Source organism: Lycium barbarum, chromosome 9 (genome assembly GCF_019175385.1).
Source record: "Lycium barbarum isolate Lr01 chromosome 9, ASM1917538v2, whole genome shotgun sequence".
NCBI classification, from domain to species: domain Eukaryota; kingdom Viridiplantae; phylum Streptophyta; class Magnoliopsida; order Solanales; family Solanaceae; genus Lycium; species Lycium barbarum.
The window spans coordinates 111486982-111559070 of record NC_083345.1 but is presented as its reverse complement, the minus strand read 5'-3'; the positions used below and the strand labels follow the sequence as shown (position 1 = coordinate 111559070).

The following is a 72089-nucleotide window of genomic DNA, read 5'->3' as shown; positions in this document are numbered from 1 at the left end:
TGACATAAACATGACTGACTAGTCTATGAAACCTCTGACATGAGTTTGACTGCTAAAATGTTTACCAGGACAAGGCCCCGGCATACCTTAACTGCATGACTGAAATAAACATAAATAAAAATAGCACCCCGAATAGAATGGGGCTCACCAATAGCTGATACGTGCAAGTCCTAACGAGTTGATAGTCGTCCTGTAAATATGTATCGTGAAATGCAGGCCCCCAGGCAAATAAAAGGGAACGTCAGTACATTCGAATTGTACTGGTATGTATAGCAACTGAATGAAATAAGCATGGGACATGAAAATAATATAACTGAATCTGTATCAGTAAGCTGAACATAAACATGGGTATCATCTCACATGAGTGCGTGTGTATGTATATGTATATATATATATATATATATATATATATATATATATATATATATATATATATATATAATGAGTAAAAACATTTTTAGTTGGGAGAGCATTAATATAACCGACAATATGAATCACCACTTGGGTACGTGGAGTCTGATACTTGGCTTGACCAGCAGAGCAATCTCATACCTTGCCAGGGGTATGAGACATAAACATGACATGAAAGGATCCAATCAATAAAACATGAAGAAATCGTCCTAACTGGGCGGAGCGATCCTTATCCTACGGTGGAAAACACAGTTTCAGGCTATCTGAGCCTTCTCGGTAATCTGTGCAACTCCTAAAAATATGAACATGAATATAGGTGGCATATGAGCCCATGATTTTCTTACACACGATTTGTAGACATGAATTGTAAGTATAATATAACATGAATATATAATTACATTATATACTTGTATGAAAACATGGAGACATGTTGGAATTTCATGGTATTTAGCATAATAATTCATAACTGGTATTTAAGAACCCATAGAATGCAAAGTATGGGTTTTCATGGATTACGGACAGATTCTCAATAACCAAAATGGGATATTAAGAACACAACAATGAATTATTAATACAACATGGTATGTGTCATACCCCTTTTTAACCCCGGCTAAAATAAAAGTACGACATATTGGATATTCCTGTTTTTTTGTTTGTTTTAAGGAGTCGCCACCTAATTATTTATGGTGAATTAGGACACCTAAAGTTTATTAAAGTTATGTTTAAAGTTAGCTCTGTTTAAGGTCTGCGAAACTTAAGATTCTAGGTAAGGGTTCAATTAGTCTAAAGGGAAGGTATTAGGCACCCTTTAAGACCCATTAACAATGGTTAACCGACCGGACTAAAATTTAATTAGGCTAAGTGTAAATATAGTATTATAGAAAAAGAAAGTAGTTTTGTAAATATAGCTAAAATTACAGATAAGAATGTTGTTTAAAATAGGATTTGTAGAAGATAATAATGTGTATAAAAAGAATACTTCTAATGTTATTTTAAAATACGACTCATAAATGTTGTTAAGTTTTAAACGAAAGTATAATACTTGTGGAAAGGTAATAGTTGCGTAAAAGAGTTTTAGTCAAAAATAAACTAAAAGAAAGCGGGACATGTAATGTTTATATATATTTGAAGAAAGTTGAATTATGCCGACTCACAAATTAAAAGGGTTATTGTAAGATTAATGTTAAATAAATCTTAAAGGTTTCATATGAAGACTAATAGTTTAATATGTATATATTATGCTAAAGTTGTTTCAAACAAATATATATTTCAAGTGTTGGAAAGGAATTAAAATGAAAGAGTTATTCGTTGAATTAGTTTGTCTTTTTATTCCTGAAAATAAGCTAACGTTAGTGTAAGATTTGTGATGTTTTAAATTTCTAAAATGGTAAGCACAAATTATTAATCCCTTAGCCAAAAGACGTAATCATGCTATGTTGAAAATCAATTACCCAAATAAATGTTATAGATACTATAAATAGTTTAAAATATAAATAAAAGGGAATGTAATTTGTGGAACTAAACTACCCATTACTAAACTAACCCACTAATTTTACAAGAATTCATCTAAGTTAGGAAAACAAATAAAGTGACGGGTTAGTCAAATAATACAAGTTAACAAAATAGAGACTGAAATGAAATTAAATGGGCCCTGCCCATTTTCCTGGACTGCTGCAGATCTTGGCCACTATTGGGCTTCGGCCCACAATTTATGTTTTTATCCGTGCTGCGGGCTGGACTGCTACTATATGAGGTCGGCCTAGCGAAATTGTTAAGCAGATCGCTGCGGATGGACTGACTTGAGAGAAATTATGTTGGGCTTTCGGCCCAACGCCAAGTGCGGAAGGAGATGAGTCCGAGGGACTCGTATGCGATAGTCTTTTGTGGGTGCAGTGAAGTGGGGCGTCGAGGTGTCGAATCTATACTCGAACTCAAAGAACCCGATTAAGGTAAAAAGGTTTCCAACCAAAATAGAGTGATTGTTGGCTGTTCTTTTCGAGCAAGGCTATCTTTGATGATTAAACATGTGTTTTGTAGGGAATTTTGCAGTTCCAAATTCTTGGATTTTCAACAGAGGGTTTTTTCTGATTTTAAAAGAAAATTCAGACTGGAGTAGAAATCAAGCTTAAGACTCGAGGGTAGGAAACTTGTGTATCCTCCCAAACCCTGAAAATCCCCCTTCCAACGATTCAACCTCGGTTTCATTTATAAGGTTTAATTTGTACTAAAGTAAAGGGAGGAGCGTGGGAGAGAGACTATCAGCGTGGGGAACAAAGGCGACAGACGCATGGGGGACATGGGATGGAGGAGACAGAGAGTATGACAGAGGCGTGGTGGGGAGAAACGTGAGGAGAGAGAGAAGTGAGTGGAAGGGAGAAGGGAAAGGGGGAGGCGGCTGAGAGTGGAAGAGGAAAAGGAGAGGAGAAAATGAAAGAGGAAGAGAGGTAGGGTTTAGGAAAAGGATAAGTGGACCGGACCGGGTCGGGTATTTCGGTTGGGCTGGTCCGTTAGGGTAGAAAATGGGCTGGTCCGTTTGGTATTTTAGTTGGGTTGAAAATGTGGGTTGAGTATTAAAATGTAGGTTGTTTGTTTAGGTAGGGAAATAATATTGTATTGGTATTTTGGGCCATTAATTTGGCTGAAAATTGTTGTTCCTTCCTCCGCTATTTTATTTTTTTTTATTTTTTTTGGGCTTCTAATTTAATAACTTGTATAATATATATTATGTAAAGATAATAAATATGTAAAAAATAAATATTTTGCAAAGTGTTGTCTTGTAATTAATTTAACGAGTCCAAACCCGAAAAAAAATGAAATGATGACGAATCATTTAAAATTTGTGGTAAAGTAGTACTTGTAATGTTGAAAATAAAAGTAGCGCAAATAATATTAGTGAAAATAAAGTATTTAGCTCGTTAGTAAATCTAGACGCCCAAGTGAATAAAATTAAATAAAGGAGGGACAAAATTGGGTGTCAACAGATGCCCCTCTTCGACCGGAGATGATGTAAGAATCTTCGGGCGAAGAAGTTGACGTAGTAGCCAATTTTGTTTGGACCGACGAATCTCAGTTTGTAAGAAAGTACGGTTTAGGAAAATTGATGGAAAATATTATGAGGACTGAAGGAATTATGGGAAATTATGGCCGAATCTCAGTTTCGAGTTGCCTACATATCTCGGGCTGCACGAGAATCAGGCCATGTGTAGTTCGAAAGTTTTTGTGGATTCATAATCTTGCGGGGTTGTAGACAGGTGATGAGAACGTTCAAGAATGGAACATATGCTTATAGCCTCCTAATTATAAATGTGGCGCGCAACACACCTTTAAGTAGGACTCTACTAGGCACGATGTAAATTCTCCAAAAATGCCCCAGTTATGGAGACGCTGGGGATGTAGAAAGGAATATGAGATCGTGAAAAGAGTTGATTGAAATAGAGTTTTAGTGGGGGGATGTGAAAGAGAAATTAACCTACGTAGCACATGTTTGTGGACATAGGCGGAATTGAGTTCGAGAGTAGATCCATGACCTTTGCTTGTGAGTTTGACATTCCTCTTCAACAACTTTGCCCCAGTTCACTGCGTAAGATAAAGTTCCACGTTGTGTTGCGTCCCTGCAGGATGTATTTTCTGCCAAAACTGAAATTCATATCAAAATTAGTAATAAAGTTGAAATTATATAGAGTGTAAAATGATAGTAAATATGAGTGTGGGAATGAAGATGAAGCCGTGTGGCCAATGTTGTCTCTGGTTGTCTTCAGGGACTTGAATGAATGTGTGATGCATAGGCCGAGGATGCAATAATATCTCTAGTTGCAGTTGAAGATGATAGTGATAAGGCCTCCGGCTGTCTTCCGGGACTCGATGATAAATGATATCTGCGAAATTTAAGGTAAATTCGTTAAAGTAGGTAAAGTAGATGATGAAATAAAGAAATGAAGTAAGGAGTAAAGTAAGTGTATGGCCGTTTGGCTTATGCGAGTGAGGTCGTATAGCCATGCGATGTCTCCGGTTGTCTTCGGGGATTTGATGATGCGTCTCCGGTTGTCTTCGGGGACTTGATGCTGTGTCTCCGGTTGTCTTCGGGGACTTGATGTTGTGTCTCCGGTTGTCTTCGGGGACTTGATGCTGTGTCTCCGGTTGTCTTCGGGGACTTGATGTTGTGTCTCCGGTTGTCTTCGGGGACTTGATGCTGTGTCTCCGGTTGTCTTCGGGGACTTGATGCTGTGTCTCCGGTTGTCTTCGGGGACTTGATGTTGTGTCTCCGGTTGTCTTCGGGGACTTGATGCTGTGTCTCCGGTTGTCTTCGGGGACTTGATGATATTCCTGTAAAGTTCAAGGTAAAATAGTTAGAGTTGATGATGTGTAGCCGTCTGGCTTATGCATATGAGGCAGTATAGCCAAGTGATGCCCGGTTGTCTTCGGGACTTGATGATCTGTCTCCGGTTGTCTTCAGAGACTTGAATGAACATCTCCGGTTGACTTCAGAGATTTGATGATGTGTCTCTGGTTGTCTTCGGATATTTGATGATGTGTCTCCGGTTGTCTTCGGGGACTTGACAATAATTCCTGCAAAGTTCAGAGTAAAATGATTAAAGCTGGTAAAGTATATGATAAAATAATTGATAAAGTACGGATTAAAATGATGGAATAGCCGTCTGGCTCATGGTGTTGATGGTATCGTGACAGGCCAAATTCAGGACACGTAATCCTGATTTAATTCGCCTTCAACCTCGTCAACCTACAAAACAGGTGTATAAAGTTATAAAATTATTTTGATAAAAATAAATTAAAAGATAAGGTTGGAAGTAAATCCGGATGGCTCTTGAAGTGAGGCACAATGGCCCTGATTGATAGACTTGACTGTTGATCTTGTGATTTTAAGTTCCTGCATTCAAAGAAAAATTCTTAGTTTGGGAGGGGGAAGTTGATTCGTGTTGACTCGAAGCTTGACTTTGTTGGCGCTCCATTCATCCTGTTTGTTTGGATCTTGTGGCCTCTGTTTAAGCCTCGGTAGATGAACAGTAGTGAAAATGATTGAAAGAAAGTATTTCATTTGAAAGGTAGGTATATAAGAATATGTATAAGGAAATGTAACTATATGTAGATAAGTTGTGAAATATGTATATGTAAATGTATGTACGTAAGGAAAGATATATATGTAAATTTATGTATGTAAGTTGTAAAATATTCTGCCAACTTCGGATTGTGACACTTCTAAAGTAATTGGTTCATAATACTTCCTGTCTGGTAGCCTTAATCTTGTCGATGCACAATTGTTCTTTTGTCTATATCTTTTCAAAACATGCCCCAGTTTTGATTCAGAAGGGTATACTAAACCTATGCTATGTCGTGACCGAACCTTGTATAGGTTGCCTACGTATCCGCCAAGGAATCAGGTCAGCGTAGTTCTGTTATATAAACGGTAAAAGGTTTGTTAGATTTTTATCTAAGTGCGACGGATCTGTATGTTGATAGTCTACGAATCCTGCCAAGGGAATCAGGCCCTGTGTGGTTTTCTCTGTGTAATAATTTTTTAGATTTTCTGTTATAGAGCAACCGCACCCTATGTGGGCTGCCTACGTATCCCACCTCGGGAATCAGGTCGGAACGTAGTTCGTACGCATGCAAATGGCAAAAATTCTAACCTACTATGACCGAGTCCCTATGTGGGCTGCCTACGTATCCACCAGGAATCAGGTCAGAACGTAGTTCGTACGGATAAGATATTTTTTTTTGTTATAAAGCAACCGAACCCTATGTGGGCTGCCTACGTATCCCCTATGGGAATCAGGTCAGCGTAGTTCGGACGGATAAGATATTTTTTTTTTTGGATTTTTTTTTTTTGTTGTAAAGCAATCGAACCCTACGTGGGCTGCCTACGTATCCCCCATGGGAATCAGGTCAGCGTAGTTCGCAACATTGTTAAAGGAAAGGTTGCAAACTAGGCTGTCTTTCCTAATGTCTTCGTTTGATCTCTTCTTAGATTGCTAGCTTTCAGGCTTATGTTATCACCTATCGGCTATTTCAATTCTTTTGAGCGGAATCTCATCTTGTCCCTAGTTGCGGGATGTATGTTGTTTATTTGTTCATGTCACAATCGTAGAGTTGGCAGATTTGATAATTATAGTAGAAAATAACAATAATAGATGATTAAGGAAAATTAGAAATGCATTCATAGTTTTCGCGATTAAGCTTCCGAAAGATGAAGCAAAGCAAACAAAAGTTTTGAGCATGATTCAAGCTTTTAAAAATAAAAGTTCACTACATGTTCAGTCCACCAAGACTCCTGGCGAATCAAGGTCGGAGTACAAGTCCAGTTCTTCAGAGTCTCTCCTGGTTCTGCACCCTGGATAGTTGGTGTCTCAGTAGTTGTTGCAGCAATCTTCACTGGCACTTGTTTTCGGATCATCCCCACAGGCGCAACGAACATTGATGACATGCCTCTCTCCATCTTTTCCAATTGGCGCAACGGCCTCCTTCCGATTCTTAACTTTTCGATAATTATCATGTTCACGTTGGCGTTTTTGTGAGTGGGCAAAGGGATGGGGATCCATATCGGGTCGAGCTCCAGTGAGCTGGATCGCTCATTCCTTAATCAAAGTTTCGATTTTGTTTTTGAGGCCATAGCAATTCTCAGTGGCATGCCCAGGAACTCCAGAATGATATGCACAATGCTTGGAACTATCAAACCATTTTGGAATAGGATTGAGAATTTTTCCTTCAATAGGTTGTACCACGCCTGCCGCTTTCAGTCTTTCAAATAGTTGAGCCAAAGGTTCAGCAAACCGAGTATAATTACGGGTGTTTTTTATGACAGGATTTGGACGGACTTTATGTGTGGTATGTGGTCGATTTTGGTAAGTGGGAGCTTGGACAAGTGGGTTTTGATAGTGAGGTGCTCGAGGTTGGCAATAGTTTGCTTGGGTGTTATAGACAGGGTAATGGAATAGTGGAACTTGGTAGGGTTTGGCGTAGTGGTAAGGATAGAAAGGCTGTTGTGGATGGTCAGAGTATGTAATGGCTTGTTTTAGAGGAGTAATTGTAGGTGGTGGGTTAGTGTTGATGGGTAAAGGAATGTAAGGAGTATGACCTAGTGATTGGTTTGGTGGGTTGACGGGAGGTGGATCAGGAGTAGCATGGGTAGTGCAAGTTGGAGGTAAGTTGTTGTGGGTAGGTATAGTGTTCTGCGGAGGAAAATGTTCAGGGGCTGGAGATTCAAGTGATGAAAAACGAGGCGGGTTTGGTGTGATGTTCCTAGGTTCAGGAGGCGGACTTTGGAGTGTAACAGATGAGTTGATCATGTTTCTAACCCGATTCAGTTCTCTGCGTAAATCCTCAATCTCTTGAGTTAGGCGGGCGATATGTTCATCCCGTTGGATAGTATTGCTATGTTCAGAAGTCTCAGGGGATCATTAGAAACCATGATGTTTTCCGGACCAGTCGAAATAGGTGCGGTAATATTTGCCTTTCCTTGAACAACCCAGCTGCGTTGAGGTAACGATGATGTCTTTGACCTTGTGATGTAAGGATGGTCGGCCATTGAGTGTCAACACGAATCAACTCTCTCTTTTGGGAATAAGATAAAATAAACATACAGTATAAATGATGTTAGTTTCATGAACATATTTAGGTAAAGTCATGATCACGTAAAGTCAAGTAAGGCATGTAGCAAATAATTTATCAAGTAGAGTCAACAAGTTGTCAAACAAATGTAAACGATTATATCAAAACAAATAACGCGTCCTAATATGCATGTGACCTCTTTGTGCCAGAGGTGGGCCTAACGTTATTTGAAGGGTAAAATGTGCCATAATATGTTATCCCGTCGCTTTGATTAATTAAACAGATTCTATTTCTCAAAAAATAAAGTACAAAATAATGTAATATTTATTACATGTCCAATGAATACAACATAAAGTGTTTCCTAAAATAAAGTAAATAAAATTTCCTATGTTTAACTTCTGGTTCCATTTGTGATGTCCTTGATCTTCGTCATTTGTTGTACTCCAATGCAAATCCATACTTGTCATAGAACGTTAGTCATTCCCTCCCTCCTAAAGTTTAATTAATTTAGAGCAAATAGTCAATATTTAGGCACAATTATCCTTCAAACATGCACATAAAGTATGATTAGTGTCACTTGGGGTCGTGAAACCGCTTGGACGTTTGGGTAAAAGTTGTCTAATGGGTTTAATACACCAAGGGTATTAAACCTCCTAGGTTATAAAATGTATGCTCTTAATAAACGGTGTTGGTTCAGCTCTATCTTAGGCTGACTAAGAGTGGGTTTACTAGACGCAAGGTTCCCGAGCGGACTACTCGAGTGAGAAGGCTACGCGGTCCCCGTTACTCGGGCACCCCGCGCATACGCCAACTCTCCTAAAATTTGGATTCTACGAAAGAAATTTGCGGGTGCGCAAAACACACCTCGCGTGTACGTGTGATAGTGTGAGTTTTCCAAAATTGGAGGAAATATGACCGGAATGACAGTTTATCAACGCAGTAACACATAAACAGTTTATATCAAACAAACAATTAATCACGTAAACAAATAGTAGCATGTAAAACAGTTTAGGCAAATAAAGTAACTAAGTTAGCACACAAAGCCTAATTGTATCTAAGTCCGTTATGGTTAGAACTTAGGTTTACATTCCCCAGCGGAGTCGCCAAGCTATCATACCCCTTTTTAACCCGGGCTAAAATAGAAGTACGACATATTGGAGATTCCTGTTTTTTTGTTTGTTTTAAGGAGTCGCCACCTAATTATTTATGGTGAATTAGGACACCTAAAGTTTATTAAAGTTATGTTTAAAGTTAGCTCTGTTTAAGGTCTGCGAAACTTAAGATTCTAGGTAAGGGTTCAATTAGTCTAAAGGGAAGGTATTAGGCACCCTTTAAGACCCATTAACAATGGTTAACCGACCGGACTAAAATTTAATTAGGCTAAGTGTAAATATAGTATTATAGAAAAAGAAAGTAGTTTTGTAAATATAACTAAAATTACAGATAAGAATGTTGTTTAAAATAGGATTTGTAGAAGATAATAATGTGTATAAAAAGAATACTTCTAATGTTATTTTAAAATACGACTCATAAATGTTGTTAAGTTTTAAACGAAAGTATAATACTTGTGGAAAGGTAATAGTTGCGTAAAAGAGTTTTAGTCAAAAATAAACTAAAAGAAAGCGGGACATGTAATGTTTATATATATTTGAAGAAAGTTGAATTATGCCGACTCACAAATTAAAAGGGTTATTGTAAGATTAATGTTAAATAAGTCTTAAAGGTTTCATATGAAGACTAATAGTTTAATATGTATATATTATGCTAAAGTTGTTTCAAACAAATATATATTTCAAGTGTTGGAAAGGAATTAAAATGAAAGAGTTATTCGTTGAATTAGTTTGTCTTTTTATTCCTTAAAATAAGCTAACGTTAGTGTAAGATTTGTGATGTTTTAAATTTCTAAAATGGTAAGCACAAATTATTAATCCCTTAGCCAAAAGACGTAATCATGCTATGTTGAAAATCAATTACCCAAATAAATGTTATAGATACTATAAATAGTTTAAAATATAAATAGAAGGGAATGTAATTTGTGGAACTAAACTACCCATTACTAAACTAACCCGCTAATTTTACTAGAATTCATCTAAGTTAGGAAAACAAATAAAGTGACGGGTTAGTCAAATAATACAAGTTAACAAAATAGAGACTGAAATGAAATTAAATGGGCCCTGCCCATTTTCCTGGACTGCTGCAGATCTTGGCCACTATTGGGCTTCGGCCCACAATTTATGTTTTTATCCGTGCTGCGGGCTGGACTACTACTATATGAGGCCGGCCTAGCGAGATTGTTAAGCAGATCGCTGCGGATGGACTGACTTGAGAGAAATTATGTTGGGCTTTCGGCCCAACGCCAAGTGCGGAAGGAGATGAGTCTGAGGGACTCGTATGCGATAGTCTTTTGTGGGTGCAGTGAAGTGGGGCGTCGAGGTGTCGAATCTATACTCGAACTCGAATAACCCGATTAAGGTAAAAAGGTTTCCAACCAAAATAGAGTGATTGTTGGCTGTTCTTTTCGAGCAAGGCTATCTTTGATGATTAAACATGTGTTTTGTAGGGAATTTTGCAGCTCCAGATTCTTGGGTTTTCAACAGAGGGTTTTTTCTGATTTTAAAAGAAAATTCAGACTGGAGTAGAAATCAAGCTTAAGACTCGAGGGTAGGAAACTTGTGTATCCTCCCAAACCCTGAAAATCCCCCCTTCCAACGATTCAACCTCGGTTTCATTTATAAGGTTTAATTTGTACTAAAGTAAAGGGAGGAGCGTGGGAGAGAGACTATCAGCTTGGGGAACAAAGGCGACAGACGCATGGGGGACATGGGATGGAGGAGACAGAGAGGATGGCAGAGGCGTGGTGGGGAGAAACGTGAGGAGAGAGAGAGGTGAGTGGAAGGGAGAAGGGAAAGGGGGAGGCGGCTGAGAGTGGAAGAGGAAAAGGAGAGGAGAAAATGAAAGAGGAAGAGAGGTAGGGTTTAGGAAAAGGATAAGTGGACCGGACCGGGTCGGGTATTTCGGTTGGGCTGGTCCGTTAGGGTAGAAAATGGGCTGGTCCGTTTGGTATTTTAGTTGGGTTGAAAATGTGGGTTGGGTATTAAAATGTAGGTTGTTTGTTTAGGTAGGGAAATAATATTGTATTAGTATTTTGGGCCATTAATTTGGCTGAAAATTGTTGTTCCTTCCTCCGCTATTTAATTTTTTTTTTTGGGCTTCTAATTTAATAACTTGTATAATATATATTATGTAAAGATAATAAATATGTAAAAAATAAATATTTTGCAAAGTGTTGTCTTGTAATTAATTTAACGAGTCCAAACCCGAAAAAAATGAAATGATGACGAATCATTTAAAATTTGTGGTAAAGTAGTACTTGTAATGTTGAAAATAAAAGTAGCGCAAATAATATTAGTGAAAATAAAGTATTTAGCTCGTTAGTAAATCTAGACGCCCGAGTGAATAAAATTAAATAAAGGAGGGATAAAATTGGGTGTCAACAGTATGTCATGGTACATTTACTTAGGGTTATCATGAATATGTCTAGAACCCTAGTTTTTGGTGAACTTTCGTATAATCATGGAAGAACGTGGTGTGGGAAAGAACAATTATTTTCCCACACGTGGATAGAAACCCTACATACCTGTAAACGCTCCAAAACTTGTAATAGAATTCCAAAAGCTTAAATCTTGAGTCTTGTGATGGGTTTTCAAGGGGTTTTCTTGAAAACCCTAGGTTAGGAATGATGAACTCTCATTAGATTACGTGAATACATGTTAGAATTGACTTTGGAGGGCTTGGAATGACTTACCTTAATGTCTTGGATTGATGGGAGAAGAGGAACTTCGTTCTAGGGCTTGAAGAATGTGAAAAGTGGGAAATAAACTTGAACCCACGTATTTATACTTAATTGAGTCAGGAAGTTATACGGTCTGTTGACACCTAATTTTGGCTCACCGTGCTTAAAATTAACGTTTTGGGGGCCCCTAATTCGTTAAAGAGCACGGAACAACATTTTTGCATTTTTCGACAATTTTTCGATAATTATCCTTATTTTAGGAATTTTATCAATTTATTGTCATTTTCGAGAAACATTATTTTTGCACATGTACAGCGTAATACTACCATTTTTTGTGGAGATCATAATCATTTCTTAATTTTATAGCCTGTATATTTTGATATATTATACATTAATATTTATATTTTATACATACATTATTATTTATACATATACTAGTTAACTATATTTTAGTACAGTCCGTCAGTGCAGAGAAAACCGGAGCAATTAACTTTTTAACACAGAGCAAAAATTCGATCAAGTCAAGGTATCGTCACCTTTTAAAAAGTTGATATTTGAGGTGATGGGTTGAGTTCTTGATCCATTGATTAATACATTTTTACACATGGGTTAAAGGGGTAAAGGGGACAAGGGGTGACATTCTTTTATTTTTTGGATAATAAATGGGGTCATTTTATATTATAAGTAAAAGGGAGGGGGGCATTTCTATTTTTTAGGTACATATTTTCAAATTTTTGTTTAGGTTTAGTTTTGTCTAACGAGCTCAACATCTCTATCTTCCCTTTCACAAAGACCACATCACACTACCTCACATATGTTGACACACAATTTTATCCCTCCTTTATTTCAATTTATTTCCTGGAGCTTCTAATTTATTGACAAGCTAAACACTTTATTTTCACTATTATTTTATTGCTACTACTATTAATATCGTTACTTTCATTTTTCACTATTTTCACTATCCACATTACTAGCATTACTTTATCACAAAATTCCAAAATGGTTCGTCATCATTTTATTTTCAGATTTTGTACTCATTAAATTAATTATACTTTATCAAGTCCTCTATTTTCTACATATTAATCATTAATTATATATTGTACTAGTTGTGAAATTAGAAGCCCAAAAAAAATAATAAAGGAGGAAAAGGGCCAAATTCGGATTCCCCACCAGCCCACATTTCAATCCATTACCTTTAAGCCCATGGTCCATTTAAAACAAATTAGTTCACCCAACCAGCCCAAAACAATCAAGCCCACAAAAAACCTTTTCGGACCAACGATCCAGCCCATACCCGCTTTATACCCGACCCGACCCATCTATTCTAATCAGTTGAAACCTAAGGAAACCTAATCCAAAAAACACAGCGCCGTTCTCTTCTTTCTCTTTCCCTATGCTCTCTCTCTCGTCGTCTTCCTCCATTTTTAGCAAAGGTCAGTTCCTCTTTCACGATGAACAGACCTTATCACTCCATTTTCGTGCAACACTGCTCTCTTTTTCTATTTTAAACGAAAAACCAAGCTTTTCTCTCCAACTCAGACCGTGCCTTTCCATTTCTATGAAATCTTTTGCTTTTCAGAAGGTCACAGAAAAGGATCACAAACAAACAATTTTGTACAAACTCTAACATTCGGATTTGAAAGGATTTCAACTTCAAATCCCGCCCAAATAGAAAACCCTAGCCTTTATCACCTATAAATATGGTCTAAGTTCTCAGCCGAAAGGGGGAGTCTTTTTCGGATAGCAAGAACCACCCAGAAATTCAAGCATTTCACGACTTTCATTTGTGTGATTACCATTCTAATTTTAAGATTGCTTAAACATTCTGTCTTGGTGGACTTTGGCCACGATAGAAATCTTTGAATCCATTTGTGCGAAGTTCGTTTTACTCTACTGTTACTCTAAGATCGAGTGTAGATCGGAGACCTTGACGTCCCCAATTCACTGCTCCAACAGAAGGTAAACGATCCTCCTTTAACTGTTTAATTTCAGTTTTTAGTAATTTAGTAAGTGTTTTTGTTGTTTACACATGTCTGTCGTTTCAATCAGTTCTGTTCATTTATGTGTGTTCTGCTATTAGATAATCTAGTCTTAGTTAGTAGCTTGATAGGATTCGTGTATATTGTGTGTTTAGCTAATTGTAGTTTAATGGTCGATAACATAGTTGTCGCCTACTTGCTATTCTGGTTCACACTTTAGTTAAATGGTGGTATTAGGATTTTTCTTTGGGTGTCATTGTTAGTAGATCAGCATATCTGTTGTGATTTATTTATCAATTAGCAAAGAATGTGATAAGATGTTAGTTTTCATAATACGTTGATTAATGACCAGGTTTGGCTCAAACGTTATTGTTCAAAGTCATGTAGGTTTATTAGGAATCTGTGTTCGATTACTGTTTATTCACGTTTATGCACAACGCTGTCGTGATGCTTTAAATGTTTCATATAAGTTTAAGGATTACACAATGCCATAACTGCCTGAGATTAAGGCCTATAAGAGATAAATCTAGTTTGATATGGGATATATATGCACATTTATAGTGACATTATATGGTCTTAGTAACCTTTTATCGAGTTATTGTTGTTAGTAAATCTGCTTAAACTGTGATGTAGTATGTCTAATTAAAGTGTGTTTAAACCTGAGTCTTAAGTCCAAATTTTGCACTGTGAGTGTATTGCTCAAACCTGCTTGGTGCTTGTTTAGTCTAGCATTCTAGTATTATTTGCTCTAGGTGGTGTATGTTACTTGAACCCCCTATACTATGATCTAAACGCTATGTTTTCTGTAGTAATTTTCAAGGGTCTATTCACACTTGTATTGCCCTGTTCTGAAACCAATTAAGACCATAAGGCATGTTAGTTTAGATGAGTGGCAAAGGATGATCTTATTCAGTTGAGTTCAAAAATGTGAATCTGTCATTTAAACTGTTTTCTTTGAGTTAAGAGGTGGCTGTCTACTGCCCATTTTATCTTTTGTTTTACCTGTCATCAGTTCGGTTAGCTTCTGTTTTGGACCGTATGTACATGTCTTTACGCCTTAACAGTTTGTTTGTCATCATGAATCATTTCTTAAGTAGTGTTTCAAATTGATCATCCTTGTGTTAAGCTCTCTTCTTGATTTAATTTGTTAAGCACAGATACCATCTAACCATTATTCTCCCTTTCTTTTACATGTACACTTCGGAGCGAAATGGAGTCTTCATAAAGACTCCCACCACCCGAGCAGTCTCGTTTGGAGACTATGCCGCCGCTAAAGTCGATAGCATCCCCTCCTCCGCATTCGGTGTTGGGCTAAAAGCCCAACAAGATATTCTTCTCGTGTCCTGTCCATTCGAAGCAGTTCCTAGAAAAAAAGATTGCTGGGCCGAAGCCCAATAGCAGCAGCAGATTACAACAGCCCTAGAATGGGCCAAACCCGTTTAAACTTATTATTTCCGTGGCTCAATTTTGTTTGTGCATTAGACTGTTTTGACTAACACTCTACTTCATTTTTTTTAGCTTAGATGAATCTAATGAATTAGTGGGTTTAGTTTAGTGTAATGGATAGTTAATTTAAAAGAGAAACTAACAGTTAATTCCATAGGTTTCATTCTTGTTTTTTTTTTACTTTACGTTAAAATTTATTATAATACTTATAATATTTATCTTTCTTAGAATAATTGATTTTCAAAATGACATGACTACATATTTTGAGTTAAAAGAATCAAGATTCACTCTTCTATCTTAGAAATTTAAAACGTTACAAATTTTTACACAAATGTTAACTTATTTTGAGAAAAGGTAAACTAGTTCTGTGGATAATTTCTTCGCTTTAGCTCTTTTTCAACATTTGAAACATGTATTTGTTAAAACAACCTTTATATAATCTACATTGAACCAAACTTTCTCAAGTCTTCAAACTAAAGTTCTACTTTCAAAAGCATATCGCCTTTTTTGCTAAAACATCATGTTAACCAATTTACACTCTATACTATATTTATAAACAGATTTTCAACATACTTTCTTTCATAAGATGATCACATTTTACACTTAGCCTAATTAATTCTAACTCCGGTCGGTTAACCATTATTAATGGAATTTAGAGGATGCCTAATACCTTCCCTCTAGGTTAGTTGAACCCGTACCTAGAATCTTAAGTTTCGTACACCTTAAAACGGAGTTAAACTTTAGAAAATAACATTAATAAACTTTAGGTGTCCTAATTCACCATAAATAATTAGGTGGCGACTCCCTAACTTTAAATAACCCCGGAATTACCGGAATGTTGTAAACTATTTTGACTCCGGTTAAAATAGGGTATAACAACATATATTTTTTCTTCTCTCTACACTCTTCATAGGAAGACTAGCAAGGCTAGCATCTTCCTCCTCTCTTTATATTCTTTTTCTCTCTTCTTTTTTCGTACATTGTCTTTCATTGTCTTCAAATTTATTATATCCATTGTCTTTATAATTTTTTATATACATAACATACATTGACTTTATATTTATTCATGCATTTGTGTTTATATTTGTTCATGCATTTGCCTTTACATTTATTCATACATTTATTTTTACATCTATTCTTGCATTGTCTTTACATTTACTCATGCATTGGTCTTTATATTTAGTCATGCATTTGTCTCTACACTTATTCATGTATTGTCTTTACATTTATTCATGCATTTTGTTTATATTTATTCATACCTTGTCTCTACATTTTCTTCATATATTTCTCTACATTTTTCATACATCTTTTTTCCATTTCAACCCTCGCTTTTTCCTTTACATCTCTATATTCTTTTATATATTTTTATACCATACATTATATACATATACATGTACATACTTATTTTACCTAATCACTAAGTGAAGAAGGATAAAATTTTCATAAAAAGAGGGTGCACTTTATTGACCAAAAAGTAAAGGGAGAAACTTTTCATTAAAGAGAATGCACTTTATTGTCTCTACATTATCTATATATTTGTTTTTACATTATCTTTATATTTTTGTTATATTGTCTCTACAATTTTATACATGTATACATTTTCAAGCATTTTCTTTTATATTTTTTGTACCATCACAGTACATGCCTATTTTATTTTTTCTCTACACATTTTGCTCTTTACATTTTCTCTACATCATATTTACATTTACATATATTTTCATTTTTATATTCATATATTTCTTTTATATACATCATTTCCATATACACTTTTACATTACATACACTACACTAATCCTAGGGTCAAATCAAGTTTCATCCTTTTTTTTGTCAAATCACTCTTTTAAAGATTTTATGTCATGTCACCTACTTTTTAACTTTTTCAAATTACTTTAACTAACACATTTTTCTTTCATCTTGCAATTTATTACAAATACTATATTTATGGCCGATGAAGAAATTTCCGTCGATTTCCAAGGCCTCCCATGTACAAAAGACGGGTTTTTATTTTAAGTTTATTAATTATTTCTTTGATTCATTTATTCTCTTACTAACATTTTTTCTAAGTGTTTATACAGGTACCCGGAGACACATCCCGTAGACGACATTCGAAAGGAACCCGAAGACTTCATCGAATCCTTGTTTGTATTTACTTTCGCGCATTATTTAAAATTGTACAAAACATAAACTTGGAGTAGTGAAAACTTCACTTTAATGTTGAGCGAGGATATTTAATTACTTGTCGCTTATATGTTTAATTAAAGTTCGTTATTCGCTTTAGGCAAGACTTAGGCCGTCTGCACTTTCACAAATTGATTAGATTGACTCGATATAAATACTTTGTTAATTAAATTCACACTTTTGGCGTTTAGGCAAAAATACTAGTCCATCTTTTATTTTATATTATTTATACACTTTTAATACAACACACATTTTGTATTGTTTCGTATACACTAATATATATTTTAGTTAAGTTAAATCCACATTTTTGACGCTAGGTAAATTCTAGGCCGTCCATTTACAAATCTTTCATTTTTTAAAGGCATTATATCTTTTTCACTCATTGTTTATACATAATTCCTTATACTTATTTTTTACCAAATTCTTTTATTATCTTTTTGTTCCTCATTCTTTTGATAGGATATTCATTAAATGAATACTCTTTTTAACTAAACGGTAGAAACAAGTCAGATCAACTTCACTTTTCTAACAATTTTGTTATATAAACTCTTTACACCAATGAATATTCATAGATTATCTTTATGCACTAATATATCTAGTTATACAATTCTTTAGACATTTTATATTTGATATACACTCTTTTTGTCACGACCCAATTCGCGAGTCGTGGTGGCACCTACACTATCCCTCCGAGTAGGCGAATCACATTACTATTAACAGGTTAAATAAGCGGAAACCTGAATAAGAATAAGTTATCAAGTCTTAAATACTTATCATAACTAGTAATGTCACGACAACCCCAAAATCTGATCAAAGGGTACAAGAGCGCTAAACATAGTCCGGAATACAAGTTTGAAAATACCCAAAGGCTACATATTGTCTGTCGAATACAAAAATAGAAATAAATAAAGGATGTCCTTCAGGGGCCACGAATGACCAAGTAGCTCACTCTGAAGGACTGAAAGATGTCACCCTCGCGTATCAGCCACGGGGTGTAGAACTGGAGCCTGGATCGTACTCTGCACTCAACAAAAGTGCAGCAAGAGTAGTATCAGTACAACACTAGTACCGGTAAGCATCATAGGCCGACAATGATTAGATAACGCATGAAGAAGTGGAAACTAACAAGTAGCACATAGAGCAAACAGGTATGGTCACGTATCATATACAAGTAAAGTGTAAAGGAATCATGAAATCAACCAAGACAGATATAGTTCACCAGATGATCAGTCAAATATATGAGTGAATGAATGCAATGCAACAGTCACCTCTCTCACTCCACTCTCGTACACACATGCTAAAGGCAATTCCTAGAAGCCATGACCCATGGGGGACCCGCGAAGTCCATGCACCACTCGTACTCTCCGGCAGAAACCTCGGAGGCTATCAATCACTCTCAATCTCCGGCAAAGACCTCAGAGTCTCTCTATCACTCTCAATCTCCGGCAAAGACCTCGGAGTCTCTCAATCACTCACCTCACCAATCACCACAACAATAATATGGAAAACATGTCATGCATGATATCAATCTCAACAATATCACCAATATGAAATCAACAAGTACAAGTCATATTACTGTCCACTGTTCAATTATCAATATTACCATTCTTTTTTATGTGATGAGTGAGCTAGTATGTGACAGAGATACAAACAGGTGATAATCACACAAAATAGCACATACGGAGACAAACCCACATAACAGCTGACAGAACCAACTTAATTGGAATTCACCTGCACTTCATGCCCGAAGGCCTATCATGCTATCCCCGTCACTTTCTACAACTACATACGATTCTCTAATCAGAGTCTAACTAAAGTAGACCGTAACCTACCTCAATGCCGAACAAGTGCCACGAACAATCAAACCAAAGCCTTCCCTTTGCGTAGAGCCTCTGAACGATCGAAATCTATCAAATATGCGATCTACGTTAGAATATAAATCTAAGGACACCCGTATTGCTATACTTATATCCGAAACCCAAAAACGACCTTAAAAGTGACCACGGACCCACAAGGGCAGAACTAAAATTTTATTGAAAAATCATATCACCCATAACCTAAGGGTCATATATCCAGAAAATTAGTCAATTTCATCCATAAATAGTCTCTCAAATCCTAAATTCTCATCTCTTAAGACTAGGGCTTAAAACCTTCAATTATCTCAAAATCTTAATTGTCATGCATTTGAAGGTGTGCATATAATTCAATACAATTTATGAATATCCAATAGATTAATTATCACATCCCAAAAATACTAAACATGGAAGAAAATTACTAATCTCTGTATAAAAGTGAAAATGCGGAAGCTTTTAACATCAACACTATCTGAACGTTCCATGCTAGCAGTTCACTTAAAAATCATAAAAATATGGATCCCACCAAGTAACCTCTCACTGCCCCGTTAGTTAGTCCCCCATCATTACCTAATCATTTGCTAAGTTTTGTTGGTTAATGCTTTCCTAATTCAATTCATTTATTTTCTTTTTAGCAATCCGAAAAGATACGTCCAAAGTGTGCATAGAAATAGGTAATAATCCAATGATGACACAAGTAACAGCAATAGGTACGAGATATTGATTGTAAACTAGTTGTTCTCTGCATTTTGTATGTTGCAATTTAGTTACTAGTGACATCAATAATTACTCTTAAAAAAAATATGCACGTAGAACAATCTGATATTTTCCCTTAGTAATAGTAATCAAATGATCTTCCAAATCATTGGTTCATTAAATAAATTATGCACTTTCCAAAGGCCTCTATATAATAATCAATAAATAAGTGCATGATATGAATTAACACAAAGATAGTACCTAAAGCTTAAAACCAGTGAATTAATCACTGTGTCGTACGCCAAAACCTCTTGAGCAACCCTTTTGTTTATTTTTCTTTAAGAGTCAAAGCTCATTTACCCTAGTATTTTTATCCCCACAACCACTACAACGTGGTTTCAGCCATAATAGGTAATGGGCTTGGCCCACTTCTTTACCACAATAGCCTCCACATTTCACTTATTCAATTAACCACTTTGTTTTATTTAAAAATTATTCACTCCGTCAAATACTATATTTATCAACTTATACCTTATATGTGTGAAACTCATATTCTTATAAATAAACTATTCACACATATTAAATAAATATATTTCAAAAAGTACCGGCCAATTAAATCACCGTGCCACCAGTTTTCGCAAGTCAAGAATACCATTTAAAGCTATGGAAAGGGTATTTTAACGAAAAAGAGTCCAAAAGTGCTAAACAACCAAACGGGTAGTTACACTTTTATACTTGAAATATATTCTTTATATGTTTAATATACATACATTACACATAGACACACATTCTTTATATAGCTATTTTACATACTCTTATATTTTTTATACATCTTCTATATTGTTGTATATATTCTTTACACCAACTGATAAACCTTTGTACCAATAGATATACACTTGTTTTTACTAACAAATACACTACCATACGAACGAGGTATGTTTTCTTTACACTCCTTTGCACATTCATATCGATATACATTCTTCATAAATTCTTGATACTTGATATACATATATTTTTTATACACTGTATACACTTAGCATATTATCACCTAGTGTAGCTTTTCATGAAATCACAACATTTTAAAAACAAGTAATAATAATGATAAACAGATGAATAATTCCCCTCTAGTGTTCAGTTAAACTAAGTTAAGGACTGTCTTCAGACGGGCTCTGAGGGATGCTTAATACTTTCCCCTCGAGGTAAATAAAACCCTTATCTAGAATCTCATATGTTTCGTGGACTAAAATGGAGTAGACACACAAATACATATAGGTTTCCTGATTTTTCTAAAAAAATAAAGTGGCCACTCTAACCATTTTAAAACTAGTTAGAAGAACCGTGAAGTTGCAAACTATTTTGGACCCGTTCAAAATAGGCCGTAACACGGTCATTTATACGGTCCGCATAAACTGACCGTATTTAACATGGTTGAAAATTCCAAAAACTGAAATTTCCCAAACACTAATTATGAACCGAGATACGGTCCGTATTTCATTATACGTTCACCAAGTACGGTCCGTACTTCAATATACGGTCCGTACTTAAGCATTTAAAAACTTGGCAGAAACTGGAATTTTCCTCCTTCGTGATACAACCCAAAGTGCGGTTCGTATCTCAAAATACGGCCAGTACTGTTGGTCGTATAATTCCTGTTTTGCTGAACTGAAGCAGTTTTCAACTCGAACATTTTCCCGTCTGATTTTCTAAGTCCCGAATCATGAACGAAGCCTAATTTAAAGGTACGAGGTATTACAAGTGAAAATAAAAGAGAAGATGAATTTGAAATCTATATAAAAAAATTCTGAATTTATACCCAGGAGAGGTGTCTGTTTTGAAAATTAGATGTGTCTTTTCTGAAAAGGCATGTACGTTTTCAGAAAACAATTGCCTTTACGAAAAAAAGGCGCAAAGAATAAATTTTATTTCCCATTCATGACAAAAAACCTCAACAATCTCCCAAATGAATAAGAAATGTCCATATGTTTGAAAAATAAGCAGAAAACATAATTATCTCTTGATAAGTAAGTTTCTCCGAAATTTTAACTCAAGGTGACATCCAAGTCCTGTAATCACTAGAGGTGACAACTTTGACTAGCCCAAGTCAAAGCCCACTTAATTTGTGATTAAGTTAATTGGGGTCCAAAATGTAATTTTAAAACTTGTTAAACTTTTGCAAAATATAAAAAAACCCCAATTTAATCCTAAAAAACCCACCAGCCCCTCACCCCCTCATCCTCCTCCAACCCCTCCCCCCGCGCTCCCTAAAAAATAATTAATATTTTTTTTTGTTTTTTCACCAGGCCACCCCCCCCCCCCCCCGGGCCCTTCCCCCCGCAGCCAAAAAAAAAAATTAAAAAGTTTGGATTTTTTTTTCTGGTTTTTTCACCACTCCTCCCCCCGCCGCCCAAAAATAATTTTTTTTGGTTTTTTTCGCCAGCCTCACCCCCCCCCCCCCACTCCTCCTCCCATCCCTCCCCCATGACCCAACACCCCACCACCTCCACGCTTCCAAAAAAATTTAATTTTGGTTTTAAAAAAAAAGTTTTGAAAAGTTTTTGTTTTTGGTTTTTTGCAACCCCCCCCCCCCCCCCCCCCCCCCCCCCCCGCCCAATTGTTTTTCTTGAAAAGAAGTTTTGAATTTCTTTTTTTTTGGGGGTTTCTTACTCCACCCACGCACCCCAAAAAAAATAATTTTGTTTTAAAAAAAAAGTTTTTGTTTTTTGATTTTTTGCACCACCCACCCACCCCCAACTCCAAAAAAAAAAACATCTTGAAAAGAAGTTTTGCCGCCACCCCCTCCCCCTCCCCCCTCCCCCTCCTTCTCTTTTGCTGCTGCTGCTTTCTTCTTTTATTTAGAAAAAAGTTGCTCAAGAAAAAAAAAAAACTCACCCGATTTACGTAATTTTCAGACTGGATTTCATTCGTGTAGCACTGGGCATTACTTCATGGGTTATTTCTGCTCATTTGGTAAGTGAAACAATGTTGTTTTAATTCAGTTATTCATCTGGGTATAGCTGCTGATTTTCCAACAATTTACAATAACAGTTACAGTTGTTGCAACAAGTGCCAAAGATGTTGTGTAAGAGCTTCTGAATTTGTTGCAACGGCTGTTGTAGTTTTTGCAACACTTGCAACAATTTATGCAGTTGTTGCAACTTCTGTACTAATTTGTTGCAACAAATGCTAAAATGTATATAACTAATTTAGCCTACTTGTTGCAACAATTGTGAAAGTTGTTGGACAACTTATACTCTTTCCAACAACTCACTGACTTGTCACAACAAGTAGACTTCTTGTTGCAACAACTACATTAGTTTTTGGACATACAACTGTTGGATGAAACAGAGAAAACCGAAGCTGTCACCAACAACTAAGTGATCAGTTGCAACAACTCACCTAAGTGATATGTTGATCTTGTTCAAATCACAAATGTATGTTCTGTTGTTAATAAATTGCTGAAAAATTTCCAACAAGTAATAAATATGTTGCAACAGCTCTGTAACATGTTGAGGTTTTTTCCAACAAGTAACAGGATTTGTTACAACAGCTAGTTAGTTGTTGAACATATCACAACTGTTCATTTGTACTTTTGGAGCCCTAAGGGGGCTGACGAACAATTATTTATAAGTTTGTATATATATATATATATATATATATATATATATATATATATATATATTGTGTGTGTGTTCAATATCCATATATTATATGTTCAGTATGTATTTCAATTGTTCAAATTATGTTCAGTAGTTTCAAACAAGTCATAAAGTCATTGCAATAATCAAGGAAGTTGTTGCAACAGATTCCTCACATGTTGGAAAAAATCAAAAAGTTGTTGAGGTTGTTGCAACAGATTCCTCACCTGTTGCAACAGCTTCCTTATGTTCAGTAGTTTCAAACAAGTTACAAACTGTTGCAACAGATTCTAAATCTGTTGGTAATAATCAAACAGTTGTTGCAGATGTTGCAACAGATTTCCCATTTGTTGCAATAGATTAAAGAACTGTTGGAAATAATCAAAGAGTTTCTTTGAGTAAATGGTTACAACAGCTGAGTAATCTGTTGCAGCAGATTCCTGACCTTGTCAGAAAAAATCAAACAACTGAGTAAATTGTTGCAATATCTGAGTAATCTATTGCAACAAATGGCTCAGCTGTTGCAACAAATCAAATAGTTGCTGAAGCTTTTGCAACAAGTTACTAATATATTGCAACAAATGACTCAAATTTTGTAACAAGTTACTCATCTGTTACAACAGATGGCTCATTTGTTGCAACAATGTACTTAGTTATTGTAAAATATTCACTCTATTGATCACTAAATATATGTGATTTCCTTTGTTTATCACTAAATATGGGTAAATCTAGTAGTTCACATCAAATCACTCTAATGATCACCCGATTTAGTGCATAACGACTTAGTTGATCATATGTTCTGACTCTAACTACCATCAAATTGATTAAGTATATATATTGATCACTAAATATCATTGATTTTCTTTGTTTATCACTAAATATGGGTGAATCAAGTAGGTCACATCAAATCACTCTAATAATCACCCGATTTGGTGCATAATGACTTAGTTGATCATCTATCCTGACTCCAAATACCATCAAATTGATTAAGTATATATATATTGATCACTGAATATCATTGATTTTCTTTGTTTATCACTAAATATGAGTGAATCAAGTAGTTCACATCGAATCACTCTAATGATCACTCGATTTAGTGCATAGTAACTTAGTTGATCATTTGTTTTTGACTCAAAACACCATCAAATTGATTAAGTGTATATATATTGATCACTAAATATCATTGATTTCCTTTTTTTATGACTAAATATGGGTGAATCAAATAGTTCACATCAAATCGCTCTATTGATCATTCGATTTAGTGCAAAATGACTTAGTTGATCATCTGTCCTGACTCAAAATACCATCAAATTGATTAAATATATATATATATATATATATATATATATATATATATATATATATATATATATATATATATATATATATATATATCAAATTGATTAAGTGTATATATATTGATCACTAAATATCATTGATTTCCTTTTTTTATGACTAAATATGGGTGAATCAAATAGTTCACATCAAATCGCTCTATTGATCATTCGATTTAGTGCAAAATGACTTAGTTGATCATCTGTCCTGACTCAAAATACCATCAAATTGATTATATATATATATATATATATATCACTAAATATCATTGATTTCCTTTGTTTATCACTAAATATCATTGATTCTCTTTGTTGATCACTAAATATGGGTGAATCATATCATAGTTGTTGCAACAATTGCAGTATCTGTTACAGCAAGTAACATAGTTGTTGAACAAGACATATCACTTGTTGGATAAAACACAACAAGTTATCTAGTTTCTGCAACAAGTCATTCCACTTGCTGGAAAATTTCAAACAACCAACCTAGTTGCTGTAACAAGTCGTGTCACTTGTTGGACAAACCCCAACAAGTAACTTAGTTGCTACAACAGATTAGTTAATTGCAACCAGTCCTGTCACTTATTGGATAAAGTCCAACAGATAAATGGTTGTTTCAACAAGTCCTCCTATTTGTTATGATATGTTCAACAACTAACTAGTTGTTGTAACAAGTCCTGTAAAAAAATGGAGATCGAAAGAAATAATTCTCGCGGTCCAGAATAAAAAAATCCCAATATGTTACAGAGCTGTTGCAACATATTTATTACTGTTTGGAAATTTTTCAGCAATTTATTAACAACAGAACATACATTTGTGATTTGAACAAGATCAGCTTATCACGTAGATGAGTTGTTGCAACTGATCACTCAGTTGTTGGTAACAACTTCGGTTGTCTATGTTTCATCCAATAGCTGTAAAATATGTCCAAAAACTAATGTAGTTGTTGCAACAAGAAGTCTACTTATTGCGACAAGTCAGTGAGTTGTTGGAAAGAGTAGAAGTTGTCCAACAACTTTCACAGTTGTTGCAACAAGTAGGCTAAATTATTTATACACAGTTTAGCAGTTGTTGCAACAGATTAGTACAGAAGTTGCAACAACTGCATAAATTGTTGCAACTGTTGCAAAAACTACAACAATTGTTGCAATAAATTCAGAAGCTCTTATACAACATATTTAGCACTTGTTGCAACAACTGTAACTGCTACTGTAAATTGTTGGAAAATCAGCAGTTATACCCAGATGAATAATTGAAATAAAACAACATTGTTTTACTTACCAAATAAACAGAAATAATCCATGAAGTAATGCCCAGTGCTACACGAATGAAATCCGGTCCGACAATTACGTAAATCGGGTGAGTTTGTGTTTTTTTTCTTGAGCAACTTTTTTCTAAATAAAAGGAGAAAGCAGCAGCAAAAGAGGAGGAGGAGGGGGGTGGCAGGGTGGGTCGGTCGAGTAAGAAACAAAAAAAAAAAACAATCAAAACTTCTTTTCAAGATTTTTATTTTTTTGGGGTGGGTGGTGCAAAAAACCAAAAATAGTTTTTTTTTTAAAACAAAAGTTGCGTGGGTGGGTGGAGTAAGAAACCAAAAAAAAAAATTAAAAATTTCTTATCAAGAAATTTTTTTTTTTTTTGCGCGGGGGAGGGGGGGGGGGGTACAAAAAACCAAAAACAAAAACTTTTCAAAACTTTTTTTTTTAAAACCAATTTTTTTTTGGAGGGTGGATGTGTGGTGTGTTGGGTCACGGGGTGTGTGGGGGAGGGGGTGGGAGGATGAGGCGGGGGGCTGGTGAAAAAACAAAAAAATTCAAAACTTTTTAAATTTCTTTTTTTTTTGGGGGTGGGGGGGGGGGGGGTGGGGGTGTTGGTGTAAAACCAAAAAAATATCAAAAAATTTTTTAAAAACAATTGCGGTTTGGGGGGGGGGGGGGTTGCTGGTGAAAAAAAAAAATCAAAACTTTTTAAAATTTTTGTTTGGGGGTGGGGGGCGGGGGGAGAGGGTGAGAGGTGCGAGGAGGGGGGGGGGGGTGGTGTGTTTTTTGGGATTTCCCCCCCACCAATTTTAGGTAATTAGGATTTTATTAAGTTGGGCCAAAGTGTAAAAAATAAAACTTGGGGGCAAAGTGTTAAAAATAAAGCTTAGGGCTAAAGTGTTAAAAACAAACTGTTGGGCAAGTTGGAATATGGCCAAAAGCCCTTAATCACTAATCCAAATATTAACACCTCTACCCAATAAAAAAAAAACTCGAGTTACCTCCACTCAATTTTGAAACTTTTTAGTCACCTATAATTAATAAGCCCAAGTTTCTCTTTGAACTTTCCTTAGTGAACATATATCAAAGATACTTGGCCAATCGATAGATGTAATATGTATCCTTTAACTTTTGAACTTTAGTGTATATTTAGACAACATAAGTCACACAATTAACTCTTGACCGTCTTTGATCCTCATTGTTGTGTTCGTTTCAGTCATTACCACCGTCTAATTTCATGAGTGCCTAGAAAATTGTCCTTACAATCATTCTCCTTGAAATGACTAATACTTCACACTCAGATAGATGAATCATAAACGTGTAACCCATAGATACACTTTTTTGATTATATCATATCAAACTTTGGAAGCATTAAAAAGCCTTAACGATTTATCCTTGTCTCTAAATATTGTCATATCACGAGAATGGGTTGAACCGTCATACATAATTTTGTTTATTCTCATTGAATCTAAATTTTGGGCCACAGTCTCATTCCCCTTGATGATTTTCAACCGCATTCCTAGTTAGGCCTTTTGTAAGTGAATCTGACGTATCTTGACTTCACGTAGTCAATTGTGATAATTCCACTAGTGTGTAGTTGTTTAACAATATTATGTCTTCGTTTATATGATGTGATTTTCCGCTATGCATAATGCTCCCAGCCCTACCTATTGTTGCTTGACTATCACAATGTATGAATATAGGTGTCAATGATTTGGGCTAAAATGGGTTGTCTTACAAGAAACTACAAATTCATTCAGCTTCTTCATTAGCCTTGTCTAAAGTTATGAACTTAGATTTCATTCTTGAGCGAGCGATGTATGTCTGTTTGGACGATTTTTAAGACACTATACCTCCCCCAACGGTGAAACATATTCACTTATGAACTTAGTTTTGGTTGACCCGGTGATCTAATTTATGTCACTATATTCCTCAATAACCGTAAAAGCATTTATTGTAACGCTAAGCAAAATTTTGGATATGTTTCAAATATCCAAAAATTCATTTCATTGTTATCCAATGAGTTTATTTAGATCACTCATGTGTTGATAGCTTCCAACACTCGAGCATAGTTCAATTAAGACTTACTGTACCTTTATTCTTTGAAAAAGCTAGGTTTACATCTATCAACGTCATTGCAACTTTGAAGTCTAAATACTTGAACTTGTCAAGTAACGTCTTAATGTATTGAGATTGAGATAATACTAGACCTTGTAGAGTCTTATGGATCTTAATTCCCAAAATTAAGTCAGCAACTCCTTATTAGTCTGTTATATCAAACTTATTAGTAAGCATACACTTAGTAGTGTTTATGTTGGCAATGTCATAATTCATTATCAACATATCATCCAATCATAGACAAACAATGACCACTTTATTGGAGTTATTTTTAATGTACACCAATTTATCACATTCATTAATTGTGAAACCATTTGACAATATTGTACGATCAAAAATCCGCATGTTATTATTTGGGTGCTTGGTTTAGTCCGTAAAGACATTTAACAAGTCGACGCACCTTTTTTTCTGTTTTCGGGAACTACAAACTCTTCGGGTTGTTCTATGTAAATTTTTCTTGGAAGTCAATCTCCTTTGGCAAAAAGTCTTTCATCAATTTAGCATACCTAGGCATATATTTCAATACCTCTAGCAGGGGAATGTTGACACTCAACTGTCAGGATTTCAATAAACTTCCTGTATTGATCCTCCTTCCTTTGCTTTGCAAGTCTATGAGGGAAAAGAGGTGACAGTCTCTATGGAGGTCTATTTCTGCTTTCAGTCGGCACTAGTAGCTCAGCTACTTTTTCTATCACCTTCTCAGCTTATTTCACTGACCTCTTTCTCCAGTTATTAATGGGCTAAAATGGTCCAAGGATATTCTTAATAAGGTGTAATAAATCCGATTTGGGCTAAGTCTGCACAGTTTTCTCCAAAAGGCTTCACACCATTAAGAGTATCCAACACCTTATAAGTAACTTTTTTTTTTCCAGCTACAAATGTGGGACTTTGTTCGTAGACCCAACAGTTATGCCCGTTGCACTATTACTTCGTCCAGTCACCCTGTAGGTCTACTTCATTTTTAATTGGTCTGGTAGTTAATTGTATCTTGACCCTCTTGTTCAATCTGCTGCTTCTTGTCTAAATCTCTGTCGTTCCTTAAACTTACTGTTGGTGTTATTCTTGCATTTCCTCACAAGGAAAATGTAAAAGCTATACTGGATGAGAAAGTTGCAGTACTGCAACTTTATTGGGGTGAATGCTCAAACAAGCTCATAAAGCTAGGGGCATGGTTGTACCCCAAGTTTGTTCTCAATACAACTCTTTTCGAATTTTCAAAATGCACACTTTGTCGATCTTTGGAAACACTGAACTAGCCTTTCTCCCTATCATTAATTAGTGGAATTACATGAACTTGAATCCCTTTGTAAATTTATTTAACTGGATTAGAGTGGGGATTCACCTTAATATAAAATTCTATGTGTTCGCACTTGGGTAGAGACCACACAGAGTTAGAGTTAGAAGGGAAAAGGAGGCGAGATGAAAAATACTTAACTACTCATAAATAATATTTATATCAAATCAATACATGCATGATATCTATTCGTAATTTATGTTATATTTAACTTTATTACTAAATCATGACTAGTTAATACATACTTCTACCTCAATTTATCGCTTAATTGTAATATATTAATATAGTTTGATGTAAATCGTGAGTGGGGGTAAATTTTTAGTAAGAAAAGGTTTGTACATTTCGAATATTTGGGGATTTTTTGGGTTATTGACTCTCTTCTTCATTCTTAAAGTGGAAAGGTAGTTTGACATAAAGTAAGAGGAAAATCACTACGGGGAACCCTCAGTGGCGGAGCCAGGATTTTCACTAAGGGGGTTCAAAAATATAAAAGAGTAAGAAACGAAGAAGTCAATGGAGTTCAACATCTACAATTTATACATAAAAAAAAAAATTAACCTTGTGTATACATGGTAATTTTTCGCCGAAGGGGGTTTAGGTGAACACCCTGGCCACCATTTGGCTCCGCCTCTATAAACAGACAGTAAATATCACAATAACATTCAGCTCGCAAAGCATGCTACTTAATTGTCATAATGTTGTCATGCCTAACATAAACTACAAGCGTCACCTTTGGAATACTGGATTGTCTATTTGTGTGCTACATGAAACGAAACTAACAATATTTTCACAACACTCACAGGATCATTAACATGTTTAAAATTTAAGAATAGTAAATAAAAAGAGAAACAACTGACCTCTTGTCAAAGAATCAAAGTCCAACTCACACGAACAGGTCTCTGTAGCAAATAAATACATAAAGGAAAACCTCAAACAAGCCATATTACAGACCAGCAATCAGATTCACATTGCATAACTTATGGACCACCATATAGTAAACAGACAACAGACATATTGATGAAAGGCACAAAAATTAAACCATAAAAACATGAAATATGAGAATTTATCACAGAATCAATCTAGAAAGATTAATAGACAAAGTTAAGCAGAGTACCAAGAGAAAGTTGCAGAATCAGAGGAGAAAACTGGAAGTAAGAAGTTTCCATTATCAAAGGCAACTGGAAGGTGCCATATTACAAAAGCAAAAGCTTGGGAGCTTTTGAAGCAAAAACAAAAGCTAGTAAGCTTTTGGAGTGGAAACTAAGTTAGACTATGCAAGAACCATGGAGCTAGTAAGCTTTTGGAGTGGAAACTAAGTTAGACTATGCAAGAACCATAGAGCTTTACAATTGTACTCTACGAGGTTTCATTTCTTGAAATGTCTTAATAATAGCATCATTAGAAATATTATCAAATAAATCTTTTTCTAGATAAGGCACCAAACAACCGCTCAAAAAATCATCACTCATTTGACTCCGCAAGTCATTCTTGATAAACTTCATTGCCGAAAAAGCTCTTTCAACGGATGCAGTGGCAACTGGCAAAAGCAAAGCAAGTTTCACTAAGCGGAATACAAGAGGATAATTTGAATGCTTCTTTGTCTGAACTAATCTTTTCGAAAGATCACAAAGCCCTTTTAGATCGAAAAACCTTTCATCAACATCACGAACATCAATAATGTAACTTGCAAGTTGATTCTCAAGAGCACTCATATTGAACTCATCAAAGTCATCAGGATATAACGCAGCCATTTTCATTATCTTTCTGATGTCGAAACTTGAAAAAGAGTCAATTGGATTCAAACAAGCAATTCCACGAAGCAAATTAGTCGTCGCTTCGCCAAAACGATCTTTAAGCTCTTGAAGTTGCCAATCAATAATATTGCAAAACACTTCAACACGATAATGATGTAAGACTGTATTGTCACCAAGTCTTCGTCGTGATCTTAAAGAGCTAACATATGGATCCTTAAAGTTAGGTACCAAAATTTCATGCTTGATACAAAATAAAGATACCTTAGCAATGAGAGAATCCCATTCCTCATCCCTATAAGCTTGCAACCTTATTTTTGCTACTTCAAGAAGTAGCATGGCATTTGCCAAATCTTGCTCCTTTTTTTGTAAGCATTTGTTAACCTCATTTGTGATTGCTAAAACCTCACTCATCAAATGCAACATGAATGCAACCTCATATGTTCGACAAGCGTCGAGATATCCCATTGCCTTGGCTCTTTCATCCATTAATCGTGCATCGTGAACAAGTGATTCAAGAACATTAACAATAGAGCCATACATAAGAATAAAATTGTTAAAAGATTTATAATGAGATCCCCAACGAGTATCACAAGCTCTTGAAAGACCAAGTTCTTGATTCAAGCCCCTACCGGTTATAAGCTCACCCATATCTAATGCCTCTTGAATTCTTTCTTTTTGAGAATCTCGAAATTCATCCATACGCTTAAAAGAAGATCCTAATACATTCAAAATATTTGAAACCAATACCACAAGTTTTCCCACTTCAATACATTTTTTAGAGACTGCAACAAGAGTTAGTTGAAGTTGATGAGCAAAACAATGAATGGAATGAGCCGATCTACTTTCTTGCCTAATCAACATTTTAAGGCCATTGATCTCACCTTGCATATTGCTTGCCCCATCATAACATTGTCCACGTATATGTGATAGACTCAAGGAATGTTGAGCAAGTAAATTAACGATCGCCCTCTTTAAAGATAAAGCACTAGTATCTTGAACGTGAACAATGTCAATAAGTCGCTCCATCACAATTCCCTTTCTATCAATATATCGTAAGACAATAGCCATTTGCTCCTTGCGTGACACATCAAAAGACTCATCAACTAGTAAAGCAAAGTAGTCACCATTTAATTCATCAAGAATAACTTTAATGGTTTCTATTTTACATGATGTCACTATATCTTTCTGAATCCCTGGAGAAGTCATTTGATCATTTTGAGGAGCATGTTCCAGTACATAATCACGAATATTATCACACTTTTTCCCATACCATGAGAGAATATGAAGAAAATTACCCCTACTAAGTGATGATTTAGATTCATCGTGACCTCGAAATGCAAATCCTTGAGTTACAAGAAGCCTTACTACATCAACTGAAGCACTTAAGCGAACCCAATATGCATGTTTAAATTGATTAAATTGTCTCCCAAGTGAAAATTCAACAGACTGTTGTTGTCGCATTAGATCTTGACATTTCTTTTTTGATTGATTATGTACGCTGTTCTGTAGACCGATATGTCCCCCAAGACTACTCTTTTTGTGCCAACTCTTAAACCCAGTAGTTGAAAATACTTCACCTCCACCTTGATGAATGCTATGGCCTTTAAATAGATAACAATACAAACAATAGACTGCGTCTTTACTAACACTATACTCCAACCAATCATGATATACATCATCAAACCATTCAGAATTAAAACGACGCATTGATCCAGAAATATTCGTTTGAGGATACTCACGCTGAAGCAACCGAGGTTGACAAGGGCCATTCTGAAGGTATGCTCTTCTAATAACATCACGATGATTTGGATGATAGTCCAAAATTGGAGTTCTTTCACCCGGATCATAGTTTAAAGTACTCAAATCAAATTCTTGAGAAGAATGTAACGCTACTTCTGAACAGTTGGCATTTGCTTCTTGGTTAAGTTGACTAGGAGACGCTAAACTTGATTTTGGTACTTTGGTAAAATACTTTTTCAGTGAATGTTGAGACTGAATCGTAAAAGTAAGAATTTTGTTAGACTAGTTACCAGCAAATTGAAGCAATCTATCTAATCTTCATAGCAAATATATAGAATTCTGGAAAAAAAAATATCTCTGCTATTCTGATATATTAATTGCTTGTCCTATTAGGATTTAGGAACATGCTAAATTTATAGAAGAAATTATCTTTGTAGACCATTTGTATATCATTCTGCAAAAATGAATTTGTGTTTGAATAATGCCTATTCTCTTGAGAAAAAATAGAAAAAGAAGGGAACTAAGAACTTACTGAGGAAGCCATGGATGGAGACTGGAGAGCAACAACGAGCGCAACAGCTTCAGCAACAATCAAGTATCAATAGAGCAAAAAAAAAAATGTAAGAGGCAGAAATGAATAGTGAGGTCGTGTGAAATGTAAAAGAGTGAAAGAGCAGGAACTATGCAATAGGGTTTTTTTATTATTTGCCTTTTAGATTAGGGATTTTATTCAAATCCCAATTAGATCTGCCCAGTTATTAAACGTGGTCGTTTTGTTTGTTTTAAAAAATATTGAAAACGCCTGAAGGAAAAATATTGAGAATATGTTGCAAGCGGGGTTTGAACCCGCATCCCATGCGCGAAACTGAACCCCCTTCGCCGCTCAACCAAGTATTTGGATTGTAATAAGGGGGTTCATTATTACATATATACACATAAAACAAAATTTTGACGCTATATAAACAGTGTAATTTCCCGACGAAGGGGGTTCGGATGAACACCCTGGGCTCTACGTAGATCCGCCCCTGGGAACCCTTCAGGAGAAAAAATACTGAAAAGTATATACTGCTTGTTATAATAATTAACTTAAATGTGGTACTCGGTTTTAGAGACGAATTTATATAGGGCGAGTTATGAATTTGTCCGTACATATTGTTTCGGCTCGAATCATATATGCATATTGCAAATAAAACTTAATGTTCGATAACACTCAGTATTGAATCTTTTGACTCTAAATTTTGATTCGTCTATGATCATAATAACGACCATCAATCTTGGCATCCACTTAGCAAAACTTGTTAGCATCCTCGATCACTTGTAGCAAATGCATCAAGCCCTTCACCAGAAAGCCTAAAACGTTTGACATCTCCCATGATATAAACCCCCATTCCAAGATAAAAATCAATTGCATTATTATTCCACCCAACTGTTAACCAGTCAACTTTAGTGAACCCCATTTTAACTGCCTGCGATGCCACAGCAGAAAACAACATCTTCCCAAATCCATACTTTCTATAACACTCCCTAACATACTTGTTTTCTATAAAGAAACCGGGTTTCTCAAAGTACCCCGAATAGCTAGGGAAGAAAAGGACATAGCCAGCTACAAAGACGTTATTATGTTCATCGGTGTTGAACAGTTCTAATTCTGGATCTAATATAGGTGAATCAAGATTGATGGTTTTCAAAATTGGGTCAAAAATGGAATTTTTAGTGGTTTTTTGAGGAAAAGTGTCGGGTGAGACTTCAAGAATGAATGTTGTCACTGAGTAGAAAGGAGGGCAAGGATTATTGGAATTGAAAAGATTGGTAGAGATGGAAGCCTCAGTGGCATTAAAAACCTTAGTATAATTGTGATATTTCGCCATTTGATACATGAGTTTGTGGAGGTGTGGCACGTCAGATTCTGTGGCTATACGAACTCTACCAGAGATTTGGGTGTCGAAACTGACTTTTTCGGCCATTGGATGTATTGTAAACTATGATAATAGTTGCGACTATAGGAAAAGTTTTCAAATATGGTAAGACAGTATATATGTTCTATTGTTTCGTGACACCTTTATTCAAATGAAAAAAAAAAAAAAAAAACAAAGACAAATATCTTTATAAAAATATTGTCACCAAATTGCAGTGGATAAAATAGAGGGACTACTTCCTTAATCATTCAAATAGATATTTTTATAACATATCACATCAAGAGTAGCTTTTGGTTGACTGAAAAGCATATATTGACTCGTCTTTGGCTCTAGCAGTCTAGCCATCGCTAGTTTAACTTGTTACTTTGTCAACTGAACTTTTCAGTTGAGTTAACATGACCAAGTGTGTCTTCGCTACTGCAAGAAAACAAACCTAGCCGTATATATTTTATATTAAAATGCCATGTGCTATTCTCATTTAGCCAGCGGGAAAAAACAAATATATTCAAAAGAAGGGAGATACAACGTACCAATTCTGAGTTAATCAAGGATCAAAGATTGAAAAGGTCGCAGAAAAATTTCACTATTTATTTAGCGACATTAATATATATATATATTGGAAATTTTAATGTGATATTTCTTAAATATCGTAAATAAAGTACCATTTTTATAGATATTAAAATAAATGTCGAAACAAATTCTTGAAATTGAAATTTCCAACATGTAAAACCAAGTGTAAAACGAAAGTCGTCGTGATTTTGCAATTTTATGTGATGTAATACGATATTTTTTATACATATTTATTAAATTTGTAACATCAATATAGAGTCTAAGCAAAAAACTACTGACCCGTAAGTGATACTCTAACTCCACCCCTGATTATTACGACTACAGGATCAAAAATGATCGTGTTAGTTCTACCAACTTTTTAGTCCAAACTAGCTAGGCATGAGCAAAAAACCGAGCTAGCTCAAATGGTTTGGACGGTAGTTTTATAGTTAACCTAAAAAAGTTTTAAAAAAAAATTGGTATGCTTTTTTTAAAAAAATGTCAAAGCAATACACATTTTTTTTTTTAATTACATAGGGGGTAGGGGAAGACAAGGTGGGAATCGAACCCTCACCAATAATGTGAAATTTCAGGTAGCCAACCAATTATGCTATTAAAAACCCCCCGATACGCAAATATATGGTATCCATTTGAGGGTTAATTTCACACAAGGAAAATGGAGGAAACTCCTTTTTCTTTTTTTTTCTTTTTATTTTATTTTTTATTTTTAGTCTTTTTATAGCTACAGTGATCCATATAAAAAAGAAAAAGGAAAAAATATCCTTTCGAAACATAATATATTACTACTTTAATAAATTCCTGAGGGCATTCAATAAATTCTCCTCCTCTGTTTACCCCAGTATCGGTTCGATTGGTCATGAAACTTTCATATTTTGTTTTTACTCCGTACACAAATTCGAATTGATCACTCTAACTTCCACTCCTAGTTTATTTCATTGCAAAGTTTGAGTAGTCAACTGATTACCAACTTTTGAAGAGTTGAACGCACTTTATTTGTGTGAACTATTTTCTAATTCCAGCTGTGATGGAGCCAGTAGCCAGCTTAAGCTTCATAATGCTTGCAACTGGACAAGTCCAAAAGTCCAATTGAAAATAGCTGTTTCCGGATAAAAGGATAATGAAGTTATGGTCTCTAATAATGCTTGCAACTGGACAAGTCCAAAAGTCCAATTGAAAATAGCTGTTTCCGGATAAAAGGATAATGAAGTTATGGTCTCTAATAATGCTTGCAACTGGACAAGTCCAAAAGTCCAATTGAAAATAGCTGTTTCCGGATAAAAGGATAATGAAGTTATGGTCTCTAATAATGCTTGCAATTGGACAAGTCCAAAAGTCCAATTGAAAATAGCTGTTTCCGGAGAATCCGCGACTTTTGTAGTATCAAAAAAAAAAAGTTGAACCAAACTAATACAAAAAAAAAAAAAAGTACATAAATAGAATTCACGCACGAAATTCGTGCGTGAAAGGATCAAACTACCTGCAAAATTGGAATTTGACCCTTTCACGCACGAATTTCGTGCGTGAATGAGGCATGCGTCAACAGTACTAAATTGAATGGTAATAAAGAATTGAAAGTATTGAAAATAAGCAGCAATTGGATCGTCTGGAGATTACCGGTTATAAGTAGACAAAATGACAAAAGCTGTTTGATTATGTGACCCCTACTGCCCAATGACAATAAAGTAGCTATATTTTGTTTGTGGACAAGAGATTAGTTTAGAGTCCGGAGCCTGAAGAGTATAAAAATACACGGTATAAATTAAAAGGGGGTAGCAAAAAATTTACAGACCAAAACGGATATAACGTGGAGCAGTCCACGTTATACCCCAATTTTTTTTCCATTGTCAGAGAATGATCACTGAAAAATTAAAAAATAAATAAATTAAAAGGTATAACGTGGACTGATCCACGTTATACAAATAATTTTGTATAACGTGGATCAATCCACATTTTACAAATATATATATATATTGTAAATTGTGGGCTGTCCAACAATCTGAGATAATATTTATCGGAACCAGTACCAAAAAAAAAATTGGCCAACTTTATTTTTTGAAACACTTAGTGTTTTTTTTCATACTTTGACCAATGATTAGTCGTGTCTCAAGACTCCAAAACGTCAATATTTTATATAGAACCTGATATTTTTTTCTACGTACAATAATGTAGGCTCAATACATCAAGGATACGTATTCGTTCGGATCGTCATTTTAGGTGTTGAAAAGGTGCTCGTTTTCAAACAAAACTTACTTCGGGCACCTTTAACCCCATCAAGTACTTTGTTTCACTTTTTCTTTTACAAAACCCCAAAAGTCAAAATTGAAAAAAGACCACGGCCAAATTTAAACTTGCTGTCTTTCATTCTCTCTTCTTTTTTTCTTTTTTCTATTGTATTACAATTTCTCTTAATTTTTTTTAACCATTGTCTTGAAATTTCACTGTGTACAAAAAAAAAGTTAAGAATTAGCTATGAATGTCATCATTAATCTTTCGCTAAATCGCTAGTCGCAAATAGAAATTTTTGATAACTTATCATTAATCCGTCGCTAAATAGGATTAGCGATGAATTTGACTGTTTAGCTAGCTATCTTTAAGTTTTCAGTAGTATATATACATAATTACATATGTATATATTAAATATCTTCCTTTTTCGATTATTATTGTATATTAATTTGAGTTTACTGGGAACCCATAAGTTTCAAATCCTGGATCCGCCTCTGCCAATGACAAGTGAAAATGTACAAATTGGCTATAGTATTTTTAAGAGAAATATTAAGTGATATTCACCCTCATAATGTTCTCAAATAGCAAATATGCAATACTACGACTTGTTATTTGAGTTACATCCAATATTCTTATTTATATAGATTAAAAACTATAAAGTATCATTCATTTGTTAAAGAATTATAAAGGTCAGCGATTTTAATTAAGAAATTTAACATATAATTTGTGTAAGAACTGTTAGGCGAGCCGAGAGCGTTGGGCGTTAGGCAGGTTTAGGGCGTACAGTCGGGCCTTAGGGCGTAAGCCTCACAGGAACTAAGCCTCGAACGTGAGTCTCGAGGCGTTTTGCCAGTGCCTCGCCCTAGGGCGAGTCCTGAAACTGCCTTTTAAAACATTGCTCAAAACACGACCCAATCGTAAGGAATTAAAGTTTTTTTTTTTTTTTTTTACAAGAAAGCCATTGAATTCTGTCGCTTTTTTAGCGTCAAAACACGGAAATAAAAAAAACCGACCGACATAATGATAATTTTAACCGGAAAATAGGAGTAATTTTTCTGACGAACCAAACGAGTAAGTCGGTATATTATTTAAAATATTTTTTAAACAACCAGCTGAGTCAAATTTACCATTCATTAATAGATATCAAATTTTAAAATTAAACTACCCGTCCCATGAGATACCTCACTAAGGTATATCTAATTTTGCTAGCTTATGACTGCAAGTGTTATATTTTCTACCGATATATACCTCCAACAAGATCTAGGTAATTACTAAGATGCCAAATATATGCACATAGATTAATGAACATCCAATGGAGGAGTAAAATTTCTGTTTGTCACTTGCACAAACTGTTTTACACATATCTTTTCTCCAACCCTGTTGAATAGCGAAAAGAACCGCCTCTCGAATTGCAATTGCTTATGTTGTCATTGCATTACCAACAAAATAAATTTTTAACTCAGTTACTATAGATTTTAAATTTATTTATGGCAACATAGAGGGCGTGGATTAAGATAGACGGTTAGTAGACAGTTGAGCATTGTCTCGTTACGTTGTTCTATGAGATAGACTAGGTGATAATTTGGAGCACCGTTTCGGCTTCTCCTTTCATACCAATAGTATTAGTATTATTCTCGTAGTTACTTGTTCTTTGATATTTGTTAATATCTATTTTTTTGTACTTCGGTTATCGCATTATTTAGCTGTTGTTACCATTCCTTTCTTTCATGATCATGATGCTTTCTTTATTATTTTCTCATGATTTCTTTGCTTTCATATTTTCTTTTTCCATAACTGCTTTGTATGACTTTCCTTGAGCTAAGAGTCTATCGGAAATAGTCTCTACCTTCGCAAGGTAGGGGTAAGGAGTGCATACACTCTACCCTCTTCAGACCCCCTTGTAGAGTTACAATGGGCATGTTGTTGGTTGGTATTATGCATCAACTAGAGGTGGAGTTAGAAATTTGAGTTTATTGATTCTGATTTTAGAAAAGACAGCTTGCTGAATTCTGAAAAAATTATTTATATATATTAATTGAACTTTTAAATACAAATATAAGGTTTAGACAAAAAAGGGTTCTGCAAAACCTGTGAACAAACTTGTAGCTCCACCCCCGGAATTGACCATTAAGGTATATTAAAGTTACCACTAAGAATTATAAAATCTAGTTTTCTTTCCGAGAAAAAGAAAAAAAGATTGTGACTTTATTACACGAATGCGTCCCATTATTAGGTACCAAAATTTATTGATGTGAACCTCAGAAATAATATAAAATACAGCTCCCCATTGAAAAAAAGAAAATTTAGTTCCTAAGAATCTTGACCTGTTCCAAGATGGATTTTTGGTGAAGTTGATTACTCTGCTGCAACTCCATGTAATCCTTGTACTTCATTGGTATATAAGCTGGAGGGTTGCTTTCACTTTGTACCAATGGGCAAGCAGGGCTCACAATTGCTTCTAGTGATGGTCCATGAGCAACAGCAACTGATATTCTTGGACGTGTGTTGTTTACCACTACTCTGTGTACATTGCTCTTGTATTTGCCATTACTGAAAATCTACCAAAGCAATAGAAAGACACATTGTTACTAAATGTTAATTGAAGTTAAATTATACGCACCTATAGTCTAAAACTTTCTTTAGACTACCAGCACAATTTAACTTGTTATATGTAGTAGTGTTGTTATCATTTTGATATCGATTAATGCTTGTCATATAGATTTATCTGTAATTACACTACAAGTGATATAATATAGAGCTTGAAGTTTGTATGATTATATCATGAACGGCAAAGGTTCAAATGTGCCCTTGTGCTATATGAAATTGAGTATATTTATCTGTTAATACCTTTAGCTCATATATGTCTTTATCGTCAAATACATGGTTCGAATATGCCCTTATTTTCAAAGGTTCCCCAACTTAACCTAATTACAAGATTAATAAGTCAAATCGCACCAGATCTTGACATGTGTCATAATCCTAAGAGACCTAAATTTATTTGTACCCATATAAAGAGCATATTTGGTCCTATGCACATACTCTGAGGGCACATTGGCTCATGTAGTTTACAGTACACAAATTCCTTCACGATTCAGGTAGTTTAACCAATTACTTTTTTTGTATAAAGTTTAGGAGTACCATTTTTGTCAGAATACTAATTAGTGCCTATTTTAAATTTTTATTAATTATGTCTATTGTCCACCGATCAATAGCACATACAATTTAAATACAATAAAAAAGGAATTTAATTACCTCAAGATGATCACCAGTATTGACCAAGAGAGAATTTGGAAGAGCATTGACATGAATCCATTTGCCTTGATGTTGAACTTGTAGACCTCCAACTTGGTTTTGAATAATAAGCGTTAAAAGGCCATGATCTGAATGAGGTGGCATTCCAAGTGCAAGTTCAGGCTGAGGACAACGTGGGTAATAATTTGCAATGAATATCTGAAATCCTGACTTCATGTCTAGAGCTTTGTCCAAGAAACATTCTTCAAGTCCTAAGCCTTCTGATATTCCTGCAAGTAATCCTTTTGCTACTTCTCGAGTTTTCTCACTATACTCCGACATAGTATCACTAGAAAACAAAAGAGATAAATGAATAAATAAATAAAAATGAACTCATAATCATTTACTTTCCGAGGTACTAATAGTGATTAAATTAGCTCATGAAAACATGAATCATCCAACTCATTGAAGTTAGGGCGGAATATTAGCTCTGCCTCTTTTAATCCGTCCAATTCAACCCATCTACAATATGGGTTGAACGTAGTACCCATGAGAAACTGTCAAAATGTTTTTTAAAAAAGCTTTGTTGATACGTTGTATATAACCATAAGCCCATAATAAAGGGTGGGGAAAAAGCTTTAGGAAAATTTAAATACTTAGTAAAAAATAGGCGGGTTGAGTTATGACCCGTTTCTTAGTTCATTTTAGCACAAATAACTTTCGGCCGGGTCATTTATTGACACAACTCATTTTGATCTAATCAAATTTCACCCAATCCACTCATTTGACACACCTAGTTTTAGTACTATCAAGTACTTAACATGTAAATATTTTACACAATAAAAAAGATAATCACAGTAAATATTTATGATGATTATTAATTAATCGGTAACTTGATAAAAATTGTAATTAACAAGTTATAATAGGTTAAACTAAATTAGTTTTATACTTTATACAACTTAAATTTTTATTGACATATTGTTAGATGGAAGAAGGTACCTGTATCCTTGGGGTTTGCTAGGAGAGTGAAATTTAGGATGTACAAAGACCTTAAGATAGTCCCTCCAAAAAAAAGCTTTCTCCTTAGAGGCATTGAAGCTGGTACCACACCTTATTGGATCCAAAACATGCTTCCCTTCAAACTCTTTCTTCTCTTCCTCTCTCATGTTGAAAAATCCTTGAGTCCCATCAATTACTTCCTTCATCAAATTTTCTGGTATTCCATGATTTACCACCTGCACCATTCATATAATCAGTGATATTTTTAAACTTACAAAGAAGAAAAAAGAGACCGGCAACTAGGTGTGTAATAGTTACGAAATATTAATATATTATAAATAGCTGATAAGCTTTAAATGTTGAAATTAATTTTATAAATAAGCAAAATGCATTTTGATAAAGATGTTGAAACTGAAAATAAGGTAATGATGCTTGGTAAAAATGTGGATCAGCAGTTCTTTTGTTAAAATGACTTAAATATTCACAAAATTTTACCAAAAATTATAAATTTAAAAGTATCTTATTAAGAAATGGAGGAACAGTGGATATGGTGTGAGGAGGAACTGTGAGATTTTGTTTTGGAAAAGGTATTGAGAATTATATAAAAAAATAGTAAAAAGTTAGCCAAACCTAGAGTGCTGATAAGCTGAAAAGCTAAGTTAGGACGACTAAGTTATGATTTTTGGTTGATTTTGACTTATAAGCACTTGGAGTATTTACCAAATACGTATATAAGCGAAAAAGTGCTTATAAGCCAATTTGACCGGCATATAAGCTTAACTAAACACTCATCATATAATGGTTTTTGACCAAAAGGTTACTTATAAAATCTTGCTCTATGATCCGGTTTGTTCTAGTAATAATTTTGTGTCAGGACATATCTAAAATAGTCGTAATTAGTGAAATAAAAATATTTATAGAAACCATGAAAGTAAATCTATCGCCTATGATCCAAAGATGAAAATCTTTGCAATATTTTAAAGCATTCATGAATAACACAACAAAAAATTAATAAAAGACAACACCGTTTTCCCTTTTCTAGTGTACCATGAAAAATCCCCAGTCTTGGCAAGCTTTGTTTAGGCTGTTGATAGCTTCTGAACGTTGATGAGGATCAGTGGAGTTGAGTAGAGAAAAATCAACGGTAGGGATGGAGTTTGAATCAATAGGATCAGATGCAGGGGAATCAGAGGGATACATAGCAGAGTTAACATAGTTTGAAGGAATAGACTTGAGATTTGGTGACTCAGAAAGTATTTTCACAGTAATGGCAGGTTGAGTAGGAGCCATTTAACTTTAATCTTAGAAAAAATGATGGTATATTGTGTGTACAATATGGAGATAATCAAATGACTTGGTGAGTAAGGTACTTAATATATCCTCCTTTCTATAAGAGAACATCAACTTGATTTGCCAATGGATCGGAGATATTTGTTTTGCTATTTTAACTTTTTTTGACTTGCTAGTTTGTCTGCTAGTAAACTTTAATATATTTGATTGATCGAACTTTGATATAGCTTTGCTATTTGATGGTAATATTTAGGTAAAAAGTACTAGGAAATTATTAAGCTTTCCTAAAATGATAGTGCACTTACGTCGAAGTATGATTCTGGTAATCAACACACCCAATTTATCACTTTTTGGCGAGTTTAAACCTCAACTATCAGTTGGGTACACCTCAAGTCTAGGTGTGCATTAAACACATCTCGATATTTCCTAAACTTGAGTTGTGTTTTAATACATACCAGAACTTGAGGTGTATTTTAATTCATAGATGATAATAGTTCAGCTAAGAAAAAGAAGCAACTGATAGTTGGAATGTGAAACTTGCGAAAATATGATAGCTTAAGTATGTTTTTGGCCGTTAACTCTATCTTTTACTTAAACTGCTTTATTGGGTTCACTGTATATTATTATATACCACCCTGGTAATGTAAAAATATGTATGCAGTATTAGTATATCATAACATGTAATAGAAATTGTTTCAGATGACATGATACTGTGAAGTTCTTTTGCATTAGAAATATTGAAGTTAATCTCTATTTTATTAGGAGACGTGTATGAAAAATTATCTTGAGGTAATTCAATTATATTCTTGAGCTTAACGACACTAGATTAAAAAAAATATATACTATTATGCTATTTGGTTTTGACTGAAAATATATAGTATAATATATCTTTTCCATCGCATGTCTATGTTCAAGTTCAACGATCAAGCTATGCAATTATTTCATCACTTATTTTTGTTGCTTCAATAAAAAATAGACAAATCTATTTACCTAACAAGATCAACTTTATAAAAGAGGAAACAAATCTCAATTCGATCGTAATTCAGGAATCACGATTTAGTAACTGTCATAATCCAGTCAATTCATTAACAATGACAATTGGAATCATAGGTTAATTTAATCTTAATCACGGTTATTCAATCATTATCTGAAGAAAGCATAATTTTGTATACTGTAAAAACCGGGTCAATGTAAGACCGGTGAGACTGGGGGCTAAGGGCAAGTCCAAATGAGCACGAGTATGTTCAGTCCTTTCTTCAGACCGGGGGATTGCACCGAAGGCAGCTGACCCGAGATAAGAGAAGTATGTCCGTTGCTCCAATTTCTCCGAACCAAACTCAGCGTGGTTGTAGAGCAAGGAAAACAAGTACTCCACAGAAGTCTATTGCTACTCCTCCTGCTAAAGTTGTGCCACAAGTGCTGAAAAAAGTTGATATTTTCAAGCGTGTAAACCCCCCAAAAAAGAAGAAGCTTGAAACCTTGATCAAATCCAAAAAGAGTGGGAGAGCATTGTACTCAATGCATGAATTTGGGGCCGAAGACTTCAAGGTTATGACAAACATGCATGAATGGTGGGAGGATTGGGTAAGTTTCAACACTCATATATATGTATATAATTCAGTATGCTGTTTGAACAAGTCATGTAATTCGATGAACTTGTTGCAACAAGGTAACTAGTTGTTACAACAAGTTACTAACTTATTGCAACAAGTTAACTAGTTGTTCCAGCAAGTTAACAACCTGTTGTAGCAAGTTCACTAGTTGTTCCAACAACTCTAACTACCTGTTGCAGGAAGTGGCTGACTGTTTTGATACTTTTACTGCAGTATGTAGATGGAATCTTGTTGCTGATGCGTATGAGGCAGCTCAATTTCCCTGAGTACTATCATTCCTCTGATAGAATCATGGACCTCAACTTCTACCACCACTGTCGCAACAGGTACTTAGGATTGTCCGATGAGTCTACAAATGTGGGTGCCGTGCCCTATGATCAAAGACTTGCTCTCTTTAGGTGGGACGATGATGGTCTCGCTTTTCCCAGAGGTAGTGTACCCTACCCAGGTGGCTGCGAGTGGATTGGTGCCAAAAGGATCATAGCTGTCATGAATATTAATGACAACCATTTTGTCACTGTTGAGAGCATCATTGAGGAGGGTATCATAAATGTTTATGATTGCAACATCCCATGTAATGACGACGGTGATTTCTTCTGCCACATACAACCGTTAATGGATTTGTTCCCAAAGTTGCTAAAGCAGAGTGGCATTGTTACATCCCGTGTTTTCATACGTTGGAAAGAGTGCGAGTTAAATGACATTAGCAACGGAAACGAGGTTATTCCCCAAGCTTATAGGTGGTTAGAGTGATGGTACATATGGGTTGTAAATATTAGAAGATAAACAAATCGAAGAAAATTAAATTTCGTCGAGGTTCAAAATTTATTTGAATGAAATACGGTCCAAGCTATAATAGCCCGTATTTTGGACTAGGAAATTGAACCAACCAATATGAGCAAATTTACCCGAGCCAAAGGATTTGTTCATATTCAAGCATGAAAATCAAGAACTCAGTGTATACGAGGAATGAAGTCCCGAAATGATTTGAGATAGAAGAGTGTGACGACGATGATTGAAAATAATATTTTATGTGTACCAAAAGGGACTATGGACTAGTGTTACATCACATGGTCATGACAATGAGCAAATGGAGTGTATTAAAAATGGTCATTATTTAAGTGAATTGAGATCAAGAAATTAATTATGGGTGTAATTGGATAAAAAGGGGAGGTGTAGTGGATGCAGATAAATTATTGGGAATTGTTGGATGAATAGTATGTCGGGTGGACCATATTCATATTGGCTGAAAGTGACACTTACATAACATTCATACAAGGATGAGGTGTAAACTTTAGTGATGAGTAATTATATGTACACCTAGGGGATTACACGTGTAAAATGGAAAAGGGGACTAGTACACCATGATGGCTTGTCATTTTAAAGAAAGAAAAAGGAACTTTGCAGCAATATATATGCACAACAAAAAATGTGCCGTACAGCACCATTATTTTGACCGGTCTCTTTAGCTAATTTTTTTGTTGTTTCATTATGCAAGGAAGCAACAACGTGACTTCCATTTATATGGAAAACAACGCAGTTTTGGAATTGATAGAGTATCAAGGTGACTTGGTATTTTATGGAAGAAGAAAATAATTTTCTCTCTCAAGAATAATATTTGGGTTTTGCTCACTACTTCGATGTCATTATTTTATTTTTGTCGCGTTGTTCAATCCGGGCTTTTGTCAAAGTGAAGTGAGATGGAGGGAGAATACTTCTTGGCATATAAGGTAAGAAAATTCTCTCTCCAAGATGTATTTGATTTATCCAAGTCGTATCTACACTGCTAGATGAAAGAAATACGAAAATTATATTGGAAATCAGATAAATATTATTTCCACGTAAATGATGGAGAGGTGCAGCAAGTGGGTGATCCTCATACATATGAGGTGATGTGGCAGCATGTATTGCATGAGACAAGGACTTTTAATCCCCGATATTAAAATGACACGATTTCCTTGCAAATGTCTATTGGTGTAGAAATATTAATGGAGATTAGGGATTAATTAACCATGATTAGATTATTAAGTGGGGATTAGTGATTAGATTAATGGATATAATTTAAAGGGTTGCAAGCACTATAAGTACACATGCACGTTGTGCCTTGAACATTTGATGAATATGAAAAAAAAAAAATTAGGCCAGCCAAGGTATACGTGTAAAAGGGCAAGGGACCCTTATGTGGCAAATGGAGGGGCTGCCTATAAATAATACCTATTGACTCATGGATCAGATTTTTCCATTCATAAAATTAGTGAAGGAGGAAGAGACCTATAAACTAGAGAGAGGAGCTCCTAGCCATGGCAACTCACGGCCATGGCTATGGCAGCAACCCTTTGAACGACCAGCCCACTCCAACACAAACAAACCACTAATTTCATCTTGACTAGGAGAGGAAAATCGTGAACAGCCATGACAGCCCCCTTGGGCACTCACGACCAACTCCAAAGATGAAAGAGGAAGAGAATTTGAATTTCACAAAAGTGTTCTAAGTGTTTTACACGTTCAAAAGAGGCAGCAACATAGGGATTTAAGTTGAAGAAGATGAAGTGGTGCGAATTGTGCAAACTATTGTAGGATCTGTCCTAATTAAAGTTGAGGTAAGATTTCTTCTTTTGCAATGTAATTGGAGTTAATGGTGTTGTAATGAAGAGATTAATTTGTATTAGATGAAATTGGAAATAAGAAAAATTGTATAATTAGTGTTGGTGTTGAAATGGACAGAATTGGAGTTGTTCAAGTTTGGCTGAATTTGATTGTTGTTATTATTATTAATGTTATGGATTATATGTTAAAAGTAAAGGAATTATATATGTTAATGTTGAGGTGCTGTTTGAGGCCGTGTAGGGGCTGTCCTAGTTAATAATGGTGTATTAATTTTAATTAGTATTATTGTGGTTGTTATCATGGATTATGTGGCGAAAGGATTAGAAAGTAGAATTGAAGTTGCGTTGATATGAACATGTTATTGTTCTTGTTGAATTGAAGGAATTGGAAATATAATTGTATCCATATATTGTTGTTGGTATTTCTGTGTCAACAAGAGAGCAATTGGAAATTTGGATAGGTGAACACATAGGGGAAATGCTGCCGAATTTTCGCTAAATTTTTAGATAATAGAAAACCCTAAACGAGAATATATAAACTAAAATGTAGGTCCTATAGAAGAATGGGCTATAGATTTGCGAACCAGAAAATGTAGTTACTAACGATAGCGTTACTTTTATATAAATAGGCTAAAAGAGCGACGAAGCGAAAAGGATTCACGATTAGTCGCTGACAGGTATGTAAAGTTAACCCTTCTTTCTTTTTGGCATGATCCTTATGAAACGAATAGACGATATGTATATTATGATTCCAAAGAAGTTCCTACTCTTAGAGCCACTAGGATGGCTACTGTCCTTGATTTCCAGAAGCTATTTTATTATATCTTGTTACGTATACATGATTCCAGGAGTTCTATTTTGATATAATCCACTGTGGCATTCGAAAGGTATTTTAATATGACTATTGTCGTGATTTTCAAATGATAGTTCGTTTTGATTATTCCATTGAGTCTTTGATAATGTTTTAAATTGCATATGGTTTCTCACTACTCTGCTCGTGCATGCCTCAATATATCTTTCACTGAGTCCTGGGCCAGGACACGTTTTCGTGCACAACTTTACTGCATTGTTCACCGAGTCCCTCACTAGAGGGTCGGGACACGTTATATGTATATGTATATGATGATACGAAGACATGATGATTTGATGATACGGTGATGGCGGCTAGGATGGCATATGATGACTTTATTCACCGAGTCCCTCACTAGAGGGCCGGGACACGTTATATATATGCATGATGATGATATGATTTTATTTACCGAGTCCCTCACTATAGGGACGGGACATGTTATATATATACATATGTACAGGATGATTACCTAATTATGTCACTACGTCCCATAACAGGTTGAGTATGATATATGATATTGACATGCATGATTTATGTTTCAAAGGCAAGGTGTTTTGGTATTCTGAACATTGTACTTGTTTCCTGTACTTCTTATTTCAGTTATGGTCCTAATTACTGTATTTCATGCTTTACATGCTCAGTACATTTTCCGTACTGACCCCCTTTCTTCGGGGGGCTGCGTTTCATGCCCGCAGGTACAGATACTCGCTTTGGTGATCCGCCAGCTTAGAATTCCCTTTCTGCTGTCTTGGAGAGCTCCGTCGTTCCGGAGCCTAGATTTTGGTACCGACTTCCTGATATGCATATATATATATATGTTTTTGTCCATGGGTACGACGGGACCCTGTCCCGTCATATGTTACTGTTGATACTCTTAGAGGTCTGTAGACATGTATGTGGGTTGTGTGCAGATGTGGTTAGTTGTGCCTATATGGTCATTATGGATGTTCTAGCGTTGTAGAAGCCTTGCCGGCTTGCATATATTATCGTTCTGTTGTAGCAGCCTTGTCGGCTTGCGTATTATTTCATGATATGATCAATTGTGACTCCTCAGGAGACAGTGTATCTGAATATACATATATGATGACGCTATGAACCTTCAGAGTTCTTTTTTAAAGTCCCATATTGTTCGTAGTTTCAGTTTGACAATATCTAATAGGTATGTATACGGGTGTCCAGATCGAGCACCAGTCACGGCCTACGGGGTTGGGTCGTGACAGGCATGTGTCACACCCTATTTTAACCCGGAGATTAAAATTAGAAGTATGACGTATTGGAGATTCCTGTTTTTGTTTGTTTTAAGGAGTCGCCACCTAATTATTTATGGTGAATTAGGACACCTGAAATTTATTAAAGTTATGCTTAAAGTGAACTCTGTTTAAGATCTGCGAAACTTAAGATTCTAGGTAAGGGTTCAATTAGTCTAAAGGGAAGGTATTAGGCACCCTTTAAGACCCATTAACAATGGTTAACCGACCGGACTAAAATTTAATTAGGCTAGGTGTAAATATAGTATTATAGAAAGAAAGTAGGTTTGTAAGTATGGCTAAAGCTATAGATAAATATGTAAGAATGCCATTTAAAACAGAACTTGTAAGAATAATAATAATTTGTAAAAAAAAGTACTTTTAATGCTATTTTGAAATACGACCTATAAATGTTGTTGAAATTTTAAACGATAGTATAATAATAATATTTAAAAATATACTTGTAGAAAATATAGTGATTTAATAAGAGTTTAATTATAAATAAACCAAAAGAAATGGGATGAGTGATGTTTCATATGTATTCCGAATATGAATTACGCTAACTAACAAATTAAAATGTATTTGTAGAGTTATTGCAAGATTTATATTGATGTTTCAGCAAATGTGTATTTCAAGTGTTTGAAATGAACTAAAGTAAAAGAGTTATCCGTTAAATTAGTTTGCCTTTTATTTAGGATGAGCTAATGTTATGTAAAATTCATGACGTTTTAAACTTCTAAGATAGTAAGTATAAATTATTATTCCGTTAGCCAAAAGATGTAGTCATGCTTTTTTGAAAATCAATTACTCAAATAAGTGTTATAGATACTATAAATAGTTTTTAAAAATAGAAGTGAATATAATTTATGGAGTTAACAACCCATTACTAAACTAAAACTTTTAATGTTACTAAGGCTTATCTTAATTAACAAGCATAAATGTTAGTTATACAAAAGCAAATAAAAATACACAAAAAATAAGGAAGAGAGTAAAAGAGTAAATGGGTCCAGCCCATTTTTTGAGGCTGCTGTGGGCGTAGCTGTTGGGCTTCGGCCCAACAATCTCTTTTTCTGGATCTAGGCCTCTGTTGGGCTTCGGAGAAGAATAGTTCACGTTGGACCTTAGCCCAAACTGAATGTGGAGGAAGAACGAATCTCTCGGACTCGTATGCGATCGGTCATGCACAAAACGAAAAGAAAGGAGTTATTATACGATCAATGAATAATGTGTAAAATATATATGCAGAAAGATCGAAGGTTATGTGTATGCTTTGTATAATCAATGTGTATCTCATACATACACATTCATAAGGATGTGTAGAAGGCAAATATTGGAGAGTTTTAACCCCGCCTTCCTATCAAAATATTAATTGAGATATAAGGGTCCTATACAATATAGAACATCCCACAATACACTTGCAATGGACAACCACATAAGCAAATAAAAGGAAGAATAGGGCAACAATCAACTCTCTAAAAAAAATCAACATTTAGTGTGCACAGGTTCGAACAAAGGGCAAACGTTGTTTATTCAATCCAAACAGTGGGCATACTAGACCCTAAATAAAAGGTAATATGCGAGATGAATGATATTCAGGCGGTAGGAAACTGGAAACGAAACTAGCGAGGGCAAACTCAATTCATATCCTTTAGACTAAATAAGCGCACGGTGGCCCTCTAACATGATGACAATATAAGTTCAAGCAGAAAACAGAGAAGCCTTTTAGTGGACTTGTTACCCATTTACTTGAAACATTTGCCCCAAGCTAACCATGTATAAATCAACTAATGCAATAGCATACAAGAACTGCCATATATCTGGATACAATAGGTTCTTAAAGCATAAATCTAAGCTCAACAGAGCAGTCCTAACCAAACAGGGAGGAAGTCAGATAGGGTCATTCAACAGGAAACAAATACTGATTTTTACAGGTTTCAAATGCTAAGAGGATTGAACAAGTAGTTTAAGCGAACAAAGATCTATACATCAAATAGGATTCTCATCTCAATCCTGAACCAACCTCCTATAAAACCTTACAAATAACAAAGGGGAAACAGTGGGGTATAGAGACATCAGACTATCAAGTAGAACACAGCCTTCTGGGTTTACAAAAAAAAAAAAAGAAACTCAGTCATGCTAATCTGTTACTAGACTATCAACAGACCAACCAGAATTATAATTCGAACAAAATATGAAACGGTGAGAGAATGCTCATGCGCCCTGCCAAAGACAGCTCCTAGAACAGAGAAGCAGGGGTTTTTATAAGGTTTTGTCCTATAATATTATAAGTTCAAATGAATACTGCCTTGATCCCTTAAATAAACTACAGTAAGCTAAACAAACAAGTTATCATCCAACACTATAGCTCAATTACTTTGAAGAGGGCGCGACAGACAATATTTTAACCAATAGTCATGAACAATTTCAAGCATAAAACAGCCAGCACTCGATCGAACAAGATAGGACTGTGACATCTCTTTTTGGACATAGTAGTAAGCTGCAGATGTGGAGCTAAAACACTAAATACTTTTAAAGACACTAACTAGTCTATAGGTTAGGTTCAGGCTGTAATGTGCACATAACAAGAAATTGAAACTGCCTACTCCTCAGCTGGTTAAACAGTGCATATATTGAACTTAAACACATTTTCTGGCATCCTTATTGTAGAACTAACCAATGAATCAGACGACTTAAGATTCATATCTTATTAAGCAGGCCATACAGAGTTTCAAATTTATTTAATGAGCATGAAAATCCTTAATCAATTCAAATACTTAAATTACAACAAATAGGCACATTTTATAGTGGTCTAATCGAGGGCAATCATCAAAATAAAAAAAAAACGAGGGAAAGGAGAAATCTGAATGGTTCATAGTTTGTATGCTACTCAAATACAACCACCAACTAAAAAATGATGAAAAATAACAGGACCAAACAGAATTCAGCAACCAACATCGGCATGTTGTATAATCACTTTACCGCATTTAAATCTAAGCAGATTACACTCGTCGCGGGCACACTACTTAGAACAAATAGAGTAAAGAGGGATAGTTCAGAACTGTTTTAAACATATATGCAATATGCCTAAAATATACATATCAGGGTGTGTATATCTGTTGTATATCGAATGTATATCTTCTTCTTATCTTGTTAACCCATTGTATATCCTATGTATATTCAACTTAAAATAGATTCTGAATCCTGGAAATTCGGTCTAGCAACCAAATTACAGCATACATCTTCCAAGTTCATTTAGCAACTAATGTTCTATCCTAACAGCTCCAAACATCAAACAAACAACATGACGACAGCAAAATTAACATAACCACTGAACAGACAGCAGAGTAAACTAAAATCCTAAACACACAGAAATTACAGATCACGAGTGATAATTATATCGAAGTTTACCTGTTTGTGGTGCAGTGAAGTGAGGCGTCGAAGTCGTCGAATCTACACTCTCGTTATGAATAGACTCGAACAGGAGCGAACCTCAAAATCGATTAAAGAAACTAAAGTTTTCAACCAAACAGATAGAGTAATCGTTGGCTGCTTTCTTGGAATCTCCTATATTTGATGATTAAACTTGGGTTTTGTAGGGAATTTTTGGTTCTAGATCCTTCGTTTTTCTATCTGTCCCCCCTTTAACAGAACAATTCACCCCGAATTTATAGGGCTTCGTTTGGTTTAAGAAAAGAGAGGAGCGTGGGAGAGATGATCGGTGTGGGGAAACAAAGGCGACAGACGCATGGGGGACAACTGTGAGTGGAGGTGCAGGGATGGCAAGAGAGGAAAGGGGGTGTGTCAGACGCGTGCAAAAGGCGTATGGGAGAGAGGAGAGTGGAGAGAACGTGGGTGGTCAGAAAGGAAACGTGGAGGAGTGGATGAAGTCAGAGCAGGTGGGGGAAAAGAGGAGAAGAGGAGAGGAGAAGAGGAGTGAGACGGAAGTGGGGGGGTGGCGATGAGAGGAAGGCGAGGGAGACGATGTGGAGAGAGAGAGGTGAGGGATGAAGAGAAGGGAGAGAGGAGGCGGAAGATGAGGGAAAGAGAAAGAGGAAAGGAATTAGGGTAAAAGAAGGTGAAGGAGTGGACCGGGTCGGGTCGGGTCGGTTTCGGTTAATGGGCTGGTCCGTTTGGGCTGGTCCATTAATTTAAATATGGGCTGAAATAAATGTGAGTTGGGTATAAAAATGTGGGTTGTTTGTTTGGGTAGGAAATAGTATTGTATTTGTATTTCGGGTCATGAATTTGGCTATAAATTGTTGTTCCTTCCTCCGCTATTTAATTATTTTTTTGGGCTTCTAATTTAATAACTGGTATGTAATATAAATTATGTAAAGACAATAAATAATTAATTTGTAAAAAATAAATATTTTGCAAAGTGTTGTCTTGTAATTAATTTAACGAATCCAAATTCAAAAAAATGAAATGATGACGAATCATCTAAAATTTGTAGTAAAGTAATACTTGTAATGTTAAAAATAAAAGTAGCGATATTAATAGTAGTAGCAATAAACTATTGTAAAAAATAAAGTGTTTAGCTCGTCAATGAATTTAGACGCCCGAGTGAATAAAAACAATGAAATAAAGGAGGGACAAAATTGGGTGTCAACAGATGCCCCTCTTCGACGGGAGATGATGTAAGAATCTTCGGGCGAAGAAGTTGACGTAGTAGCCAATTTTGTTTGGACTGACGAATATGATTTTGTAAGAAAGTACGGTTTAGGAAAATTGATGGAAAATATGATGAGGTCCGAAGGAATTATGGAAAATTATGGCTGAATCTCAGTTTCGAGTTGCCTACGTATCTAGGGCTGCGGTTGCGCAAGAATCAGGCCATGTGTAGTTCGAAAGTTTTTTGCGGATTCATAATCTTGCGAGGATTGTGGACAGGTGACGAGAAGGGAACATATGTTTATAGTCTCCTAATTATAAATGTGGTGCACAACACACCCATAAGTAGGACTCTACTAGACACGATGCGTATTCTTCAAAGATGCCCCAGTGTTGAGTTATGGAGACACTGGGGGTGTAGAAAGGAATATGAGATTGTAGAAAGAGTTGATTGAAATACAGTTTTGGTGGGGAATATGAAAGAGAAATTGACCTATGTATCACATGTTTGTGGACATAGGCGGAATTGAGTTCGAGAGTAGATTCGTGACCTTTGCTTGTGAGTTTGGTAATCCTCTTCAGCAAATTTGCCCCAGTTCACTGCGTAAAATAAAGTTCCACGTTGTGTCGCGCCTCTGCAGGTTGTACTTTCTGCCAAAACTGAAATTCATGTCAAAATTAGTAATAAAGTTGAAATTATAAAGAGTGTAAAATGATAGTAAATATGAGTGTGGGAATGAAAATGAAGTCGTGTGGCCAATGTTGTCTCTGGTTGTCAGCAGGGACTTGAATGAATGTGTGATGTGTATGCCGAGGATGTGATAAGGTCTCTAGTTGCAGTTGAAGATGATAGTGATAAGGCCTCCGGTTGTCTTCCGGGACTTGTTGATGTCTGCGGATTTCAAGGTAAAATTGTGAAAGTAGGAAAAGTAGATGATAAAATAAAGAAATGAAGTAAGGAGTAAAATAAGTGTATAGCCGTTTGGCTTATGCAGGTGAGGCCGTGTGGCCATGCGATGTCTCCGGTTGTCTTCGGGGACTCGATGATATGTCTCCGGTCGTCTTCGGGGATTTGATGATAAATGATGTAGCCGTTTGGCTTATGCGGGTGAGGCTGTGTAGCCATGTGATGTCTCCGGTTGTCTTCGGGACTCAACGATATGCTAATGAGGTCGTACAGCCAAATGATGTCTCTGGTTGTCTTCAGAGACTTAATGATAATTCCTGTAAAATCATTAGAATTGGTAAAGCGAATGATAAGGTAGAGAGTAATGTCACAGTGTAGCCGTCTGGCTTATGCGTATGTACAGCCGAATGATGCCCCCGGTTGTCTTCAGAGACTCGATGCTAATCCTGTAAAATTCAAGATAAATATGTGAATTCTTATTTTAGGGTAGAATGACCCAATATGTCCTATTTTAGGGTGGACGAACCCAAGTATCCTATTTTAGGGTGGATGAACCCAAGTATCCTATTTTAGGGTGGAAGAACCCAATATGTCCTATTTTAGGGTGGACGAACCCAAGTATGTCTCCAGTTGTCTTCGAGGACATGATGCATATGCCGTGTGAGGCATTTAAAGAAATGATATCCTATTCAAGGTGGACGAGCCTAAAATGTCCTATTAAAGGCGGACAATCCTAAAGTGTCCTATTAATGGCGGACGAGCCTAAATGTCCTATTAAAGGCGGACAATCCTAACTGTCCTATTAAAGGCGGACGAGCCTAAAGTGTCCTATTAAAGGCGGACAATCCTAAAGTGTCTTATTAAAGGCGGACGAGCCTAAAGTGTCTTATTAAAGGCGGACGAGCCTAAAGCATGTCTCCGGCTATTTTCGAGGACATGATGCATATGTCTCCGGTTGTCTTCGGGGACTTGATGATGTGTCTCCGGTTGTCTTCGGGGACTTGATGAGAGTTCGTAAGAGTGTAGCCGTATGGCTTATGCATGTGATGCCGTATAGCCAGGTGATGCCCCCAGTTGTGTTCGGAGATGCCTCCAGTTGTCTTTGGAGATGCCTCCAGCTGTCTTCGGAGACTTAACAATGATTCCTGCAAAGTTCAGAGTAAAATAGTTAAAGCTGGTAGAGTATATAATAAAATAATTGATAAAGTATGGAGTAAAGTGGTGGAATAGTCGTCTAGCTCATGATGTTGATGGTATCGTGACAGGCCAAATTTAGGACACGTAATCCCGATTTAATTCGCCTTCAATCTCGTCAACCTACAAAAACAGGTGTATAAAGTTATAAAATTATTTTGATAAAAATAAATTAAAAGATAAGGTTGGAAGTAAAGCCGTATGGCTTTTGAGGCGAGGCCACAATGGCCAAACGATGCTTTTGGCCATGATCGATATACTTGACTGTTGATCTCGTGGCCTTTTGATTCCTGCACTCAAAGAAAAATTCTTAGTTTGGGAGGGGGAAGTTGATTCGTGTTGACTCGAAGCTTGACTTTATTGGCGCTCCATTCATCCTGTTTGTTTGGATCTTGTGATCTTCGTTCAAGTCTCGGTAGATGAACAGTAGTAAAACAATTGCAAGAAAGTATTTGATTTGGAAGGTAGGTATGTAAGTATATGTATAAGGAAATGTAACTATACGTATATAAGTTGTTAAATATGTATATGTAAATGTATGTATGTAAGGAAAGATATATATGTAAACGTATATATATGTAAGTTGTAAAATATTCTGCCAACTTCAGATTGTGACACTTCTAAAGCAATTGGTCTACAATACTTCCTGTCTGATAGCCTTAATCTTGTCGATGTCCAACCGTTCTTTCGTCTATATCTTTTCAAAATATGCCCCAGTTTTGGGTTCAGAAGGGTGTGCTAAATTTATGTTGTGGTATGACCGAACCTTATATAGGTTACCTACGTATCCTGCCAAGGAATCAGGTCAGAATGTAGTTCGTAAGGTATATAAGAATGGTTAAAAATTTTCTAATAAGGGACCGAACCCGATCTGGATTGCCTACGTATCCCACCAAGGGAATCAGGTCAGCGTAGTTCTGTTATATAAATAGTAAAAGATTTGTTGGATTTTATATCTAGGTGTGACGGATCTGTATGTTAATAGTCTACGAATCCCGCCGAGGGAATCAGGCTAAGCATAGTTCTCATTGTGTAAGGATTTTTTTTTGATTTTCTGTTATAGCACAACCGAACCCTATGTGGGCTGCCTACGTATCTCACCATGAGAATCAGGTCAGAACGTAGTTCGTACGCATGTAAATGGCAAAAATTCTAACCTAGTATGACCGAGTACCTATGTGGGCTGCCTATGTATCCACCAAGGAATCAGGTCAAGCGTAGTTCGCACGCATAAGATATTTTTTTGGATTTTCATTGTAAAGCAACCGAACCCTACGTGGGCTACCTACGTATCCCCCATGGGAATCAGGTCAGCGTAGTTCGTACCGGTTGTTAAAGGAAAGGTTGCAAACTAGGTTGTCTTTCCTAATGTCTTCGTTTGATCTCTTCTTAGATTGCTAGCTTTCAGGCTTATGTTATCACTTATCGGCTATTTCAATTCTTTTGAGCGGAATCTCGTCTTGTCCCTAGTTTTGGGATGTATGTTTGTTTATTTGTTCATGTCACAATCGTAGAGTTGGCAGATTTGATAATTATAGTAGAAAATAGATGATTAAGGAAAATCAGAAATGCATTCATAGTTTTTACAATTCAAGCCTCCACAAGATGAAGCAAAACAAACAAAAGTTTTAAGGCACGGTTTAAGCCTCAATTTTAAAATCGTGCTATCACAAAAGTTTTCTATATGTTCAAACTACCAAGACTCCTGGAGTAAGAATCCAATTCTTCAAAGTTTCTCCTGGTTTGGCATCCCGGATGGTGAGTGTCTTGGCGTCGACACGAATCAACTCTTTTTAGGGATATAAGAACATAAAATGCAAAATGATTGTCAGTCCCATAATATAGAGTCAAGTAGGTAAAGTCATGATCACATAGAGTCAAGAAAGTCATGTAGCAAATAATTCATCAAATAAAGTCAAACAAGTATATCAAACAATAACGTGTCCTAACATGCATGTGAACTCTTTGTGCCAGAGGTAGGCCTAACGTTTGTTTGAAGGGTAAAGTGTGCCGTAATACGTCATCCCGTTGCTTTGGTTAATTAAACAAATTCTATTTCCCCAAAAATAAAGTACAAAAGTAATGTAATATTTATTATATGTCAAATGAATACAACATGGAGTGTTTCCTAATCTAAATAAAGTAAATACAGTTCCCTATGTCTAACTTCTAGTTCCATTTGTGATGTCCTTAATTTGTTGTACTCCAATGAAAATCCGTACCTGTCATAGAAACGTTAGTCATTCACTCCCTCATAAAGTTTAATTAATTAGAGCAAATAGTCAATATTTAGGCACAGTTATCCTTCAAACATGCATATAAAGTATGATTGGTGTCATTCGGGGTCGTGAACCCGCTTGGACGTTTGGGTAAAGTCGTCTAATGGGTGTAATACACCAAGGGTATTAAACCTCCTAGGTCATAAAATGTATGCTCTTAATAAAGGGTGTTGGTTTAGCTCTATCTTAAGCTGACTAAGAGTTGGCTTCCTATGACACAAGGTTCCCCCAAGCGGACAACTTGGGAGTGGAAAGTCTGTGGCCGTCGACTGCACCGCCGATCGACTAAATCCACAACATCGATCCAACTAAAAGGTATTTTAATAGTGAACGGGCGCGAACCGCGAAGCCGTTTTGAGTGTGTGAATATGTGTGAGTTTTCCAGGAGTGGAAGAAATATGAACGGAATGACAGTTTATCAAAGCAGTAACACATAAACAGTTTATATCAAACAAACAGTTTATATCAAGCAAACAATTAATAGCATGTAAAAACAGTTAACAAACAAATAAAGTAATTAAAAATAAGCACACAAAACCTATTTAAACTAAGTCCGTTATGGTTAGAACCTAAGTAATTCCCCAGCGGAGTCGCCAAGCTGTCACACCCCATTTTAACCCGGAGATTAAAATTAGAAGTATGACGTATTGGAGATTCCTGTTTTTGTTTGTTTTAAGGAGTCGCCACCTAATTATTTATGGTGAATTAGGACACCTGAAATTTATTAAAGTTATGCTTAAAGTGAACTCTGTTTAAGATCTGCGAAACTTAAGATTCTAGGTAAGGGTTCAATTAGTCTAAAGGGAAGGTATTAGGCACCCTTTAAGACCCATTAACAATGGTTAACCGACCGGACTAAAATTTAATTAGGCTAGGTGTAAATATAGTATTATAGAAAGAAAGTAGGTTTGTAAGTATGGCTAAAGCTATAGATAAATATGTAAGAATGCCATTTAAAACAGAACTTGTAAGAATAATAATAATTTGTAAAAAAAAATACTTTTAATGCTATTTTGAAATACGACCTATAAATGTTGTTGAAATTTTAAACGATAGTATAATAATAATATTTAAAAATATACTTGTAGAAAATATAGTGATTTAATAAGAGTTTAATTATAAATAAACCAAAAGAAATGGGATGAGTGATGTTTCATATGTATTCCGAATATGAATTATGCTAACTAACAAATTAAAATGTATTTGTAGAGTTATTGCAAGATTTATATTGATGTTTCAGCAAATGTGTATTTCAAGTTTTGAAATGAACTAAAGTAAAAGAGTTATCCGTTAAATTAGTTTGCCTTTTATTTAGGATGAGCTAATGTTATGTAAAATTCGTGACGTTTTAAACTTCTAAGATAGTAAGTATAAATTATTATTCCGTTAGCCAAAAGATGTAGTCATGCTTTTTTGAAAATCAATTACTCAAATAAGTGTTATAGATACTATAAATAGTTTTTAAAAATAGAAGTGAATATAATTTATGGAGTTAACTACCCATTACTAAACTAAAACTTTTAATGTTACTAAGGCTTATCTTAATTAACAAGCATAAATGTTAGTTATACAAAAGCAAATAAAAATACACAAAAAATAAGGAAGAGAGTAAAAGAGTAAATGGGTCCAGCCCATTTTTTGAGGCTGCTGTGGGCGTAGCTGTTGGGCTTCGGCCCAACAATCTCTTTTTCTGGATCTAGGCCTCTGTTGGGCTTCGGAGAAGAATAGTTCACGTTGGACCTTAGCCCAAACCGAATGTGGAGGAAGAACGAATCTCTCGGACTCGTATGCGATCGGTCATGCACAAAACGAAAAGAAAGGAGTTATTATACGATCAATGAATAATGTGTAAAATATATATGCAGAAAGATCGAAGGTTATGTGTATGCTTTGTATAATCAATGTGTATCTCATACATACACATTCATAAGGATGTGTAGAAGGCAAATATTGGAGAGTTTTAACCCCGCCTTCCTATCAAAATATTAATTGAGATATAAGGGTCCTATACAATATAGAACATCCCACAATACACTTGCAATGGACAACCACATAAGCAAATAAAAGGAAGAATAGGGCAGCAATCAACTCTCTAAAAAAAATCAACATTTAGTGTGCACAGGTTCGAACAAAGGGCAAACGTTGTTTATTCAATCCAAACAGTGGGCATACTAGACCCTAAATAAAAGGTAATATGCGAGATGAATGATATTCAGGCGGTAGGAAACTGGAAACGAAACTAGCGAGGGCAAACTCAATTCATATCCTTTAGACTAAATAAGCGCACGGTGGCCCTCTAACATGATGACAATATAAGTTCAAGCAGAAAACAGAGAAGCCTTTTAGTGGACTTGTTACCCATTTACTTGAAACATTTGCCCCAAGCTAACCATGTATAAATCAACTAATGCAATAGCATACAAGAACTGCCATATATCTGGATACAATAGGTTCTTAAAGCATAAATCTAAGCTCAACAGAGCAGTCCTAACCAAACAGGGAGGAAGTCAGATAGGGTCATTCAACAGGAAACAAATACTGATTTTTACAGGTTTCAAATGCTAAGAGGATTGAACAAGTAGTTTAAGCGAACAAAGATCTATACATCAAATAGGATTCTCATCTCAATCCTGAACCAACCTCCTATAAAACCTTACAAATAACAAAGGGGAAACAGTGGGGTATAGAGACATCAGACTATCAAGTAGAACACAGCCTTCTGGGTTTACAAAAAAAAAAAAGAAACTCAGTCATGCTAATCTGTTACTAGACTATCAACAGACCAACCAGAATTATAATTCGAACAAAATATGAAACGGTGAGAGAATGCTCATGCGCCCTGCCAAAGACAGCTCCTAGAACAGAGAAGCAGGGGTTTTTATAAGGTTTTGTCCTATAATATTATAAGTTCAAATGAATACTGCCTTGATCCCTTAAATAAACTACAGTAAGCTAAACAAACAAGTTATCATCCAACACTATAGCTCAATTACTTTGAAGAGGGCGCGACAGACAATATTTTAACCAATAGTCATGAACAATTTCAAGCATAAAACAGCCAGCACTCGATCGAACAAGATAGGACTGTGACATCTCTTTTTGGACATAGTAGTAAGCTGCAGATGTGGAGCTAAAACACTAAATACTTTTAAAGACACTAACTAGTCTATAGGTTAGGTTCAGGCTGTAATGTGCACATAACAAGAAATTGAAACTGCCTACTCCTCAGCTGGTTAAACAGTGCATATATTGAACTTAAACACATTTTCTGGCATCCTTATTGTAGAACTAACCAATGAATCAGACGACTTAAGATTCATATCTTATTAAGCAGGCCATACAGAGTTTCAAATTTATTTAATGAGCATGAAAATCCTTAATCAATTCAAATACTTAAATTACAACAAATAGGCACATTTTATAGTGGTCTAATCGAGGGCAATCATCAAAATAAAAAAAAACGAGGGAAAGGAGGAATCTGAATGGTTCATAGTTTGTATGCTACTCAAATACAACCACCAACTAAAAAATGATGAAAAATAACAGGACCAAACAGAATTCAGCAACCAACATCGGCATGTTGTATAATCACTTTACCGCATTTAAATCTAAGCAGATTACACTCGTCGCGGGCACACTACTTAGAACAAATAGAGTAAAGAGGGATAGTTCAGAACTGTTTTAAACATATATGCAATATGCCTAAAATATACATATCAGGGTGTGTATATCTGTTGTATATCGAATGTATATCTTCTTCTTATCTTGTTAACCCATTGTATATCCTATGTATATTCAACTTAAAATAGATTCTGAATCCTGGAAATTCGGTCTAGCAACCAAATTACAGCATACATCTTCCAAGTTCATTTAGCAACTAATGTTCTATCCTAACAGCTCCAAACATCAAACAAACAACATGACGACAGCAAAATTAACATAACCACTGAACAGACAGCAGAGTAAACTAAAATCCTAAACACACAGAAATTACAGATCACGAGTGATAATTATATCGAAGTTTACCTGTTTGTGGTGCAGTGAAGTGAGGCGTCGAAGTCGTCGAATCTACACTCTCGTTATGAATAGACTCGAACAGGAGCGAACCTCAAAATCGATTAAAGAAACTAAAGTTTTCAACCAAACAGATAGAGTAATCGTTGGCTGCTTTCTTGGAATCTCCTATATTTGATGATTAAACTTGGGTTTTGTAGGGAATTTTTGGTTCTAGATCCTTCGTTTTTCTATCTGTCCCCCCTTTAACAGAACAATTCACCCCGAATTTATAGGGCTTCGTTTGGTTTAAGAAAAGAGAGGAGCGTGGGAGAGATGATCGGTGTGGGGAAACAAAGGCGACAGACGCATGGGGGACAACTGTGAGTGGAGGTGCAGGGATGGCAAGAGAGGAAAGGGGGTGTGTCAGACGCGTGCAAAAGGAGTATGGGAGAGAGGAGAGTGGAGAGAACGTGGGTGGTCAGAAAGGAAACGTGGAGGAGTGGATGAAGTCAGAGCAGGTGGGGGAAAAGAGGAGAAGAGGAGAGGAGAAGAGGAGTGAGACGGAAGTGGGGGGGTGGCGATGAGAGGAAGGCGAGGGAGACGATGTGGAGAGAGAGAGGTGAGGGATGAAGAGAAGGGAGAGAGGAGGCGGAAGATGAGGGAAAGAGAAAGAGGAAAGGAATTAGGGTAAAAGAAGGTGAAGGAGTGGACCGGGTCGGGTCGGGTCGGTTTCGGTTAATGGGCTGGTCCGTTTGGGCTGGTCCATTAATTTAAATATGGGCTGAAATAAATGTGAGTTGGGTATAAAAATGTGGGTTGTTTGTTTGGGTAGGAAATAGTATTGTATTTGTATTTCGGGTCATGAATTTGGCTATAAATTGTTGTTCCTTCCTCCGCTATTTAATTATTTTTTTGGGCTTCTAATTTAATAACTGGTATGTAATATAAATTATGTAAAGACAATAAATAATTAATTTGTAAAAAATAAATATTTTGCAAAGTGTTGTCTTGTAATTAATTTAACGAATCCAAATTCAAAAAAATGAAATGATGACGAATCATCTAAAATTTGTAGTAAAGTAATACTTGTAATGTTAAAAATAAAAGTAGCGATATTAATAGTAGTAGCAATAAACTATTGTAAAAAATAAAGTGTTTAGCTCGTCAATGAATTTAGACGCCCGAGTGAATAAAAACAATGAAATAAAGGAGGGACAAAATTGGGTGTCAACAGATGCCCCTCTTCGACGGGAGATGATGTAAGAATCTTCGGGCGAAGAAGTTGACGTAGTAGCCAATTTTGTTTGGACTGACGAATATGATTTTGTAAGAAAGTACGGTTTAGGAAAATTGATGGAAAATATGATGAGGTCCGAAGGAATTATGGAAAATTATGGCTGAATCTCAGTTTCGAGTTGCCTACGTATCTAGGGCTGCGGTTGCGCAAGAATCAGGCCATGTGTAGTTCGAAAGTTTTTTGCGGATTCATAATCTTGCGAGGATTGTGGACAGGTGACGAGAAGGGAACATATGTTTATAGTCTCCTAATTATAAATGTGGTGCACAACACACCCATAAGTAGGACTCTACTAGACACGATGCGTATTCTTCAAAGATGCCCCAGTGTTGAGTTATGGAGACACTGGGGGTGTAGAAAGGAATATGAGATTGTAGAAAGAGTTGATTGAAATACAGTTTTGGTGGGGAATATGAAAGAGAAATTGACCTATGTATCACATGTTTGTGGACATAGGCGGAATTGAGTTCGAGAGTAGATTCGTGACCTTTGCTTGTGAGTTTGGTAATCCTCTTCAGCAAATTTGCCCCAGTTCACTGCGTAAAATAAAGTTCCACGTTGTGTCGCGCCTCTGCAGGTTGTACTTTCTGCCAAAACTGAAATTCATGTCAAAATTAGTAATAAAGTTGAAATTATAAAGAGTGTAAAATGATAGTAAATATGAGTGTGGGAATGAAAATGAAGTCGTGTGGCCAATGTTGTCTCTGGTTGTCAGCAGGGACTTGAATGAATGTGTGATGTGTATGCCGAGGATGTGATAAGGTCTCTAGTTGCAGTTGAAGATGATAGTGATAAGGCCTCCGGTTGTCTTCCGGGACTTGTTGATGTCTGCGGATTTCAAGGTAAAATTGTGAAAGTAGGAAAAGTAGATGATAAAATAAAGAAATGAAGTAAGGAGTAAAATAAGTGTATAGCCGTTTGGCTTATGCAGGTGAGGCCGTGTGGCCATGCGATGTCTCCGGTTGTCTTCGGGGACTCGATGATATGTCTCCGGTCGTCTTCGGGGATTTGATGATAAATGATGTAGCCGTTTGGCTTATGCGGGTGAGGCTGTGTAGCCATGTGATGTCTCCGGTTGTCTTCGGGACTCAACGATATGCTAATGAGGTCGTACAGCCAAATGATGTCTCTGGTTGTCTTCAGAGACTTAATGATAATTCCTGTAAAATCATTAGAATTGTAAAGCGAATGATAAGGTAGAGAGTAATGTCACAGTGTAGCCGTCTGGCTTATGCGTATGTACAGCCGAATGATGCCCCCGGTTGTCTTCAGAGACTCGATGCTAATCCTGTAAAATTCAAGATAAATATGTGAATTCTTATTTTAGGGTAGAATGACCCAATATGTCCTATTTTAGGGTGGACGAACCCAAGTATCCTATTTTAGGGTGGATGAACCCAAGTATCCTATTTTAGGGTGGAAGAACCCAATATGTCCTATTTTAGGGTGGACGAACCCAAGTATGTCTCCGGTTGTCTTCGAGGACATGATGCATATGCCGTGTGAGGCATTTAAAGAAATGATATCCTATTCAAGGCGGACGAGCCTAAAATGTCCTATTAAAGGCGGACAATCCTAAAGTGTCCTATTAATGGCGGACGAGCCTAAATGTCCTATTAAAGGCGGACAATCCTAACTGTCCTATTAAAGGCGGACGAGCCTAAAGTGTCCTATTAAAGGCGGACAATCCTAAAGTGTCTTATTAAAGGCGGACGAGCCTAAAGTGTCTTATTAAAGGCGGACGAGCCTAAAGCATGTCTCCGGCTATTTTCGAGGACATGATGCATATGTCTCCGGTTGTCTTCGGGGACTTGATGATGTGTCTCCGGTTGTCTTCGGGGACTTGATGAGAGTTCGTAAGAGTGTAGCCGTATGGCTTATGCATGTGATGCCGTATAGCCAGGTGATGCCCCCAGTTGTGTTCGGAGATGCCTCCAGTTGTCTTTGGAGATGCCTCCAGCTGTCTTCGGAGACTTAACAATGATTCCTGCAAAGTTCAGAGTAAAATAGTTAAAGCTGGTAGAGTATATAATAAAATAATTGATAAAGTATGGAGTAAAGTGGTGGAATAGCCGTCTAGCTCATGATGTTGATGGTATCGTGACAGGCCAAATTTAGGACACGTAATCCCGATTTAATTCGCCTTCAATCTCGTCAACCTACAAAAACAGGTGTATAAAGTTATAAAATTATTTTGATAAAAATAAATTAAAAGATAAGGTTGGAAGTAAAGCCGTATGGCTTTTGAGGCGAGGCCACAATGGCCAAACGATGCTTTTGGCCATGATCGATATACTTGACTGTTGATCTCGTGGCCTTTTGATTCCTGCACTCAAAGAAAAATTCTTAGTTTGGGAGGGGGAAGTTGATTCGTGTTGACTCGAAGCTTGACTTTATTGGCGCTCCATTCATCCTGTTTGTTTGGATCTTGTGATCTCCGTTCAAGTCTCGGTAGATGAACAGTAGTAAAACAATTGCAAGAAAGTATTTGATTTGGAAGGTAGGTATGTAAGTATATGTATAAGGAAATGTAACTATACGTATATAAGTTGTTAAATATGTATATGTAAATGTATGTATGTAAGGAAAGATATATATGTAAACGTATATATATGTAAGTTGTAAAATATTCTGCCAACTTCAGATTGTGACACTTCTAAAGCAATTGGTCTACAATACTTCCTGTCTGATAGCCTTAATCTTGTCGATGTCCAACCGTTCTTTCGTCTATATCTTTTCAAAATATGCCCCAGTTTTGGGTTCAGAAGGGTGTGCTAAATTTATGTTGTGGTATGACCGAACCTTATATAGGTTACCTACATATCCTGCCAAGGAATCAGGTCAGAATGTAGTTCGTAAGGTATATAAGAATGGTTAAAAATTTTCTAATAAGGGACCGAACCCGATCTGGATTGCCTACGTATCCCACCAAGGGAATCAGGTCAGCGTAGTTCTGTTATATAAATAGTAAAAGATTTGTTGGATTTTATATCTAGGTGTGACGGATCTGTATGTTAATAGTCTACGAATCCCGCCGAGGGAATCAGGCTAAGCATAGTTCTCATTGTGTAAGGATTTTTTTTTGATTTTTTGTTATAGCACAACCGAACCCTATGTGGGCTGCCTACGTATCTCACCATGAGAATCAGGTCAGAACGTAGTTCGTACGCATGTAAATGGCAAAAATTCTAACCTAGTATGACCGAGTACCTATGTGGGCTGCCTATGTATCCACCAAGGAATCAGGTCAAGCGTAGTTCGCACGCATAAGATATTTTTTTGGATTTTCGTTGTAAAGCAACCGAACCCTACGTGGGCTACCTACGTATCCCCCATGGGAATCAGGTCAGCGTAGTTCGTACCGGTTGTTAAAGGAAAGGTTGCAAACTAGGTTGTCTTTCCTAATGTCTTCGTTTGATCTCTTCTTAGATTGCTAGCTTTCAGGCTTATGTTATCACCTATCGGCTATTTCAATTCTTTTGAGCGGAATCTCGTCTTGTCCCTAGTTTTGGGATGTATGTTTGTTTATTTGTTCATGTCACAATCATAGAGTTGGCAGATTTTATAATTATAGTAGAAAATAGATGATTAAGGAAAATCAGAAATGCATTCATAGTTTTTGCAATTCAAGCCTCCACAAGATGAAGCAAAACAAACAAAAGTTTTGAGGCACGGTTTAAGCCTCAATTTTAAAATCGTGCTATCACAAAAGTTTTCTATATGTTCAAACTACCAAGACTCCTGGAGTAAGAATCCAATTCTTCAAAGTTTCTCCTGGTTTGGCATCCCGGATGGTGAGTGTCTTGGCGTCGACACGAATCAACTCCTTTTAGGGATATAAGAACATAAAATGCAAAATGATTGTCAGTCCCATAATATAGAGTCAAGTAGGTAAAGTCATGATCACATAGAGTCAAGAAAGTCATGTAGCAAATAATTCATCAAATAAAGTCAAACAAGTATATCAAACAATAACGTGTCCTAACTTGCATGTGACCTCTTTGTGCCAGAGGTAGGCCTAACGTTTGTTTGAAGGGTAAAGTGTGCCGTAATACGTCATCCCGTTGCTTTGGTTAATTAAACAAATTCTATTTCCCCAAAAATAAAGTACAAAAGTAATGTAATATTTATTATATGTCAAATGAATACAACATGGAGTGTTTCCTAATCTAAATAAAGTAAATACAGTTCCCTATGTCTAACTTCTAGTTCCATTTGTGATGTCCTTAATTTGTTGTACTCCAATGAAAATCCGTACCTGTCATAGAAACGTTAGTCATTCACTCCCTCATAAAGTTTAATTAATTAGAGCAAATAGTCAATATTTAGGCACAGTTATCCTTCAAACATGCATATAAAGTATGATTGGTGTCATTCGGGATCGTGAACCCGCTTGGACGTTTGGGTAAAGTCGTCTAATGGGTGTAATACACCAAGGGTATTAAACCTCCTAGGTCATAAAATGTATGCTCTTAATAAAGGGTGTTGGTTTGGCTCTATCTTAAGCTGACTAAGAGTTGGCTTCCTATGACACAAGGTTCCCCCAAGCGGACAACTTGGGAGTGGAAAGTCTGTGGCCGTCGACTGCACCGCCGATCGACTAAATCCACAACATCGATCCAACTAAAAGGTATTTTAATAGTGAACGGGCGCGAACCGCGAAGCCGTTTTGAGTGTGTGAATATGTGTGAGTTTTCCAGGAGTGGAAGAAATATGAACGGAATGACAGTTTATCAAAGCAGTAACACATAAACAGTTTATATCAAACAAACAGTTTATATCAAGCAAACAATTAATAGCATGTAAAAACAGTTAACAAACAAATAAAGTAATTAAAAATAAGCACACAAAACCTATTTAAACTAAGTCCGTTATGGTTAGAACCTAAGTAATTCCCCAGCGGAGTCGCCAAGCTGTCACACCCCATTTTAACCCGGAGATTAAAATTAGAAGTATGACGTATTGGAGATTCCTGTTTTTGTTTGTTTTAAGGAGTCGCCACCTAATTATTTATGGTGAATTAGGACACCTGAAATTTATTAAAGTTATGCTTAAAGTGAACTCTGTTTAAGATCTGCGAAACTTAAGATTCTAGGTAAGGGTTCAATTAGTCTAAAGGGAAGGTATTAGGCACCCTTTAAGACCCATTAACAATGGTTAACCGACCGGACTAAAATTTAATTAGGCTAGGTGTAAATATAGTATTATAGAAAGAAAGTAGGTTTGTAAGTATGGCTAAAGCTATAGATAAATATGTAAGAATGCCATTTAAAACAGAACTTGTAAGAATAATAATAATTTGTAAAAAAAAATACTTTTAATGCTATTTTGAAATACGACCTATAAATGTTGTTGAAATTTTAAACGATAGTATAATAATAATATTTAAAAATATACTTGTAGAAAATATAGTGATTTAATAAGAGTTTAATTATAAATAAACCAAAAGAAATGGGATGAGTGATGTTTCATATGTATTCCGAATATGAATTATGCTAACTAACAAATTAAAATGTATTTGTAGAGTTATTGCAAGATTTATATTGATGTTTCAGCAAATGTGTATTTCAAGTTTTGAAATGAACTAAAGTAAAAGAGTTATCCGTTAAATTAGTTTGCCTTTTATTTAGGATGAGCTAATGTTATGTAAAATTCGTGACGTTTTAAACTTCTAAGATAGTAAGTATAAATTATTATTCCGTTAGCCAAAAGATGTAGTCATGCTTTTTTGAAAATCAATTACTCAAATAAGTGTTATAGATACTATAAATAGTTTTTAAAAATAGAAGTGAATATAATTTATGGAGTTAACTACCCATTACTAAACTAAAACTTTTAATGTTACTAAGGCTTATCTTAATTAACAAGCATAAATGTTAGTTATACAAAAGCAAATAAAAATACACAAAAAATAAGGAAGAGAGTAAAAGAGTAAATGGGTCCAGCCCATTTTTTGAGGCTGCTGTGGGCGTAGCTGTTGGGCTTCGGCCCAACAATCTCTTTTTCTGGATCTAGGCCTCTGTTGGGCTTCGGAGAAGAATAGTTCACGTTGGACCTTAGCCCAAACCGAATGTGGAGGAAGAACGAATCTCTCGGACTCGTATGCGATCGGTCATGCACAAAACGAAAAGAAAGGAGTTATTATACGATCAATGAATAATGTGTAAAATATATATGCAGAAAGATCGAAGGTTATGTGTATGCTTTGTATAATCAATGTGTATCTCATACATACACATTCATAAGGATGTGTAGAAGGCAAATATTGGAGAGTTTTAACCCCGCCTTCCTATCAAAATATTAATTGAGATATAAGGGTCCTATACAATATAGAACATCCCACAATACACTTGCAATGGACAACCACATAAGCAAATAAAAGGAAGAATAGGGCAGCAATCAACTCTCTAAAAAAAATCAACATTTAGTGTGCACAGGTTCGAACAAAGGGCAAACGTTGTTTATTCAATCCAAACAGTGGGCATACTAGACCCTAAATAAAAGGTAATATGCGAGATGAATGATATTCAGGCGGTAGGAAACTGGAAACGAAACTAGCGAGGGCAAACTCAATTCATATCCTTTAGACTAAATAAGCGCACGGTGGCCCTCTAACATGATGACAATATAAGTTCAAGCAGAAAATAGAGAAGCCTTTTAGTGGACTTGTTACCCATTTACTTGAAACATTTGCCCCAAGCTAACCATGTATAAATCAACTAATGCAATAGCATACAAGAACTGCCATATATCTGGATACAATAGGTTCTTAAAGCATAAATCTAAGCTCAACAGAGCAGTCCTAACCAAACAGGGAGGAAGTCAGATAGGGTCATTCAACAGGAAACAAATACTGATTTTTACAGGTTTCAAATGCTAAGAGGATTGAACAAGTAGTTTAAGCGAACAAAGATCTATACATCAAATAGGATTCTCATCTCAATCCTGAACCAACCTCCTATAAAACCTTACAAATAACAAAGGGGAAACAGTGGGGTATAGAGACATCAGACTATCAAGTAGAACACAGCCTTCTGGGTTTACAAAAAAAAAAAAGAAACTCAGTCATGCTAATCTGTTACTAGACTATCAACAGACCAACCAGAATTATAATTCGAACAAAATATGAAACGGTGAGAGAATGCTCATGCGCCCTGCCAAAGACAGCTCCTAGAACAGAGAAGCAGGGGTTTTTTATAAGGTTTTGTCCTATAATATTATAAGTTCAAATGAATACTGCCTTGATCCCTTAAATAAACTACAGTAAGCTAAACAAACAAGTTATCATCCAACACTATAGCTCAATTACTTTGAAGAGGGAGCGACAGACAATATTTTAACCAACAGTCATGAACAATTTCAAGCATAAAACAGCCAGCACTCGATCGAACAAGATAGGACTGTGACATCTCTTTTTGGACATAGTAGTAAGCTGCAGATGTGGAGCTAAAACACTAAATACTTTTAAAGACACTAACTAGTCTATAGGTTAGGTTCAGGCTGTAATGTGCACATAACAAGAAATTGAAACTGCCTACTCCTCAGCTGGTTAAACAGTGCATATATTGAACTTAAACACATTTTCTGGCATCCTTATTGTAGAACTAACCAATGAATCAGACGACTTAAGATTCATATCTTATTAAGCAGGCCATACAGAGTTTCAAATTTATTTAATGAGCATGAAAATCCTTAATCAATTCAAATACTTAAATTACAACAAATAGGCACATTTCATAGTGGTCTAATCGAGGGCAATCATCAAAATAAAAAAAAACGAGGGAAAGGAGGAATCTGAATGGTTCATAGTTTGTATGCTACTCAAATACAACCACCAACTAAAAAATGATGAAAAATAACAGGACCAAACAGAATTCAGCAACCAACATCGGCATGTTGTATAATCACTTTACCGCATTTAAATCTAAGCAGATTACACTCGTCGCGGGCACACTACTTAGAACAAATAGAGTAAAGAGGGATACTTCAGAACTGTTTTAAACATATATGCAATATGCCTAAAATATACATATCAGGGTGTGTATATCTGTTGTATATCGAATGTATATCTTCTTCTTATCTTGTTAACCCATTGTATATCCTATGTATATTCAACTTAAAATAGATTCTGAATCCTGGAAATTCGGTCTAGCAACCAAATTACAGCATACATCTTCCAAGTTCATTTAGCAACTAATGTTCTATCC

The 72089-nt window shown here is 35.7% G+C and overlaps 3 protein-coding genes and 1 long non-coding RNA gene across 4 annotated transcripts; 1 reads left to right on the top strand and 3 right to left on the bottom strand.

Annotated features, from left to right (window-relative positions):
• Positions 1 to 30902: 30902 nt before the first annotated feature.
• Positions 30903 to 33956, bottom strand: LOC132612175 (uncharacterized). Its single transcript, XM_060326497.1, has 2 exons — positions 33586 to 33956; positions 30903 to 33305 (listed from the first exon to the last, which is right to left on the bottom strand). The coding sequence occupies exons 1-2, from the start codon at positions 33595 to 33597 to the stop codon at positions 30903 to 30905; spliced, it is 2415 nt and encodes an 804-aa protein (XP_060182480.1). The 5' UTR covers positions 33598 to 33956.
• A 149-nt stretch (positions 33957 to 34105) lies between these two features.
• Positions 34106 to 35147, bottom strand: LOC132609420 (GCN5-related N-acetyltransferase 8-like). Its single transcript, XM_060323396.1, has one exon. The coding sequence runs from the start codon at positions 35015 to 35017 to the stop codon at positions 34352 to 34354; it is 666 nt and encodes a 221-aa protein (XP_060179379.1). The 5' UTR covers positions 35018 to 35147; the 3' UTR covers positions 34106 to 34351.
• A 4735-nt stretch (positions 35148 to 39882) lies between these two features.
• LOC132609419 (2-oxoglutarate-dependent dioxygenase 19-like) lies at positions 39883 to 43381 on the bottom strand. Its single transcript, XM_060323395.1, has 4 exons — positions 43040 to 43381; positions 41993 to 42228; positions 41015 to 41342; positions 39883 to 40320 (listed from the first exon to the last, which is right to left on the bottom strand). The coding sequence occupies exons 1-4, from the start codon at positions 43280 to 43282 to the stop codon at positions 40066 to 40068; spliced, it is 1062 nt and encodes a 353-aa protein (XP_060179378.1). The 5' UTR covers positions 43283 to 43381; the 3' UTR covers positions 39883 to 40065.
• A 3651-nt stretch (positions 43382 to 47032) lies between these two features.
• LOC132611448 (uncharacterized) lies at positions 47033 to 49374 on the top strand. Its single transcript, XR_009571652.1, has 3 exons — positions 47033 to 47495; positions 48131 to 48178; positions 49047 to 49374. It is a non-coding gene; the product is annotated as an uncharacterized LOC132611448 (long non-coding RNA).
• Positions 49375 to 72089: the final 22715 nt, after the last annotated feature.

Bases quoted from the DNA above. Each gene is read 5' to 3' on its own strand.
- LOC132609419 (XM_060323395.1), bottom strand. From the start codon at position 43,282: ATGGCTCCTACTCAACCTGCCATTACTGTGAAAATACTTTCTGAGTCA. The intron at 42,229-43,039 runs GTACACTAGAAA...TGAATGGTGCAG, and splicing joins AAGACTGGGGATTTTTCATG to GTGGTAAATCATGGAATACC. The intron at 41,343-41,992 runs GTACCTTCTTCC...TTTGTTTTCTAG, and splicing joins AGCAAACCCCAAGGATACAG to TGATACTATGTCGGAGTATA.
- LOC132609420 (XM_060323396.1), bottom strand. From the start codon at position 35,017: ATGGCCGAAAAAGTCAGTTTCGACACCCAAATCTCTGGTAGAGTTCGT.